Raw genomic sequence first — 70,555 nt, forward strand, 5'->3', positions numbered from 1 at the left:
CCTTGGCTGCAGCGGAAACACGATGTGCCGCAGACCGTAGGCAGCGTCCGTTCTTCGGAGTTGCTCGACGAGGCTGGCGAGAATTTCCGAGCACCGTGTACGGCCACAAGCCACATGTCTCAAAAGAATATGCGCGCCCGGGAGTTCGGCTGCACGACATAGTGGCTTGGTCGCAACGGCGTTCGGAACGAGCTTTTGTTTCGTGACACAAACGATAGCGAGCTCGCATATATAAACCCCGTTGAGGCAGCGAGCAAAGCTCTCCATACCGGGTGTGTTCACCCAAGACCGCACGCAATTCCCAAAAATAGGCTTTTTGAGGTAGAAGGGCGACCCTTTCGGGATAGTGCGTAGTGCACCAGCGGCGTAGTGCATCATAATACAGCCAAAGCGGGATAACTAGAGTGCCGGTTAAGCAGCACTGAATAGTCAACCTTCTAACTATCACTGTTAAATCCCCCAATATCTTAGAGACGTGCAGCCCACCGTAAGCAACATCCAGAACACTCCAGAATTTCGAAAACGCAGCCACCCTCGGCGCTGTGGCCTAACAAATTTTGGCTATTTCCACGAGTTACGTGCAAAGGTTGCTAAGCCCGTAGGCCTCTCGCGCACGTACTTTTGTGTGATGTAGCCAATATTAGTTGGGCCACAGGGCCGAGGGCAACCACGCCCCCAAAATTCCAAAAACTGAAATGGATAAAACTTGCGGTAGGCTACACGTCCCTCAACTATCAAGGAACCCAAAAGAAAAAGGCGGTTATTAAACTATTCAGTATTACTTAACCAGCGTGCTAGTTACCACGCCTTAGCTGTACTCCGACGCACCACGCCGCCGGCAAAGGTATGCCGGAAAAGGCGCTCTTCTAACTCAAACTGCCCACTTTCAAAAACTGCGCAAAGTCTTAGGTGAAACACCCTGCATACGAAGTTTCGTCGCTGGCTCAATACCTAAAGCTGACCTGACTAGTGTGAGCTAAACCTAGAGCTGAATGCGCGCCGCGAATCCTAGCTCGCCTCGCTTGCGTCACGAACCAGAAACCCGATGGCGACAGCCCATGAAACCTCTCCTCTACATGCTGCGTGTTGTTTGCTGGTTATTATTCAATGCTCGCGGGAACAGTGCGAGTGAAGCTTAAATTTTGACTAAAAGGTTTCACGGAAACATGTCGCCCTCGCCGCGAGGCCTTGCCTCGCACTCACCTTCGATGCCGACGGCCTGGCTCGGAGAGGCGTATTCCTCGGCAGTCGTCGGTAGTCCGTGAGTGCAACGGCATCCATGCGTCTCCGGTAGACGGTCAAAATCACAGCAACCCATTGGAAACGCGCACAGAGGCAGGTCCAGCACCACTTCCGCTTTTACGGCGAAAATAAGCTCTCGCTCCTAGCAAACACGAAGAATGACCGGCGGTCTTCGTCGGTGGCATTTTTAACCGCGAATCAGCCACTTGCGCATGCCCACTACTGTCGACTGCAGGCCTTTTCAATGGCGGTCGGCGCTGACTCACTTATCAGCGATAGAACTGTGGCGCCACTTCCATGGGCAGACGGCGCGTCGTCGCTTTTCTTGCGGCCAGACTTTTTTGTTTGTTTGTTTTCCTTCTGCCCCAGGCGCGGCTCGATGAAGTGATACCAAGACTGCTTCAGAGGCGCAAGTTTCGGCATGCATGCGCACTGTAGAGATTGGGCGACGTTTATCGTGTTTTTTTTTTATCCTGCGCTTAAAACAAAACGTACTAAAAGGATATGAACCATTTTCGCGTCCCTTCGTGTTAATTGAAAGAATCTAATGGGTTTCAACTTCCGTAGAGTGAGCGAAGTGCCTACAAAGCCATAGAGACAGTGGTGCGTAATACATCCCAGTGCACGTTAAAGAACCCCAGGGGGTCGAAATTTCCAGAGCCCTTCACTACGGCGTTCCTCATAGCATTGGATGCTTTGGGACGTTAAACCACCATAAACCATGTATACACTCAATTTTCCTGATTTCTTCTGCAGCGGCTTTAGACTGGTCGTGCTGTTAGCTCTTGCACAAATGAGAACGTGAAGAGACAAGACTGGCGTCAGCTACTAACTGATTATAGTTGATAGTTACCGAGTTGCAGTTCTTAGTTGGCGCCAGCCTGTCTCTGTGTGAAGAAATGGCGAGATGGTTTGGTTTAGGTTTATATTGGTCTAACCTCCCAGAGCGACTCGGGCTATGAGACGCCGTAGTGAAGGGCTCCGGAAATTTCGACCACTTGGGGTTCTTTAACGTGCACTGACATCGCACAGTAAACGGGCCTCTAGAATTTCGCTTCCATCGAAATTCGACCGCTGCGGTCGGGATCGAAACCCACGCCTTTCGGGTCAGCAGCCGAGCGCCAAAGACTGCAGAGACTGCATTGTAGAAATGCGGAAGCATTAGCGTTTGCCGCTATGTCGGTGGCTCAGCCTTTCAACACCTACTTTCCCTCTCCGTTAACATCCGATCGCCACTCTTCGATCTCCGATGCTATCACTAGAGGATGTGTACTTTTTGTTGCTGTACTCTGATTGGCTGTAGGCATGACGTCATCAGACGTATGGATGACGTCACAATATTTTGGCGTCACATGGCCTCACTGATTAGTTCCATTGGCTAATCCCATTAAGTCCGTAGTATATACGCCAGGTGTCGCAGCTAAATGACACCAAGCTTTAAATAAAAGACGAGTGTTCTAGCCCAGTGAAACCACCAGTGAAACCAACTGAGGGTTGTTCAGTGTCGCATGGCCTAGTCAGAAGTATCCTTTTTTTGATCTTTAAAGTCAATTAGATGGGTCTAGATAGCCGATTTTATAGTTATTGAGGAAAGAAGTGTCAATGGAAAAGTTGCAGATCATCTCGAAAAACAGCTAGCAGCGTTGTTTCCACCAAGGTACGATTGACGTAGCTTCATTTACTGGCTTTAAAAGGAAGCCATCGCGTAAACAGCTGTTGGCTCACATCTCCGCCCCAATGTGCACACAAAGGCTCATCGGGGGGCTCTCTTCAGAAGAAAAAAGGATTTCGTTCTCTAACACATATCTTGCGAGGTTCAAGTTCCACCGTTGTCGCGTGGTGTTGTCTATTGTGCGAGTTATGGTTTAAGGCAGGTAAAAAACTACTTTACGTAAACGGTAACTTTGCACGAACGTTTGCGTCAGCTGATTTTAAGTCAAAGGTTGAAAAGTTAGCTAATTAGACATAATTATTATCTATGAATAACGAAAAATGTACTGCTATGTCAGCGACTGTAAACAAACCACACTGGATTTCACGCCGCTGGAACATTCCGTGGTTGGTTACATTCAGCTAGGACACTTGGTGTCTATATATATATATATATATATATATATATATATATATATATATATATATATATATATATATATATATATATATATATATATATATATATATATATACACCTGGGATGGTTCCTTACAATCGGTTGTGCAGCGTGCCACAAAGCAGGCTTCAGACAAACGTACGAACACACTATGTCTTAATGCCCGGAATGGCCACTATTCATGCTCCCGCACTGAAACCGGAGGCCTGAACACAATGGACTAAGTAGCTCTCCCCCCCCCCCCTTTCTTAACGACATTGTGCCCTTTTTTGCAATGCGCAGGTTCCCCGTGTTATTGTGCGCATGCTCACCAGTCTGGCGATGCTGCTCACCTTGGCGGTGATCGTGGTCGGCATTCACATGTACGCGCGCACAGCAGATATGACAGAAGACACACTCTCGGTTGGTGGGAACCAAGTCAACAAGTTGCGCAAGCCTGACCCGCGCATCTTCGACATGACGCTGGGCCCGCCACCTACGGATGCACCTGCGCCTCACCAGGTGACTCGGCTGCACTATTCAAAAGTCTTGGACAGGTATTCATTTATTCGGAACGCCGTGGTCGTGGAGATAGTGTGCTGCATGATGGCTTGCGGCAAACAGAACTTAAATGATTTTAGTCACCCTTGTTAGGGAGTGAGCTTGCAGCACGCCGTATAGGTCACGCTAGACTTAACTTTGTTCTCTTTGGGTTTTTAGGCGAATACTCACCTACTGGCGAATGCTCACCCACTGGGTTTGTAGGTAACATGGGCTGATCGAGAGCACTATTTTTTTAACTCCTCTGATTTATGGCGCTCTCTAGATATATTTCTATTTAAGAGGAAGATTATTCTTTTTACACTTGTAGTATAGGCGAGATGATTTGATCGGTGTTGGTTGTCGGCCTTACGAGCACTGCAGTCATGAAGCCTTGAATACAGCAATCTACTCATAGCAGGAGCAACTGCGACTACATTAGGTATCAATAGACTTTTCCTAAAAACGTATGGCTAATATTAAAGTTATTTATTTCTAGGGCTCCTTGAAGATGAAAGATGCACCCAGTTCACCCGAGACGCATACCACCACCCAACCGCCAACGGAAACGCGTTCACCAACAACTGAGAGCAGCGGAGGCCATACGACCCGCACTACCAGCAAGACCAGTCTTGGGAACATGACCACTGAGAAGCCGACGCCGACACGGGTGCCCGAGCAAACCACAGCGCCTGATCGGTCACCAGGCGCGAACGAAACGGCTTCAGACAAGCAAGGCATGAAGGATCCACCCGTCCCTACTACTAACGTCAGTGATTCCCCCGTGCGTATTGCAACTAAACGAAGATAAGCGCACGCGAGTGGTGCTGACTGGTAGGATACACCCGATGGTCAAGTAGTAGTAGGGGTTGATTAAAATAATAATAAAAATAAAGGAAAAGGTTTTCGCTAACCCCGCCATCTGCCACCGATACTGAAGCACCTAAGCTTGGACAGCGGAAATAAAGGATAGCTGGCAGAATGGACAAATGAAATGAGAGAGGTGAGGGGACAGGCAGAGAAAATAGGGTGGAGAGGTAGTATACACAAAAACTATTTACGCAATAATAAATATGTACAGGTTGCGCGCGTGATTAGTTCATGATGAAGCATCGAAGGTCAAGGTAGATTACCACCTTCAAAAACTAACGCACAACTATGTTTATCATGGCTTTCATTTCCTGTTTTGAACACGTAAATCGATTGCCCGCCCTCAAGAATTATGAGTCCTTAGTTCCGTCACGTACAGCTACCCTCTGCGGAGAATGATTAGGAAACGTCCAGACGGTTGTGGGTCGCGCAGATTTCATTTTCCGTACATTTTAATATTGTGTGTAATGCAAGCCATTATTAGCTTTAGTTCTACTACACCAAACCAAGTATTTTCTAAACACCCGTGGCCGCAAATATAATGAATATGTCAAGTTAGATGGTGAAAAAAATCCCAACGACCCATCTCGATGTTTTATTAAATGCTGTTTCTCGTCCCCTCCTGGAAGAGTTAATTGATTTTTTGTATCTTAGCAACTGACTGGCGCCTAGTAAAGCATTTAGAAATTAGCTTTACAACCACAAAAAAACAACTATGGCTTGAAGGTTGCAATTAACATGTAAGACTAATTATAAACGACGCGTACTAAAAAGAACCGCTCGAACCATAATGCTTGTTCAAAAAGAAATAATTTCCTTCGTCAACTTTAAACATGAGCACAAAACGTATCACAAAAATCAGAGGTAGCATGCATGTATACAAACTCCATCAACATGGACGGCGAGGTGTGTTACAAACAACTAGAAAGGTTTAATTGCACCGTAATGTAGTGAGAGACCTTTTTGGGGAGTGGAATAAGCGACGGAGTTGGGAAAATTGCGAGTTTTCATCGCACGTGACATTGCAGTTGAGTTAAAACGTGTTTTTGCCCGTTGATACACAAACTGAAACGAATCCCGCCAATTTTATTTTTTGCCTAAGGTAGTCTGAAAACTCCTCCTGAAGATAGAAAATATTTCACAAAAGTAGCTTAAGCCTCATTTTGGGCTGCCAGGAACGTTTACCAGTAACTTTTTTTGTCACACTGCAGAAGGTAGTTTATTCCTTCTATTCTCTTAATTCTTCTGTCCACGTTAGGTCCGCTGTTCGTTAGATTTCGGTAGATTTTTTTCAGTTTTTAATGGACATGTAACGAAGTGTCTAGGAGAGCCTCAAACTGAATTCTTCATTTTATCTTTTTCGGCAGTACTGTCTGCATAGTGACATGGGGCTAGTTTCTTCTGGTCTCAGCAGAGTTTTGACATATATGTGCCAAAGTGTAACACAAAAGTCCTAAAAAACGTCTTTTACTGCATAGGACACGATTAGCATTGTTCTGCGGTATAATATTGTTTCATTTTTAGCAATTTTCTCGAGCTCAACTTCTAGCACGGAGCAAGTCAAGTCTTCCTCCGAGGCTTCTAGACTTGCGCGCCGTAAGGCCGTGACAGTGCCATGTGTACCCGTTTGTCTTCCACAGAGGGCGGTATATTTTGCCTAACAAGCCTGATTCAAACCACTGATTTTAACTCGACCTAGAGCAAGTTTCAAAGCAATAACATGCGTATCAAAGACTGTAACGTATCTGAAGTCCACGCTAGGCTGAAATAAAAATCATAACGCATTTTTGCAATCTAAGCCTAAAATATATTGACTTCAGTCTCGAGGCAGACCAGTGTTTCAGTTCGGCTAGTAAAGTTTTTCGGCATTTCCGCACACCACCGGCTTTGGAGAGAATATGTCTTTCGCTCCGCAAGTACCTATCTATGCCTGTTCTTTATCCTCTATATCAATGAACCATCGGCTGTTGAAACAAGTTTGGAAAAGTCCTTCCCCATTTCGGGCTCACAGTGTTCACGCGATATGACCCCAGCCTATTAAAAGTGTTTTTAGACTTAACGCAGTATTAATGGCGGAGCGTATGCAGCGACGAAGAAGGGAGAAATAAGGTTTTTTGCGCTGGAACATTAGGCTGCAGCAGCAATATTCCTCTCATATCTGTGGTATCGTATTCTGTAGTTATGTTTGTATAAACTAGGTGGCGCTAGGCATGCGCCCTATCTGGTCAGCTGACTCGCACATCTGTATATATATTCATCATTGAACTGGAATAAAAGGGAGTTGGTCGAAGTATGTACGTGGCGGGTGCTTGACGTGGTGGTGCTCCGGCTGCTCCGGGCAGTCGGACCGGGCAGTTCCCCAACGGTACGGGATACAACAGTTGGCGACGAGTGGTGAAGTAACCGAACGCGGAAGCAATGAGCCTGCATCAACCGCCCGAGTTCCTGCCGACGCCCGGGAAGCCCGCCATTCCTTGGACGCAGTGGCACCGCCTTTTCAAGAACTATCTCCTGGCGTCCGGGAGCGACGCTCACCCACCTGCGCGCCGTAAAGCTTTGCTGCTACACTGTTTGGGTGTGGAAGGCCAACGCTTGTACTACGCGTTGCCGGAGGAGAAATCGTCGACGCCGCCTACAGAAGGAAAGGAAGGAAGCGGTACGAGCGACGAGTACGATGCAGCGGTGGCTACGTTGGACGCTTACTTCACTTCTAAAACGAATGTCGTCGTGGAGCGGCATCGGTTCGGACAACGCACCCAACTGCCCGGGGAGACTGCAACCGCGTTCGTCACGGCGTTGCGTGAGCTGGCATTAAGTTGCGACTTCGGTAAGCAGGCTGACGATTTTATTCGTGACCAACTTGTAGCGAAAACGTGCAACCCTGTTCTTCGGGAACGCTTACTGCTTGAAGGCACTTCGCTCACTCTTGAACGCGCACTGGCTATTGCAAACAGTATCGAAGAAGCCACGAAATACTCACTTGAGCTGCAGTCATCGGCTGCGAGCGTTCAAAAGGTCGAAAAACATCGGATGCCATGCCGTTCAGAAACGCAGTTACCGCGTTCGCAGCAGCCGAAGTCCTGTTTCCGTTGCGGGTCTTCAGGGCATCTTGCAGATTCCAAGACATGCAAGGCGCGGGGTAAAACTTGCAGCAAATGTGGCAAACGAGGACATTTTCAGCGTGTCTGTAGAAGCGGCATGCCTGACGAAAGGGCCCTTGCTGTCCGAGAAGTCGACACCTGCAGTGCATCCGGCGATCTCAACGTGTTGCTTCTCGACCGGCAGTGCAAAGGAGGGATACACACAGAAGTCTTCGTACAAGATGTTCCTATACGTTTCCTCGTAGACACGGGTTCTGCTGTCTCCATTCTGTCGAACGCCACGTATTCAAGGTTGAAACGCTTCCCTTTGCAGCCAACATCAGCGTCACTCTACGATTTCTCTCGCCGCAGAATAACCATCGAGGGGTGTTTCACGGCGCCAGTCATCTTCCAGGATCGGCAGGCCGACATTCTCTTCTACGTCGTCAAGGACGGTACTGACATTCTCGGAATCGACGCTGTCGAAACGCTGCGTCTGCAAATCAACGGTACGTCATTGCAATGCACCCATATTACGCAAGCGCCAGAAGGCCTTGACAAATGCATTTTTAATGTGCAAGAAGTCGACTTCCTTGGTCACAGGATCAGTCACAAGGGAATACGCCCTTTACAAAGTAACATTGACGCCATCAAGGCTGTGCCAGCCCCAACAAATGTCGGTACTCTGCGCTCATTCTTGGGCATGGTAGGCTACTACGCCAAATTTATACCTGACTATGCGGTGGTTGTCGAGCCTCTTCGAGAGTTGCTACGTAAGAATGCCACATTCACATGGAACCCTGCAAGACAAGCTTGTTTCGAGCAACTGAAATGTTCCCTGGCCACAAGATGTTTACAGCTATTTGATCCTGCGGGTGACATTATTGTCACTACGGATGCCTCATCCATTGGCTTGGGAGCAGTGTTGCAACAGACAAGGAATGATGAACTGGTGACGATTGCTTTTGCTTCTCGCAGGCTTACTTCACAGGAACAGAAGTATTCTGTAGGGGAATTGGAAGCCCTTGCTTGCTTGTGGGCATGCGAATATTGGAGAGTGTACCTTTGGGGTCGTTCATTCATATTACGCACCGATCACCAGGCTCTGGTCACACTCCTTAGTACAAAGGGAGTAGGTCGCCGACCGTTCCGGATTGCGAGGTGGCACGCCAGGCTGTTGGCATACAACTTCACGATTGAATTTCACAAGGGTGACAAGAATACTGTTGCTGATGCTCTTTCAAGGATGCCCCTTCCAGGTCGTGTGGAGGAAGAGGAAGAAGAGACTGTTTGTGTTGTCTCAACATGCATTACTCATGAAGAGTTTGTCATTGAAACGATGCAGGACCCGTTGCTGCAGCAGGTTATAAAGTGGGTGACATCGGCATGGCCCGCAGTGAAGATGTTGCCTGCCGAAGCAGTTCCGTTCTACCGGGTGCAAACTGAGCTCTCAGTCGTTGGAGACCTCCTGCTTCGTGGTGACAAATTTGTAGTACCTTCGTCCCTCGTAGCACGGCTTCTTGACGCAGCCCACGAGTCTCATCCGGGAATAACGAGGACAAAGCAGCGACTACGTGAGCAATACTGGTGGCCTGCTATGTGCAAGCAAGTAGAACAATTCATTGCATCCTGCGCGGTATGCCAATCTGTTGACAAGTCTGCAAAACCCGTGACACCACCTCTGCAGCCAGTTGCATTCCCATCTGCACCATGGCAGAAGCTAGGCATCGATATTGTGGGCCCTTTTTCCGAAGTGCCGGCAGATTGCCGTTTTGCCATTACAGCCATCGATTACTACAGCAAGTGGCCTGAGGTTTGTTTCTCAGCAAGGGTGACAACTGCAACAGTCATCTCCTTTCTGCGAAGCATCTTCAGCAGGGAAGGATATCCAGACGAGATTGTGAGTGATCATGGTGCTCAGTTTACAGCCTTGGAGTTTGACAGTTTCCTCAAAGAACGTGGCATCGCTCATACGTATTCGGCAGTCTATCATCCGCAAGCTAACGGGCAGGTAGAGAGGTTTAATCGAGTACTCAAAGAGTACGTTCAAGTCTGCGCACAAGAACATCGGCCTTTGAAGGAAGCTATCACCGAATACCTGGGAGTCTACCGTTTCACACCGCATGCGACCACAGGAGTGAAGCCTTCCGTCCTTCTTCACGGCCGTCATCCCAGAACAAAACTTGATCTTGTAGGAGCGCCAGGTAAAGAGTTTTTTCAAGATCCGCAGGCAGCGATGAAGTCCATCCACAGCAGAGTAGCACAAAGGCAACAAGCAAGTAAGACTTACACTGACCGTCGACGAGCTGCAAAGTACTCTCCATTAACAACAGGTCAACCGGTGAGAGTCAAGTTGCCTGGTCACGTGCCTAAGGGCGCTCTGAGCTACTCGAGTCCATTCACCATTGTGGACCAATGTGGTCAAGATACCTACAAGCTCAATGATGGCCGCACATGGAATCGGAGTCGGCTGGTACCTTGCCCCCAACCAGTTCCACCACCTACAGTTCCGAAAAGTTGTTCGCCTGAATCAGCAAAACCACTTGGCGAACCACAGCAGGAGAACCACGACCCACCCCAGCAGCCATCTGTTCAGACGCCAGTTGAAAGGGACGTTCCAGGACTGAGGCATTCGACGAGACAAAGAAGACCACCAGTGTGGTTTAAAGACTATGAAAGACATTGAGTGTTTATTGTGTTTTCCCAGTGTTAGTTGCTAACTCTTTTGAGGGGGAATAATGTGGTATTGTATTCTGTAGTTATGTTTGTATAAACTAGGTGGCGCTAGGCATGCGCCCTATCTGGTCAGCTGACTCGCACATCTGTATATATATTCATCATTGAACTGGAATAAAAGGGAGTTGGTCGAAGTATGTACGTGGCGGGTGCTTGACGTGGTGGTGCTCCGGCTGCTCCGGGCAGTCGGACCGGGCAGTTCCCCAACGGTACGGGATACAACAATATCCTGACGGTAGTGCGGAGAGACAGGAAGAGGTAATCTGAAAAAAATTGCCAGTTATTGTAGAAAAACATAGTTCTACTTTCATCTCTGAAGAATGTTCACTTACGCTAGTGTTCACTCGTAGAGTTTTCAGCAAAGCAACCGGATTACTAATGCGATCGTAACCGCTGCCGACCGTAATATTACTTTCAACAGCTTTTCCGCTCCGTCACTCCTGGAAAGCTTGCCAAAATTAACAGTTCTCGCCTGTTTACACACATCATATTCTTAACACGGAACATATCCGTGAACATATATCCTTTGGAGCGAGTTCGTTCGGCATGTTCTTAATCATAATCCGCCGGATGGGCAACAAGACTAAGTCAAGAAACACTCGGATCGGCTCAAGGTTCATCCATCCGTATGCGTGCTTCTTCACTTTTGGGAAGCACATGACAAAAGTAACACATGAACCTCGCAAAAATATTCGATGTCCACTCGGGCCATGAGCTCCGTAGCCTATATATTTGGGAAGGAAACTGTGCATCTGCCCCAGTCAGCACTAGCGCTGCTTATGTGCTCAGTACCATCCACTGCCCAGTAACTTACCATGGTAGAGAGCCACGCTAGGAGCGGATAATCAAAGCTTACTTCTCCGCATGCAGAGCAGCAACGACAAGGATGGCACAGTCTGCCCAACCGTCCACAAGTCCTTCTGCAATGTCAACGGAGCGGCGCAGTTCTTCTATGACCCGGACGAAGGATCGTGCCTATCTGCGACAGTGCAGAGGGCTCACGTGTGCAACCGCAGTCCGAACCAATTCGCCTCCATCGAGGACTGCTTGGCGGCCTGTGTCAAGGGCCGGTGGGCTCCTGAGCACCGTTGCGTTCAGAAGCCGCGGTTCGTAGCCTGCACTGCTGAAGACGCTCGCGGTGACTGGTGGTTCCACGACGGCCGCAAGTGTGTCCCATGGTCCTTTGCGGGTGGCAGATGCCCGCTGGCCTCGGCACCCGTTTTTGATACTGCGGCCGTGTGCGGCGCGCAGTGCAACGATTCGCGGACACGTCGGGAGCGGGGATGCCTGCTGCCGGTGTCACAGTTGTGCGAACCTTCGCAGCTTCGCCTTCCGTTTTTTGCCGCTCCATCGGTGACGGATAAAGGCACCGCGTTCCAGTGTCACAGGGTGGAGTGGGAATTTCTGCTTCGACACCGATGTTTATTGGGCTCCAACGCCTTCGTCAACCGGGATGAGTGCCACGAAACCTGTCGCCGTCGAACGCGACAATATTGACTGTTTTGTAGCGCTTCCTTCGGGAGTTGTCAAGATCGACATGAGCTCAGCTCATATATCTCTCTTTGTACAACAAAGCACATTATTCTTCGACACCTTGGATTTGAAGGCTTTTCTTCGCTTCCAATGTGGTAGCGTTTCTAAGAGTGAGTACCATAAATGATGCTTTTGTTTTTACACGTTCACAATGCTACCTTACTTTAGCGCAATTCAGATCTTTTCGGATGTCCAGAACGAATAATCGCAAATTTCATCATTTCGATTCAAAACCCCATGTTTATACATTACTGCAAGGGTAAGCTGACAGTAAAAACGGCAGAAATTCTACATAACTCGATTAGGAGCCACGCTCCTTAATTACTGACAACGAATACTTAAGAGGGGGCGCTTGGTTCTACAGCGTCACCTGCACAACATGTGTTGCCTGGACATACGACTCCGGGTGACGTCGCAGCGCCTAGTTAGAAAACACATCCGGCTTTTCCGCCCATATCTGCCAAGGGTGACAAAGCGTTTGTGTATACCGTCACCGTTTCCATAGGCACGCCAAAGTTATGTGCAGCAGCTGTTGGGTTTTGCTAGTGAATCATTTTATGCTGTGTGAAAAATAACTAAAGTACTAATTCTTGTTCGCTGTGCTGAAAAATTGAGTGCTTACCTCTGAGTCTTGATAAATATTGTTGTACTTTATTTTTGAATGTTTTGCAATGTGCGCACTGTAGCAGAGCGAAAAGTTGACCATGTTTGTATTGGTATATTTTGATGGAAGGATAGTGCAAACAAGTCACGAGACACTGGAAAGCGCTCGCCGTGTGTGCCTTCAAATGTCCCGTCCTTTGTTTGCACTATTCCTCCATCAAATTGCTCGCTGCATACTAGGCATCATGACAGGCCGTGAAATGCTTGCTATTGAAACATGATCCGCAAGAAGCCTGCTTTAAAATGCATCCGAAGTCTGGTCTTGGGTTCTTCATAATAGTTTAGTTTAGTTTATGGGGGTTTAACGTCCCAAAGCGACTCAGGCTATGGGAGACGCCGTAGTGAAGGGCTCCAGAAATTTCGACCACCTGGGGTCCTTTAACGTGCACTGACGTCGCACAGCACACGGGCCTCTAGAATTTCGCCTCCATCGGAATTCGACCGCCGCGGCCGGGATCGAACCCGCGTCTTTCGGACCAGCAGCCGAGCGCCATAACCACTCAGCCACCGCGGCGGTCCAGGTTCTTCATAACGTTTAACCACATAGCGCTAAATAATTTTAACAGAAAACACCATCAAATGGCATGAACAAAAAACTTCTGTGCAAGGCTTCTTTAGATCCAGTTCAAGCAAAAAATGCGAAAGAAGGTGCCCGGCTCTCCCTTTGCATCAGTACTCTTGGAAGCCGAGCAAGCTGTCTGTACAAAAAGATCAAAACAACAAAATCATCGACGCCGGCACTAATTCCTACGCCCGCTATGGCCTCGTTCCTAAAATTTAACGAACGGTCATTTGGCAGTCGTTAAGAAGATCAAATCGAGACTCAACCTAAGCATGAAGAGTCGCATAAGTAAAAGTGAATAGCTTTAATACCTTTGCAAACATCATACACGTGAAGTAAAAAATTATCTCAATTAGAACCTCTGATATCATTCTTGCAAAATATCACGAGAATTTTTTAATTTTTTGAGAAGGCTGGAGATCTAGAACAGGTTGAACCGCAATAGCAGTCCCAAAATATAGGAGTACTGCTGTTGCACCATTTAGTCAGAGAGATTAGTCGCACTGCACGTGTTTCCTTTTTCCATGCAAACATCTGAAGTTCTGTACAATGGAGGAATTAAATGACGTCCTCGAATGCTGTTGAATTATTTTCATGAATCAACTGAAAGGAGCAGTGCGTGTGCAAATTAACCAGTATATTTACGTCGAGCGAGAAGCCGGGATATATTTTTTTTCAGATGGTCAGGGAATGTGAACTTTGATATACCTATATGTCAAAGGAAACTGCGGTGTAAACTAGCAGCAGGAAAAATAAGCTTAGGAAAAAGTTGGCTCATTGAGGAGGTTGGTCAAGTGCAATCTTTAACAGAGGTAGTTGGACAAAGCCGTCAGGAAAGCGAAGATCGGACATATAGGTTGAGCAAATCTAATTATTATAATTTTAATTGTAGTATCTTAGGGACAATTTATCGAACACGCCTCCTCAACGGAAGGCAGCCTTAATATGTCGTGTCAGTTCTCTCTGGGTGCAGTATTGTCAAACCGTTAATAATTTGTCGTCATTGTGGTCAACCGCTCACCTTGTGATGCTTCTGCACTGGCAACACCACTGATAACAGCGCAATTTCTGCGTACGTGAGACGCAGAAAAATTACTCCCGGTTCTTTGCGAAAATCGAATGTTGTGTTGTATCCAAGAACACATTTGCACCGGGCACTTCAATGATGACCACGTGACGGTTTGTGATGGTGATTTTGCCCATCCGCGGCAGGTTGTAAAATACCCGCCGTATTCCTCGCATTTTTTAAATATTTTTGCGTCCTTCCTATCTGCTATTCTTATCTACTTTTCTCGCTTTTCCTCCGAGCATAGCAGAGATCCGAAATTGCTTTATTATGTCTAGCTTGTTTTCCTTTGTTCTATTTTTCTTCAGAGTAATGCTCAAAAGGCTGGCGACAGGGACATCAGGCGTCCTGAAGAATCTGCCCCTGAAAATTCAAGCAAGTGAAGCAGACATTTAGCAGTATATTCAATTTTTGATACCCGTAGCGCCATCTAGTAGCATACCAGACACCTGTTTCCTCATACATCCGGCTGTTCCTGTGTGTTCACTTCTCAGTACCCGTGGCGCCATCTAATCAATTATGGTGGAACCCTCTTTTCTCTACGGCTGTCACGAATTGAATTTCTTGGTACTGGTGCCGTCATCTAGTTTATTATCTTGGAACCCTTTCTTTCCTAAGCTTGAAACGCTGATGTTTGGTATCAAGCCACATATATTATTGAAATGTCCGCGTAACTTGGGTGTATCTGTCCAAGTTCGTATTTGAAACTTCCGTCCTGTTAAACTTTAATGATCTGTTAACGTCATTTAGTTATAAAATTTAATGAACTCTTGCTCGATGTTAAACTGTGAAACAGCATTCTTCGGAACCACCGCACCTATATTTTTCTGTCTGTATTTTAAAGTTGAGACACTGGGTGGAGTTGTCGGAAATATAATAGACTGTTGCCGTGAAAGGTCTGCCTGCATTGAGCTAGCGCTGTTCTTTGATGGAGCCGCCATTATTTTCGCTTTTAAATTTTCTCTGAATTTTAACGCGAGAGCATTAAGATTTTGCGCGACAGCTTGCTTTTGCTTTATGATATAACTCCGCATGTTCTTTGACAGAATACCAACCCTATAGAAACATAAATAAGGCGAGATTTTGTAGTCAATAATTGATAGGCGGTCACACTGACGGTGGCTTTTTCACATTTGAAAGACGGCTAGTGTGAAAGCGTGCAGAGTCTTTGGGCGTATTTTCAGCAATTCTTGGTCACATTGTGAAACCAGGCAACAGGTACTGTAACCATGCGACCAGCATTCTTCTTCCGGCCACCCTTCGTCATTTCCATATACCTGCTCGGTCAACTTACTTCTTGGTCCTGGCGGCTTCGTTAACCTCGGTGACATTGCTCCAACACCTCTGTGAGGCAGGCGTGACCCTTTACTATGGCGTAAAAGCGGACGCGTAAACGACTATCATGATGCCTTGAAGTGTGCTTTCAGACCGGATGTTGTTAGCAGTAACTGCACCAAATATGCAGACCCAGGCATCCACTAACGGCTCGAAAGATAGTCTCAATACAGCCAGTTGCATTTCCAGCATGACGCTCATTTTGGTTTGCACAGTTGCCGAACCTAACGAATCGCACGAAATAAATTGAATCAACTGTTTCCTTCGGTAATGACTGCAGTGGTACGGACCTGCTAGAGTGCCGGAAGGACGTCCAGTTCATGATGCTCTGGACGTTCACCTTTTGCCCTCCTGTGGGTCGTAACCTAGGGACGTGTGGACTGGTCAACGAGCTAAAGTAGCGGCGCCTAATATCCTTCCGGGCGGGAGCTTATGATGCGCTTCCAACAGGTCCTGAACCTGCAGTACCTCCGCTTGGAATGTGTGCGACTGCGTGAAGTCTCGGTTGATAGACTGCTTTGAGTGCTCCAGTGAGGCATATTCTGCACGATTGCTTCTGCAGTTCAAGCCCTCCTTCCCCAATCCTCGGGAGGAAAGCAGTGCTCAACGTGCACATGTTAGGACTGTCATGTACACTGTGCAGCGGTTCCAGTTCATCATCTCCGGCCACCCACTTCTTCCAAAGCGTACAGGAGCTCATTTGCAAACCATCCCATTATTACACATACTATATTTGCGTCTTCGTTGCACGTGTCTCAAGATGCTGGATGTATTCGTGAATGCATGACAGAGAAAAGCGACGCAGATGAACTGTCCCTCTAGCTGAGGAAGCTGCTTTAATATTCAGCCTTCTAGCTGAGCTACTTTTCTTCGAAGCGTTGCTGCTATTTGGTACCGCACGCCAACGAGGCCTGTGGCTTGTTCCATGCACTTTGGAAGCAGCACCGGTGCGGACATGAGAGCGCGCATGTCTTCGAGTGGCAGGCACCCGGTCCATAGATGGCATTCATACATCGCTATAACTTGTGCTAAAAACGAGTTCGGCCCCGCCGCGGTGGCTCAGTGGTTAGGGCGCTCGACTACTGATCCGGAGTTCCCGGGTTCGAACCCGACCGCGGCGGCTGCGTTTTTATGGAGGAAAAACGCTAAGGCGCCCGTGTGCTGTGCGATGTCAGTGCACGTTAAAGATCCCCAGGTGGTCGAAATTATTCCGGAGCCCTCCACCACGGACCTGTTTGTTCCTCTCTTCTTTCACTCCCTCCTTTATCCCTTCCCTTACGGCGCGGTTCAGGTGTCCAACGATATATGAGACAGATACTGCGCCATTTCCTTTCCACCAAAAACCAATTATTATTATTATTATTATTGAAAGACTGAAGCAACCAGCAACGTCGGCGCATTCACTCTGCAATACATCTTTAATGTGGCGCATGGTTTGAGAACTGATCTTTTCAGGACAGCAAATTTGTGGGGCGGACCACTCCACTGGGCCAGTCTATGTGCCTTCAAGAACGGTGACGTCAGGGCTTGACTATAATGTTTGGCGATTAGAGCGAGACTTTGATTTGAGCTAGTTGGTTGTAACATGACATGGTTTAGGCAAAAAGCGTACAGGCGCTAGAAGACGGAGACAGCACACACACACAAGGCAGGACTTGGCGATTACTTCCTTTAGCAGTTCTTTGATACACGAAAGAGCAGCGGTATTACCGATACATGAAATGGGCGCCACCGCGGTGCCTGTCCGCGGCGGTCGAATCTCTATGGAGGCGAAATTCCAGAGGTCCGTGTACTGTGTGGTGTCAGTGCACATTAAAGAACCCCAGGTGGTAGAAATTTCTGGAGCCCTTCACTACAGCGTCCTCTGTAGCCTGAGTCGCTTTGGGACCTTAAACCCCCATAAACAATACACCGATACATGAAATGCTCTTTTTTTATTTCAGATGTGAGGCTGCTGGAATCATTTGGTGAAAAATAAATCATATGTGTCATTTGCGCATGTAGCGAATGACAACGAAAACTAATGCAAGTACGAAAGGAAATGGCGTAGTATCTGTCTCATATATCGTTGGACACCTGAACCGCGCCGTAAGGGAAGGGATAAAGGAGGGAGTGAAAGAAAAAAGGAAGAAAGAGGTGCCGTAGTGGAGTGCTCCGGAATAACTTCGACCACCTAGGGATCTTTAACGTGCACTGACATCGCACAGCACACGGGCGTCTTAGCGTTTTTCCTTCATAAGAACGCAGCCGGCGCAAGAAAATAAACGGGGTCGACAAATTAAACTGTTCTGAAGAAACGTCCTCTGCAAGGTGATTATATCTAGGCAGAAAACCAGTAAGGAGAAAAACGCCCGTTGTGCGAACGTTTCCCCACAGTGCACAGCCACCGAGGTTCGCGGTACAATTTCTTTTCTACTTCCCCGTCTACATCAGCAGTATTTCAGCAGTGTACTGAGCTTTGTAGGCGTTTAGGAAAGCGAGCAGCAGTGAAGCCTAATTACTCTCACCTGTTGCCAGATTCTGAATAGCGCAACTGCGCTATTACTTTGCAGCACAAGTAGCGGCACCTTTACCACCCACCTTGGACTACGTCCACGAAGCCACCGGGCGAGTCGATTTTCGCAGCTTCGAGAGCGTCACCCAAGCCCTCCGGGTGGTTCACTCTGCGAAGGAAGCCATCCCTGTCGAGTCTCTGACGATCATCGTGCCACTGCTGCTCAGCCTGGTCCTGACGGGGTGCGTGTGAGCCTTCTGACATTTCGCGTGGGGAACGCTATCCGGAGACCGCTTAATGAATTCAACGTAAAAAAATCGGTAACTTTTTTTTGAAGTGCATTACTAATTCGTACAAGCTGTACTATGTCATCACAGGTAAGATTTGAAGGAAGAAAAACAAACATAAGCTTTTGGCGCTTCCTTTCAGTAAAAAAAAGGAAGCCTATCTTGCTTGTGCTGTCGAAAGAAATATGCGTTAATTTTTAGAGCTGCTGTATATCCTTGCAAGAAGTTTACAGGTGATACACATTTGAGTGCTACACAGTCGCGGTGCCTCGGGTGGGTGCTCTCCGTGCTAGACAGATTTATGGCGGGCCCGAGAGATGGCGCTTCTGGCGCTAGGTGTGGAATCGGCGGCTTAGTTACGGAGCGAGTCCCTGCACGCACAGCCCCGCGCGGGTATAAGGTGCTGGTGGCAAGTTATACGCTAGAGAGGGTATCACTTTGTTTAAGCTGAGGTACCAATGTTGTTCACAGCTTCAGTTTTCTGCCTCGCATCAGGACTGAAGGTGGTCTCGCGGTGTGGCAGCCTTGGTTGCTGGGATTCCGTAGGCCATACGAGTATCCTCGACAGTAATAAGAAGAACCGGCCGGATGCAGGCATGTGTATGGTGGGCCACATAGCAACGAGAACGTTGGATGCAAAAGCGATGCTGAACTGGTGATGCTGAACAGCTGCCCCGAGTTTCGCAATTTAGGCATATACCTATAGCGTTGTGTATTAGTTTTCTTATAAAAATCTCATTACAAGCGTTTTGGAGAGGTTTCTCTAAACACGGTGTGGCGGCAAAATTCCCCCAAGCAGCTGGAGCTTTCAATTATTTTCTTCTTACTTACAGATCGCTTTAAATTGCAAGAAACTAGAAAGCCTCAAACCTTAATCATTTCTAATAGATACCCTTTACCCTGTTTTTTGAGCTCTGTATTACGAACGTCTTCCAGTAGAGATTTTTGCAAGCACTCCATACATGAGTGCTCTATGTCCAGCTTGAATGGTCAACATTAAGAAGTTTGGGGGTCCCATGGAAAGAAGATGAACGCAAGAATGCTTCGCTTTAAAACTAAGATTACTTGCACATGTGATTCACTTCAGTGGAATTTGGTTTTCGACTTCTCCTTGCCTATATAAGAGGCATAGCAAGGATTCTTAATTGCCGTCCAGTTATATTTGAAAATTCCCTTATATAGAAACAAATCAAATGTAAGGCATAAGAGATCAGAAAGTTTAGCATACCACTAAATCTTCACCATTTAAGGTGCAAGGTTTTAGTAAATTACAAGATGTAGATAAAACCTTTAGAGTGTCCGCAATTCCCACATCGCGTCTCAAAAAAGTGTGGTCGACATCGCAGGTGGTGGTGGTACAAAGACGCCAGTCGTCATCAACCACGTCAGCGGATTCCCGCACATCCTGCAGAAGCAACTCGTCCCTGCACACACTTCAGGAATCTGATGAAGCAAAACACCGGCGCCCGGGTAAAGCTATACTTTAGGATTTCGCACAGCTAAGGCGTGCAGTCAGCACGAAGAAAAATAGTGCCACAAGTGAAGTACGGCTGGAAGGGGGTCACAATTCGCGAAAATTCAATACAACAGGGACACCCACAACGAGTTTAGCAGGAGAGTTCTAACTTCTTTGGCATGGGGTAGCGGCCCTATGGTTGGCAGCCATCTTTTAAGAGAAAAATTTTGCTTCACATGTTATTAGTGAAGTGTGATATAGAACTGTGATATAGCATTTCTGGGGATAGGATTTCAATGACGTCCTTATGCTGCTGTACGCTTATGCCTTTTCATATCAGACAAGCCAGTTTAGCGTGAATAAACCGTCAGCGATAGCCCAAAACTGGTTCAGCAAGTCGACACCGCTGCTTTTGACAAGATGACAAGTTGTGAACTTGTGTGCAGTCGCTCGCTGCCGGATAAACTATTGTCTACTTCCCTACCCTACCTCCCTACGCCCAGTTACACTTTCTCATGCTCTCCCACTGACCATTCTACGTGCCTGCTGCACATGTGCAGAAACAAAAAGAAATCAGCTAAGTAGCACCCAATCATTAGCAGCAGAGCACGGAAGAGGGGCGGACTAATTTCGTTGACCTTTTCTTTGCGAGGCTGCGCTCTAGATAGAAGATTCTACCGGCTACGGTATGGCTATGGCATTAGTCAATACTGCCGATTTGTTGCTCTAATTTACGACGAATAAAAGAAGAGCGACGTCTTAGCTGGTGCCGTTCAGTGTAAGCCATATGGCTGGCACTGACATGCAGGACAAATTGCGTAAACACTTTATCAGTACGAAATGACCGGCGGCGCAAACAAGGACACTAACAAGAAAGAGACACCACATGCTCACACTACCAACTGTTTATCGCGCGGAAAGGTGGCTTGTTTAAACATTCAGCTCATGCATGTAACATCGCGTTATCGCTCCAAACCCAGCACGTGGAAAAAAAACATCAACATCAGGAAAACGAACAAGAAAATTTAACCCCTGCAGAAAAAAAAGTAACAGATTCTGATAAAAGGAATTAAAAAACTTAAAGGAGGGGGCCATCTTTTAGAAAAAACAGCGTCACACAATCGTAGCTATAGCAGAGTCCTACATGAGACGCAAAAGTGGTCAGACACTAAAAAACCAATAACAAATAACAATCTTAGCGAAAGCAGAGTAAACAAATGAAGCAAAAGCTGTCAGAAACCGAAAAACTGCAAACACTATAAAGATAAACTCAATAAGTTCAAGTTCAAGTTCGTCTTTATTTACATCAGGAAGATGTAGGTAGGCCCTGACAGAAAAGTGATAAAAATTCACTTGAAGGAGTCCGGGCCCCTTCTACAAGGCAAAATACAACGAAAGCAACAGAGCTTGGTTAACAATGACGAGGTAGAAAAAAAAAGTTAAGAGGCGCTGCGAGCATATATTGTTAAAAGACAAAGAAAATAACTTATACGCCCAAAACAAGAACACTAAAGCTTTTGTACGCTTTTTATAATATGACAAACTGATTGATAGAATCAGGTACACATATTAAAAAAAAATGCTTGCGTATGTCAGCACATTTATCAAAAGGGACTGAAAGTCACAGCTCTAAAGCGACAAGAATGTCACGTGGGCTACTTTTTTCCACAGATATTCCTCTACTCAGCAGCTTATTTAATACATGTGGAACTGCAAAGCGTAACACAGAACGTCCGTATTCTGTACGACAGAAGGGAACGCACCAGAATGACTGATTTTGAAATGCATATGTTGGAATAGTGGCTTTCAGGCAGGATAGTTCTAGGAACGTATACTGGTGGTAGCGTATACACTTTTTATATCTCAGTGCTAAATGATATTCATATAGGTCATGAGCTGGTGTAATGTGAAAGCGCGTGAAAAATTCTGTGTGCGCACGGTTATCGACGTTTGCTATGTGCCGGACTGCTTTCTTTTGGAGCATGAATATTTTATTTATGTTGGCCTGCGTTGTATTGCCCCATACTAAGAAACAGTAATTTAAATGAAGGAGGAACAGCGTGTTGTAAATTAGTATTTTTATAGACGTCGGAAGAAAATACCGAAATTTTGCTTGCATTCCTACACATTTCGTGAGGCGACATAGAACTATACTAACGTCAGCGTCCCAGACCATGCTCTTACTGAAAAATACTCCAAGTGTTTTGGCCGTATCTACAATATCTATAATAGAATTCCCAATGGGAAACTGATGCTCTGCCATGATCGCCCTATTTCTCGCTTGGAAAACAACTGCTTTTGTCTTTTTCGTGTTTAGTACCATGGAGTTTGCTTCGCTCCAGTGTTTGAGGGCATCCAACGCGCTGTTAATGGTTGGGACTAGAAATTCGAGAGTATTACCTTTAAAGAACATGCTAGTGTCATCTGCGTAAATTACATATTGAGGCTTATTACTTATATTAACAATGTCATTAATGTAAAGAATAAAAAGTAAAGGTCCCAATATACTTCTCTGTGGGACGCCGGTAAAAATTTTCTGAAGAGAAGAGAGTTCATTTACTATGTGCACACAATGAAAACGATGTTGAAGATATGATTCGATGAGGAGGAGTGGTGTGCCACGTATGCCGTAGAGTTCAAGTTTCTTTAGTAGTTTGTGGTGAATAAGGTGGTCAAAAGCCTATGAAAAGTCAACAAAAATTCCTATGCATATCTCTTTATTTTCAAATGCTTCGAGAATTATTTCTTTTTGTGTTATAAAAGCTGTTTCAGTGGATCTGCCTTGATCAAAATAGTATTGAGGTGTAGACAGTAACAAAGATTCTAAAAAAAAAACTCCACAGACGGCCGCTAGAAAAGGAGGGCTGAAGAGTCGCACTGAACATGATGTCACAAAAAACTATCCAGAAATGAAACTTGATTTGTACGGAGGGATATCGAAGAGTCGCTAACACAAATGCTTCCCTTCTTTTTAATCATAAAAGCCTCAATAATTTCAGTTGCCACCTGATCGGGACTCCTGCCCAGAATCTGCAGGGGTTGTTCGTTTTCCTGATGTCAGTGCTTTTTTCCCACGTGCTGGGTTCGGAGCGATAATGCGATATCACATGCTTAAGCTGAATGTTTAAATATGCCACCTTTTCGCGCAATAAACAGTTGGTAGTGTGCGCATGTGGTGTCTCTTTCTAGTTAGTGTCCTTGTTTGCGCCGCCGTTCATTTCGTCACGCACCAGCTCTCCCCTCAGGCTGTTATTCGGAAGTTACTTTATTAGTAGTTCGTACTTTCTTGCACAATTTTTCAGACACGATATAGAGCATGGCAAGCCAGCATACATGAAAACGCACTCTTGAAAGCTGTTTTTTTTTTACTTGGTTTATGGGGGTTGAACGTCCCAAAACGACTCAGGCTATGAGGAACGCCGTAGTGAAGGGCTCTGGAAATTTCGACCACCTGGGGATCTTTAACGTGCACTGACGTCGCACAGTACACGGGCCTCAAGAATTTCACCTCCATCGAAATTCAACCGCCGCTGTTGGAATCGAGCCCTCCTCTTTCGGGTCAGCATCCGAGCGCCATAACCACTGAGCCAATGCGGCGTCTGCTAAGCTTCTTTGAGAGCAGGAGCAAAATCTTGCAGTTTTGGTGTACGATTCTCTTATGCTTCAAAAGGCGCGTAGCAAACACCCTAACTTGTATGTGTTTAGACGCTTATGCACTCTTAATTCAATAATGAAATAATGCAAAGAGGGCATTTGTTTTTGGATGTTTGTTGAAACGTGCAAGTATTACTGTCCTTTGCTCTGTGGTAATGTGGGCCACTCAGGCACAAATCGGATAAGTGATTACACCTTATAGGTTAAAAAATCAGAGAGTGCGCTGTTTCATTGATTTATTTAATAAAGTTTAATAGCCTCTGTTATCACTGGCGATAAGGAAATTTACTTTGCCGTCTTCAAAGTCTTAATTATTATGTTCGCGGCACATTTCTGCCAGTGGTTTGAATTTTTTTTTTCTGCTTCGGGGAACGGTGTTTTCCTACCTAATGGTCGAGCTCAGTGTTATACATTTTTTTTATCGCTATTGCAGTGAATAAACAGAACAACTTCAACAAAGACGCATGCTGTTCACTGCCGCTCTCATGTCCAGGCGGTCCTACACTGCGAAGTTACAGACTTGGTCGGCGACGCCATTCGGTGCCGATCCCGAGCGTGCAATTCCCGGCGCTCGCGAATTTTGGGCCAGCAGAGAGCACAGGTACGTTGTGTCATCGCTTGACATGTCAGCACTGACATGTCAGCTCCTCTAAATGCCATTTCACATTTACTGGGTCGCTGTAATACCGTGTTTCATCATGTATGCAACGCGCTATAGAGTTTACTGACGAGCACAGCATGCCCATTTCATACCACGTGGCAGTGCGTGCTACCACGTAGCACCATTTCCTGCAGAACAGAGCAATACAACTTGTTTTTCGTTGTGCTGTACAATGAGAAAGTTGGGAAAGCGAAAGAAACGACAATGCCCAGGTTCAACCTTTGTCAGATGCATAGAGCCTAAGGGTGGGCCTGTGGGTCTAATTTAGAGGCTCGCTATTCATTAACAGTGTTCTAGATTTACTAAAAATCAGAAAAGTTCTCTACAACGCCTACGAATTTCGGTGATGCTACAATAGCCTCTCTGCATGAGCTGGAAGCAATCCCCTTCAATTCATTGCTTTGTCAGCGGCTGCACATACGACATATGGCACGAAAGAGAAGGCTCTCGCAGGCGCTAGTGATTCTGGTTAGCTGCTCCCCTATTAAAATCGCGCCTGATTTGCAGGCGCAAGAGCATTTGCACACACATTGGCAGGCTTATCGTGATTGCTGTAGAGGTAGGCAAGTGCCAGACATGTACCGTTCTCAAATTACAAGCTATGGTTTAGTACTTCGCTTCCCGTGATTTATGGGCATGCCTTCGGTTTCAACACAAACACCAGCAAATCGGGCAGTGGTGGTGGTAACTGTATCGGATCTGGTAACCAGGGTCCTCAAGACTGGTAACCATGCTGTGGAAGCCGGTCAGCCGGGTGGCTGATATAAGAGCGCAAGCGCCCAATAAACGCACTGTTACTCTGCACCTCGAGCTCAGCGGTCGTCTGCGTCGCATGCTATCTTGAACGACACATGGTGTCAGAAGTTCTTATCACGCCCATTCCCCGCTTCAACTGAGCCAGCGCAATGGAAGTACTACCGCCCCCTAATCGCCAACTGCTCTCCGAAGCGCCGGCGGAAAAGTGGAAGCAATTCAGGCAGAGGATGGATTTGTACTTCAAGGCAACTTCGCATGTGAACGGTTTCGCGATTTTAATAATAATAATATTAATAATAATAATAATAATAATAATAATAATAATAATAATAATAATAATGGTTTTATTTGCGCCTAATGAATACATGGCGCGGGAGACCCGCAGTAAAAGCTGTCACAAGCGACAGCTTGACAAAGCCGGAGGCCCCCCCTATGCACTTGACAGCATCATAGGCGCAATGAAACGGCATGTCTCATCCAAAAACAAAATAGAACAAAACACGAAAACATCTGCAATTACAATCACTCACAAGAACTACATAAAATTATACAGAAAATGTGGTAGAATGAAGTTAGAAAGCACTTACAAAAGCAATGAGACATTCATGTGCGATGGCAATGAGTTTAGCGAAAGTAACAGATAAATTAAGCACATTTTGCTTCAAATAAAATTCAGAACAAAGTGAATACAGACAAGCGGTACAGTCAGGGTAAACAACAACGTGACAGAGTAAACAGGAATGGCAAGCGAAGTGTCCTAGTACATGTTGAAATACCGGCGGAGTGTTTTGAACGTCACGTTTTCAAGTTGGATATGTTTATGATTTAAATCATTTAGTAACCGGGGTAGTTTATTCTGTATTGTTTGTAGGCCGTATGTTGTGCGAAACGTCCTTACTTTCCAGAGCTCCGTGTGACGTGTCTGGCGTGTAGTAGTGTTTGGTTGTAACCTGGCTAGACGATGTAGAAATGAACTGTTGCTAGCGTTTTCATTCTTAATTGCCTTGCAAAGGATATAATCAAACAGTTTGGTAACAGGAATTATATTGTATTTGGGAAATAGATGATACGTATGTGAATAAAACGGCAGATTTTATATTACTCTTACAAACCTTTTCTGCAACTTGTGAAGCTTCTGCAAATTTCCGTAAGTTGTCGTAGACCAAACTAAGTGACAATAATTGAGTCGGGAGGAGAATAAGGTATTATAAAGTAACAGTAAGATTTTTGGTGGTAGTAAATTGCGATTGCGGTATACTAGCCCAATTACTTGTGCTAGCTTAATTAGCATGCTGTCCACGTGTACATCCCATGACATATTCTGCTGAAAGATAACACCTAATGTCTTAATGTCGACGTAATAGTGGAAACGGACCATCGACCACTGATAGCCATTGCCCAGAAGAACCTGTCAGACATGCCTCCTCGCCTGCAGCGTTTCTTTATGTGCCTCATGCCGTTCAACATTTCTCTGCTGTACGTCCTAGGGAGAGACCTTGCTCTGGCGGGTGCTCTCTCAAGAATCCGATGCGACAGCGATGAGCCACCTGAAAGCGAACTAGAAAATGTGGCCACCCATGCAACGACCGGCCTCTCCACTCTCGTCAGCGACACAACAGCCAAGCGGATGGCAAAAGAAACGAGTGAAGACGACGAGCTAAGGCGAGTCACTGAAGCCCTACAAGATGGACATAGCGTTATAGGTCAGCTAGCTCCCTTCGAAGCTCAGCTATCAAGTGTGGAAGGCGTACTGTTGCGTGGATATAGAGTTGTCATTCCGAAGTCCCTAGAAAAGAAATGTTGCAGCGCCTACACGGGGGCCACTTGGGCGTCGGAAAATGCAAAGCAATGGCCAGAGTATTGATGTATTGGCCTGGTATGGCAGCAGAAATAACTGAGAAAGTTTCCAGGTGCCAAACCTGCCACCGTTTCGCTTACATGCAACCAAGTGAACCCCTAATGCAAAGGCATTGTCCCGCATTACCGTGGGCTAGGGTAGGCGCGGACTTGTTCGAGCATTACGGAACTACCTTGCAGTCTACGATGCCTATTCCAATTACCCTGAAGTAGAGCCGCTTTCTCACACTACTAGCCACTGTGTAATAGAGGAGCTGGCCATGATATTTGCACGTCACAGCATCCCGCTTGAAGTATGCACGGACGGCGGACCACAACTTTCATCGCAGGCATTTCATGCCTTCGCAGAACAGTTTGAATTTGCCCATGTGGTTTCTAGTCCCGGTTTTCCACGCTCAAACGGTTTGGCAGAGAAAGGGATGAACTTGGTGAAATGTTTCCTCAAGAAGGCGCTATATGTGAATGAATACTTTTGGATCGCCTTCTTAATTACAGGACAGCACCACTCGAGGCCGGACAAGCCCCGTGCGAGCTACTCATGGGCAGGAGGTTAAGAGCGAGGCTGCCTGACTTCGCAGACCGTAGGGCACCAGAGGTCAAAAAGCACACCCAAGCCCACCCTCAGAGACGTCCACTAGAAGCACTCGGCGAGCATGACACCGTTAGGCTGCTCGACAAGGGAGGGTGGACCACAAAGGCCCTCGCAGAAAACGCCGTCGCCCCTCGCTCATACATGGTCCGTAAAAAAGACGTGAATCAGCTTCGTCGCAACCGTCAACATCTGCTGCGAACAAACGAAGAGTTCGACCCCTCACTGGAAACCATTCCTGACTGTACGGAAGACAGTGCTAGCGACTGTGCTTCTCTTCCAGGCTTGCGGCACCACAGGAGTCCCTGGGCAACTCGAGCCCCACGTGTGACGATCAAGCCACGGCTGCCCACACGCCTCAAGAGCATCCTGAGCCAGGGCAACATAGTCCTCTGGAAACCATGAATTCCGAGCCGGACGACGCTGGGCTTCGCCGGAGCACCCGGTTAAGGAAAAAGCCCACCCGCCTCGTGTATCAAAAGGACTTTCATCAAATTGCTTGAATCGATCTGCTGTTGTATTGTGCTAGTTTTTTTCTGTTTTTAGAGGGAGAAAGATGTATCGGATCTGGGAACCAGGGCCTTCAAGACTGGCAACCATGCTGTGCAAGCCGGCCAGCCGGGTGGCTGATATAAGAGCGCAAGCGCCCAATAAACGCACTGTTAATCTGCACCTCGAGCTCAGCGGTTGTCTGCGTCGCATGCTATCTTGAACGACACAGCAATGACTTTTATTTTCAAAAGGAATGGTGTGGCGTAGGGTACTGGAATGCTAAGACATTGCTATAGGCTGACAGACACATACACAGGAGATAGCCCTGGACCACAGATGTATGGAGTTCGCACTTTTCTTCCTTAGACAATAGCATCAAATGCGAAACACAGGGGTCTTTTTTATCTGAATGAAGAGGCTTTTACAAATATGATGATTCTGGGTCATTGAGGAAGCGCACGTACTAGGATTGTGCAGGCAGCACTTGCTCAATGAGTGGTCGTTAAATTGTGACATATGATGCGCCTGGAGACCTAGAATCTTTAAAACCTCTGACACACTCTACGGCCGCTTCTAAGTCAACCGAGTTGTACTGGGTTCTTGCAGGGCGTGGTGCTTGGCTTCACAGCGCGAAGCGGACTACCAGGAGCCACGTCGTGTCGCAGGCGCGCACCAATCTTATCTATAAATTGCTACCCATTATAACACTTTATGGCTCTCTCCTTTAACTTCCGTTCCGGGGAAAGTGCTGCAGGCTAGGGTATTTTGCATCAAACTAACCTCTCTGTCTTAGGTGTCGTAAACCTTTTTCTGATCACAGTAAAATTGGGTGTGTGAAAAGCTGAACATTGAACTTCATGGCTACTTATGTTGAATAGCCGGCGACTCGAAGGAGTTGGATCAGGTTGAACGCTTCGATGTGTATGTAAACACCTGTGTAAACTGTGAATTTATAGCTTCTTCTTAGCCTGGGCTACAGGCAGCACTGATGCATGTGCTTCAGCCAGTTTTCAGTTTTTTTTATGTCGCAACCTGCGGCCCTTATTGTGCCCCAGAGCTAATGTCGTATATAACATTTCTGAAACGAGTGAGCTTGATAACACAGCTTCCACCATACTTTTGTAGGCAATTTTTACCTTCCGTAAACGTCATTTTACCACTACTTTTCTTGCATCATCTCAACATGTATAGAATAGCAAATATGGGATTCCCTGACGTTTCTGGTACTCATCTGCAACCGTTCTAGCATATCTACGAAATTTTTTGTATGTCTATGTATAAATAGCAGCGGGTATTTTTCTTGAAAAGCTTATTAGTTGGCTTCAGGACACACTCAGTTTGGGCGGAAGAAAAAAGCATCTGCATAAACAACAAATGACGAATGGTGCCTGAAAAGATTAAGAGTTTGCGCTGAATACTTTCTTTGCTTTCGTCACTCTTTCGTATCTGTTATTTTCGCTGCAGGCACTGACGATTCGGCATCAGTACCGGTGCTCCGACAAAGAAGTCCCTTGACGGATTTTCTGACAGCCAGCGAGGAACAGCCCGGCTCTTCAAAAGAGCCGGATCTCCAAAGGAGCCAAACGGCTCACTGAGCCGAAGACCCGGCTCTTCAAAAGAGCCGGATCTTTTGAAGAGCCGGGTCTTCGGCTCAGTGAGCCGATTGGCTCCTTTGGAGATCCGGATCTCTCGTTCAGCGAGCGGGCGACCCGTTCACTCAACCAGCTTTCTCGCACTGCTAATAGATGGCGCGCAAATCGCACCCAGCAGCTCTGACGGACGGTTCGACACGGCTAACTGAACGACAAACCAGCTTTCTCGCGCTGCAAACAGATGGCGCGCAAATCGCACACGGCAGAAGACCTAGCGACCCAGCTCTGACGGAACAGACAGTTCGCCGTTCGGCACGGAACACTACGCTGGACTACGGTCCTATGGATCAGTGAGCCGGATCTCCAAAAGAACCGCCGCTCACCCGCTCTTTTAAAAGAGCGGCTCAGAAGATCCGGCTCACTCCTGAGCGACCCATCTCTAGGTGGATTGCCTTGACGAAATCTCATACACCAATGACGTGTTAGAACGTGCCTTCTGAGTCTTGCAGAAATTAATTCATGCTCGTACCTTTCCGGGTACGTCTTGGTTTGAAGGTATTGGTGGGGTAAGGATGCTGCCTGTGTCTGCCTCTAGATCGCTTTATGCTTCTGCTGAGCGATTTGTGAGAATCGGGGTAACGTCACCTCTCCGTCTTGTAATGGTTCATAATGTCCCTGAAGCTAATTATAGACTGTGGCTCACCTTCCTCTACCCGGTGTTCCATTTCTCGGGCGAACTGGTGGGCAAGTTCTTTACCCTCCAGCGTAGAGTGAGCCGGTGTCCATATCAACTCAACTTTCCTTTCAGGTACGTCGCGTTTACTCTTGAGAATATCTAGTGTCGCAATAGAAACCCACCCCTTTCTGTAGCTGTTATACGCCTTTTGAGAGTCACTGACAGTTCTTCCGACTTTGGGCTGCGCGAGTGCTAGCGCTATTGTTGCCTCTGCTGCCACCTCCGGAAATGACGTCTCGATGGAGGCGCAAGTTACGAGCACATCCCGCGTCTTAACTGACAGCGTGGCTTGCGATGAAAACTTGGGTAACGAAGCACCTGTGTTGTTGTTAACCTATCAAAAGATGGCACATACTCACACTGGGGGATCGGCCAAGGATCGGGTGGCTATTCACCTGAACCCAGGTAATAAAAATGAAAAGCACGTGGAAGCGCAGCAACGGTGAATTCTTCCTCATGAACAGAAAAGGGATGACAGTTTTGATTACAAAATTATGAAGAGAGTGACTCCCTCTTTCTCTTCTTCTATTTGATCTAAAGTCTCCGTCAAGGCCGCTTTACAAGGAGAGCCTCAGCGCCTTCTTGGCGGTGAAATACTTTGCTTTCGTCAAGGCAATCCACCTAGAGATGGGTCGCTCAGGAGTGAGCCGGATCTTCTGAGCCGCTCTTTTAAAAGAGCGGGTGAGCCGTGGCTCAGTAAAAGTGAGCGGCGGTTCTTTTGGAGATCCGGCTCACTGATCCATAGGACCGTAGTCCAGCGTAGTGTTCCGTGCCGAACGGCGAACTGTCTGTTCCGTCAGAGCTGGGTCGCTAGGTCTTCTGCCGTGTGCGATTTGCGCGCCATCTGTTTGCAGCGCGAGAAAGCTGGTTTGTCGTTCAGTTAGCCGTGTCGAACCGTCCGTCAGAGCTGCTGGGTGCGATTTGCGCGCCATCTATTAGCAGTGCGAGAAAGCTGGTTGAGTGAACGGGTCGCCCGCTCGCTGAACGAGAGATCCGGATCTCCAAAGGAGCCAATCGGCTCACTGAGCCGAAGACCCGGCTCTTCAAAAGATCCGGCTCTTTTGAAGAGCCGGGTCTTCGGCTCAGTGAGCCGTTTGGCTCCTTTGGAGATCCGGCTCTTTTGAAGAGCCGGGCTGTTCCTCGCTGGCTGTCAGAAAATCCGTCAAGGGACTTCTTTGTCGGAGCACCGGTACTGATGCCGAATCGTCAGTGCCTGCAGCGAAAATAACAGATACGAAAGAGTGACGAAAGCAAAGAAAGTATTCAGCGCAAACTCTTAATCTTTTCAGGCACCATTCGTCATTTGTTGTTTATGCAGATGCTTTTTTCTTCCGCCCAAACTGAGTGTGTCCTGAAGCCAACTAATAAGCTTTTCAAGAAAAATACCCGCTGCTATTTATACATAGACATACAAAAAATTTCGTAGATATGCTAGAACGGTTGCAGATGAGTACCAGAAACGTCAGGGAATCCCATATTTGCTATTCTATACATGTTGAGATGATGCAAGAAAAGTAGTGGTAAAATGACGTTTACGGAAGGTAAAAATTGCCTACAAAAGTATGGTGGAAGCTGTGTTATCAAGCTCACTCGTTTCAGAAATGTTATATACGACATTAGCTCTGGGGCACAATAAGGGCCGCAGGTTGCGACATAAAAAAAACTGAAAACTGGCTGAAGCACATGCATCAGTGCTGCCTGTAGCCCAGGCTAAGAAGAAGCTATAAATTCACAGTTTACACAGGTGTTTACATACACATCGAAGCGTTCAACCTGATCCAACTCCTTCGAGTCGCCGGCTATTCAACATAAGTAGCCATGAAGTTCAATGTTCAGCTTTTCACACACCCAATTTTACTGTGATCAGAAAAAGGTTTACGACACCTAAGACAGAGAGGTTAGTTTGATGCAAAATACCCTAGCCTGCAGCACTTTCCCCGGAACGGAAGTTAAAGGAGAGAGCCATAAAGTGTTATAATGGGTAGCAATTTATAGATAAGATTGGTGCGCGCCTGCGACACGACGTGGCTCCTGGTAGTCCGCTTCGCGCTGTGAAGCCAAGCACCACGCCCTGCAAGAACCCAGTACAACTCGGTTGACTTAGAAGCGGCCGGTGAGTGTGTCAGAGGTTTTAAAGATTCTAGGTCTCCAGGCGCATCATATGTCACAATTTAACGACCACTCATTGAGCAAGTGCTGCCTGCACAATCCTAGTACGTGCGCTTCCTCAATGACCCAGAATCATCATATTTGTAAAAGCCTCTTCATTCAGATAAAAAAGACCCCTGTGTTTCGCATTTGATGCTATTGTCTAAGAAAGAAAAGTGCGAACTCCATACATCTGTGGTCCAGGGCTATCTCCTGTGTATGTGTCTGTCAGCCTATAGCAATGTCTTAGCATTCCAGTACCCTACGCCACACCATTCCTTTTGAAAATAAAAGTCATTGCTGTGTCGTTCAAGATAGCATGCGACGCAGACAACCGCTGAGCTCGAGGTGCAGATTAACAGTGCGTTTATTGGGCGCTTGCGCTCTTATATCAGCCACCCGGCTGGCCGGCTTGCACAGCATGGTTGCCAGTCTTGAAGGCCCTGGTTCCCAGATCCGATACATCTTTCTCCCTCTAAAAACAGAAAAAAACTAGCACAATACAACAGCAGATCGATTCAAGCAATTTGATGAAAGTCCTTTTGATACACGAGGCGGGTGGGCTTTTTCCTTAACCGGGTGCTCCGGCGAAGCCCAGCGTCGTCCGGCTCGGAATTCATGGTTTCCAGAGGACTATGTTGCCCTGGCTCAGGATGCTCTTGAGGCGTGTGGGCAGCCGTGGCTTGATCGTCACACGTGGGGCTCGAGTTGCCCAGGGACTCCTGTGGTGCCGCAAGCCTGGAAGAGAAGCACAGTCGCTAGCACTGTCTTCCGTACAGTCAGGAATGGTTTCCAGTGAGGGGTCGAACTCTTCGTTTGTTCGCAGCAGATGTTGACGGTTGCGACGAAGCTGATTCACGTCTTTTTTACGGACCATGTATGAGCGAGGGGCGACGGCGTTTTCTGCGAGGGCCTTTGTGGTCCACCCTCCCTTGTCGAGCAGCCTAACGGTGTCATGCTCGCCGAGTGCTTCTAGTGGACGTCTCTGAGGGTGGGCTTGGGTGTGCTTTTTGACCTCTGGTGCCCTACGGTCTGCGAAGTCAGGCAGCCTCGCTCTTAACCTCCTGCCCATGAGTAGCTCGCACGGGGCTTGTCCGGCCTCGAGTGGTGCTGTCCTGTAATTAAGAAGGCGATCCAAAAGTATTCATTCACATATAGCGCCTTCTTGAGGAAACATTTCACCAAGTTCATCCCTTTCTCTGCCAAACCGTTTGAGCGTGGAAAACCAGGACTAGAAACAACATGGGCAAATTCAAACTGTTCTGCGAAGGCATGAAATGCCTGCGATGAAAGTTGTGTTCCGCCGTCCGTGCATACTTCAAGCGGGATGCCGTGACGTGCAAATATCATGGCCAGCTCCTCTATTACACAGTGGCTAGTAGTGTGAGAAAGCGGCTCTACTTCAGGGTAATTGGAATAGGCATCGTAGACTGCAAGGTAGTTCCGTAATGCTCGAACAAGTCCGCGCCTACCCTAGCCCACGGTAATGCGGGACAATGCCTTTGCATTAGGGGTTCACTTGGTTGCATGTAAGCGAAACGGTGGCAGGTTTGGCACCTGGAAACTTTCTCAGTTATTTCTGCTGCCATACCAGGCCAATACATCAATACTCTGGCCATTGCTTTGCATTTTCCGACGCCCAAGTGGCCCCCGTGTAGGCGCTGCAACATTTCTTTTCTAGGGACTTCGGAATGACAACTCTATATCCACGCAACAGTACGCCTTCCACACTTGATAGCTGAGCTTCGAAGGGAGCTAGCTGACCTATAACGCTATGTCCATCTTGTAGGGCTTCAGTGACTCGCCTTAGCTCGTCGTCTTCACTCGTTTCTTTTGCCATCCGCTTGGCTGTTGTGTCGCTGACGAGAGTGGAGAGGCCGGTCGTTGCATGGGTGGCCACATTTTCTAGTTCGCTTTCAGGTGGCTCATCGCTGTCGCATCGGATTCTTGAGAGAGCACCCGCCAGAGCAAGGTCTCTCCCTAGGACGTACAGCAGAGAAATGTTGAACGGCATGAGGCACATAAAGAAACGCTGCAGGCGAGGAGGCATGTCTGACAGGTTCTTCTGGGCAATGGCTATCAGTGGTCGATGGTCCGTTTCCACTATTACGTCGACATTAAGACATTAGGTGTTATCTTTCAGCAGAATATGTCATGGGATGTCCACGTGGACAGCATGCTAATTAAGCTAGCACAAGTAATTGGGCTAGTATACCGCAATCGCAATTTACTACCACCAAAAATCTTACTGTTACTTTATAATACCTTATTCTCCTCCCGACTCAATTATTGTCACTTAGTTTGGTCTACGACAACTTACGGAAATTTGCAGAAGCTTCACAAGTTGCAGAAAAGGTTTGTAAGAGTAATATAAAATCTGCCGTTTTATTCACATACGTATCATCTATTTCCCAAATACAATATAATTCCTGTTACCAAACTGTTTGATTATATCCTTTGCAAGGCAATTAAGAATGAAAACGCTAGCAACAGTTCATTTCTACATCGTCTAGCCAGGTTACAACCAAACACTACTACACGCCAGACACGTCACACGGAGCTCTGGAAAGTAAGGACGTTTCGCACAACATACGGCCTACAAACAATACAGAATAAACTACCCCGGTTACTAAATGATTTAAATCATAAACATATCCAACTTGAAAACGTGACGTTCAAAACACTCCGCCGGTATTTCAACATGTACTAGGACACTTCGCTTGCCATTCCTGTTTACTCTGTCACGTTGTTGTTTACCCTGACTGTACCGCTTGTCTGTATTCACTTTGTTCTGAATTTTATTTGAAGCAAAATGTGCTTAATTTATCTGTTACTTTCGCTAAACTCGTTGCCATCGCACATGAATGTTTCATTGCTTTTGTAAGTGCTTTCTAACTTCATTCTACCACATTTTCTGTATAATTTTATGTAGTTCTTGTGAGTGATTGTAATTGCAGATGTTTTCGTGTTTTGTTCTATTTTGTTTTTGGATGAGACATGCCGTTTCATTGCGCCTATGATGCTGTCAAGTGTATAGGGGGGGCCTCCGGCTTTGTCAAGCTGTCGCTTGTGACAGCTTTTACTACGGGTCTCCCGCGCCATGTATTCATTAGGCGCAAATAAAACCATCATTATTAATAATATTAATATTATTATTATTATTATTATTAAAATCACGAAACCGTTCACATGCGAAGTTGCCTTGAAGTACAAATCCATCCTCTGCCTGAATTGCTTCCACTTTTCCGCCGGGGCTTCGGAGAGCAGTTGGCGATTAGGGGGCGGTAGTACTTCCATTGCGCTGGCTCAGTTGAAGCGGGGAATGGGCGTGATAAGAACTTCTGACACCATGTGTCGTTCAAGATAGCATGCGACGCAGACGACCGCTGAGCTCGAGGTGCAGAGTAACAGTGCGTTTATTGGGCGCTTGCGCTCTTATATCAGCCACCCGGCTGACCGGCTTCCACAGCATGGTTACCAGTCTTGAGGACCCTGGTTACCAGATCCGATACAGTTACCACCACCACTGCCCGATTTGCTGGTGTTTGTGTTGAAACCGAAGGCATGCCCATAAATCACGGGAAGCGAAGTACTAAACCATAGCTTGTAATTTGAGAACGGTACATGTCTGGCACTTGCCTACCTCTACAGCAATCACGATAAGCCTGCCAATGTGTGTGCAAATGCTCTTGCGCCTGCAAATCAGGCGCGATTTTAATAGGGGAGCAGCTAACCAGAATCACTAGCGCCTGCGAGAGCCTTCTCTTTCGTGCCATATGTCGTATGTGCAGCCGCTGACAAAGCAATGAATTGAAGGGGATTGCTTCCAGCTCATGCAGAGAGGCTATTGTAGCATCACCGAAATTCGTAGGCGTTGTAGAGAACTTTTCTGATTTTTAGTAAATCTAGAACACTGTTAATGAATAGCGAGCCTCTAAATTAGACCCACAGGCCCACCCTTAGGCTCTATGCATCTGACAAAGGTTGAACCTGGGCATTGTCGTTTCTTTCGCTTTCCCAACTTTCTCATTGTACAGCACAACGAAAAACAAGTTGTATTGCTCTGTTCTGCAGGAAATGGTGCTACGTGGTAGCACGCACTGCCACGTGGTATGAAATGGGCATGCTGTGCTCGTCAGTAAACTCTATAGCGCGTTGCATACATGATGAAACACGGTATTACAGCGACCCAGTAAATGTGAAATGGCATTTAGAGGAGCTGACATGTCAGTGCTGACATGTCAAGCGATGACACAACGTACCTGTGCTCTCTGCTGGCCCAAAATTCGCGAGCGCCGGGAATTGCACGCTCGGGATCGGCACCGAATGGCGTCGCCGACCAAGTCTGTAACTTCGCAGTGTAGGACCGCCTGGACATGAGAGCGGCAGTGAACAGCATGCGTCTTTGTTGAAGTTGTTCTGTTTATTCACTGCAATAGCGATAAAAAAAATGTATAACACTGAGCTCGACCATTAGGTAGGAAAACACCGTTCCCCGAAGCAGAAAAAAAAAAATTCAAACCACTGGCAGAAATGTGCCGCGAACATAATAATTAAGACTTTGAAGACGGCAAAGTAAATTTCCTTATCGCCAGTGATAACAGAGGCTATTAAACTTTATTAAATAAATCAATGAAACAGCGCACTCTCTGATTTTTTAACCTATAAGGTGTAATCACTTATCCGATTTGTGCCTGAGTGGCCCACATTACCACAGAGCAAAGGACAGTAATACTTGCACGTTTCAACAAACATCCAAAAACAAATGCCCTCTTTGCATTATTTCATTATTGAATTAAGAGTGCATAAGCGTCTAAACACATACAAGTTAGGGTGTTTGCTACGCGCCTTTTGAAGCATAAGAGAATCGTACACCAAAACTGCAAGATTTTGCTCCTGCTCTCAAAGAAGCTTAGCAGACGCCGCATTGGCTCAGTGGTTATGGCGCTCGGATGCTGACCCGAAAGAGGAGGGTTCGATTCCAGCAGCGGCGGTTGAATTTCGATGGAGGTGAAATTCTTGAGGCCCGTGTACTGTGCGACGTCAGTGCACGTTAAAGATCCCCAGGTGGTCGAAATTTCCAGAGCCCTTCACTACGGCGTTCCTCATAGCCTGAGTCGTTTTGGGACGTTCAACCCCCATAAACCAAGTAAAAAAAAAACAGCTTTCAAGAGTGCGTTTTCATGTATGCTGGCTTGCCATGCTCTATATCGTGTCTGAAAAATTGTGCAAGAAAGTACGAACTACTAATAAAGTAACTTCCGAATAACAGCCTGAGGGGAGAGCTGGTGCGTGACGAAATGAACGGCGGCGCAAACAAGGACACTAACTAGAAAGAGACACCACATTCGCACACTACCAACTGTTTATTGCGCGAAAAGGTGGCATATTTAAACATTCAGCTTAAGCATGTGATATCGCATTATCGCTCCGAACCCAGCACGTGGGAAAAAAGCACTGACATCAGGAAAACGAACAACCCCTGCAGATTCTGGGCAGGAGTCCCGATCAGGTGGCAACTGAAATTATTGAGGCTTTTATGATTAAAAAGAAGGGAAGCATTTGTGTTAGCGACTCTTCGATATCCCTCCGTACAAATCAAGTTTCATTTCTGGATAGTTTTTTGTGACATCATGTTCAGTGCGACTCTTCAGCCCTCCTTTTCTAGCGGCCATCTGTGGAGTTTTTTTTTTAGAATCTTTGTTACTGTCTACACCTCAATACTATTTTGATCAAGGCAGATCCACTGAAACAGCTTTTATAACACAAAAAGAAATAATTCTCGAAGCATTTGAAAATAAAGAGATATGCATAGGAATTTTTGTTGACTTTTCATAGGCTTTTGACCACCTTATTCACCACAAACTACTAAAGAAACTTGAACTCTACGGCATACGTGGCACACCACTCCTCCTCATCGAATCATATCTTCAACATCGTTTTCATTGTGTGCACATAGTAAATGAACTCTCTTCTCTTCAGAAAATTTTTACCGGCGTCCCACAGAGAAGTATATTGGGACCTTTACTTTTTATTCTTTACATTAATGACATTGTTAATATAAGTAATAAGCCTCAATATGTAATTTACGCAGATGACACTAGCATGTTCTTTAAAGGTAATACTCTCGAATTTCTAGTCCCAACCATTAACAGCGCGTTGGATGCCCTCAAACACTGGAGCGAAGCAAACTCCATGGTACTAAACACGAAAAAGACAAAAGCAGTTGTTTTCCAAGCGAGAAATAGGGCGATCATGGCAGAGCATCAGTTTCCCATTGGGAATTCTATTATAGATATTGTAGATACGGCCAAAACACTTGGAGTATTTTTCAGTAAGAGCATGGTCTGGGACGCTGACGTTAGTATAGTTCTATGTCGCCTCACGAAATGTATAGGAATGCAAGCAAAATTTCGGTATTTTCTTCCGACGTCTATAAAAATACTAATTTACAACACGCTGTTCCTCCTTCATTTAAATTACTGTTTCTTAGTATGGGGCAATACAACGCAGGCCAACATAAATAAAATATTCATGCTCCAAAAGAAAGCAGTCCGGCACATAGCAAACGTCGATAACCGTGCGCACACAGAATTTTTCACGCGCTTTCACATTACACCAGCTCATGACCTATATGAATATCATTTAGCACTGAGATATAAAAAGTGTATACGCTACCACCAGTATACGTTCCTAGAACTATCCTGCCTGAAAGCCACTATTCCAACATATGCATTTCAAAATCAGTCATTCTGGTGCGTTCCCTTCTGTCGTACAGAATACGGACGTTCTGTGTTACGCTTTGCAGTTCCACATGTATTAAATAAGCTGCTGAGTAGAGGAATATCTGTGGAAAAAAGTAGCCCACGTGACATTCTTGTCGCTTTAGAGCTGTGACTTTCAGTCCCTTTTGATAAATGTGCTGACATACGCAAGCATTTTTTTTTAATATGTGTACTTGATTCTATCAATCAGTTTGTCATATTATAAAAAGCGTACAAAAGCTTTAGTGTTCTTGTTTTGGGCGTATAAGTTATTTTCTTTGTCTTTTAACAATATATGCTCGCAGCGCCTCTTAACTTTTTTTTTCTACCTCGTCATTGTTAACCAAGCTCTGTTGCTTTCGTTGTATTTTGCCTTGTAGAAGGGGCCCGGACTCCTTCAAGTGAATTTTTATCACTTTTCTGTCAGGGCCTACCTACATCTTCCTGATGTAAATAAAGACGAACTTGAACTTGAACTTATTGAGTTTATCTTTATAGTGTTTGCAGTTTTTCGGTTTCTGACAGCTTTTGCTTCATTTGTTTACTCTGCTTTCGCTAAGATTGTTATTTGTTATTGGTTTTTTAGTGTCTGACCACTTTTGCGTCTCATGTAGGACTCTGCTATAGCTACGATTGTGTGACGCTGTTTTTTCTAAAAGATGGCCCCCTCCTTTAAGTTTTTTAATTCCTTTTATCAGAATCTGTTACTTTTTTTTCTGCAGGGGTTAAATTTTCTTGTTCGTTTTCCTGATGTTGATGTTTTTTTTCCACGTGCTGGGTTTGGAGCGATAACGCGATGTTACATGCTTGAGCTGAATGTTTAAACAAGCCACCTTTCCGCGCGATAAACAGTTGGTAGTGTGAGCATGTGGTGTCTCTTTCTTGTTAGTGTCCTTGTTTGCGCCGCCGGTCATTTCGTACTGATAAAGTGTTTACGCAATTTGTCCTGCATGTCAGTGCCAGCCATATGGCTTACACTGAACGGCACCAGCTAAGACGTCGCTCTTCTTTTATTCGTCGTAAATTAGAGCAACAAATCGGCAGTATTGACTAATGCCATAGCCATACCGTAGCCGGTAGAATCTTCTATCTAGAGCGCAGCCTCGCAAAGAAAAGGTCAACGACATTAGTCCGCCCCTCTTCCGTGCTCTGCTGCTAATGATTGGGTGCTACTTAGCTGATTTCTTTTTGTTTCTGCACATGTGCAGCAGGCACGTAGAATGGTCAGTGGGAGAGCATGAGAAAGTGTAACTGGGCGTAGGGAGGTAGGGTAGGGAAGTAGACAATAGTTTATCCGGCAGCGAGCGACTGCACACAAGTTCACAACTTGTCATCTTGTCAAAAGCAGCGGTGTCGACTTGCTGAACCAGTTTTGGGCTATCGCTGACGGTTTATTCACGCTAAACTGGCTTGTCTGATATGAAAAGGCATAAGCGTACAGCAGCATAAGGACGTCATTGAAATCCTATCCCCAGAAATGCTATATCACAGTTCTATATCACACTTCACTAATAACATGTGAAGCAAAATTTTTCTCTTAAAAGATGGCTGCCAACCATAGGGCCGCTACCCCATGCCAAAGAAGTTAGAACTGTCCTGCTAAACTCGTTGTGGGTGTCCCTGTTGTATTGAATTTTCGCGAATTGTGACCCCCTTCCAGCCGTACTTCACTTGTGGCACTATTTTTCTTCGTGCTGACTGCACGCCTTAGCTGTGCGAAATCCTAAAGTATAGCTTTACCCGGGCGCCGGTGTTTTGCTTCATCAGATTCCTGAAGTGTGTGCAGGGACGAGTTGCTTCTGCAGGATGTGCGGGAATCCGCTGACGTGGTTGATGACGACTGGCGTCTTTGTACCACCACCACCTGCGATGTCGACCACACTTTTTTGAGACGCGATGTGGGAATTGCGGACACTCTAAAGGTTTTATCTACATCTTGTAATTTACTAAAACCTTGCACCTTAAATGGTGAAGATTTAGTGGTATGCTAAACTTTCTGATCTCTTATGCCTTACATTTGATTTGTTTCTATATAAGGGAATTTTCAAATATAACTGGACGGCAATTAAGAATCCTTGCTATGCCTCTTATATAGGCAAGGAGAAGTCGAAAACCAAATTCCACTGAAGTGAATCACATGTGCAAGTAATCTTAGTTTTAAAGCGAAGCATTCTTGCGTTCATCTTCTTTCCATGGGACCCCCAAACTTCTTAATGTTGACCATTCAAGCTGGACATAGAGCACTCATGTATGGAGTGCTTGCAAAAATCTCTACTGGAAGACGTTCGTAATACAGAGCTCAAAAAACAGTGTAAAGGGTATCTATTAGAAATGATTAAGGTTTGAGGCTTTCTAGTTTCTTGCAATTTAAAGCGATCTGTAAGTAAGAAGAAAATAATTGAAAGCTCCAGCTGCTTGGGGGAATTTTGCCGCCACACCGTGTTTAGAGAAACCTCTCCAAAACGCTTGTAATGAGATTTTTATAAGAAAACTAATACACAACGCTATAGGTATATGCCTAAATTGCGAAACTCGGGGCAGCTGTTCAGCATCACCAGTTCAGCATCGCTTTTGCATCCAACGTTCTCGTTGCTATGTGGCCCACCATACACATGCCTGCATCCGGCCGGTTCTTCTTATTACTGTCGAGGATACTCGTATGGCCTACGGAATCCCAGCAACCAAGGCTGCCACACCGCGAGACCACCTTCAGTCCTGATGCGAGGCAGAAAACTGAAGCTGTGAACAACATTGGTACCTCAGCTTAAACAAAGTGATACCCTCTCTAGCGTATAACTTGCCACCAGCACCTTATACCCGCGCGGGGCTGTGCGTGCAGGGACTCGCTCCGTAACTAAGCCGCCGATTCCACACCTAGCGCCAGAAGCGCCATCTCTCGGGCCCGCCATAAATCTGTCTAGCACGGAGAGCACCCACCCGAGGCACCGCGACTGTGTAGCACTCAAATGTGTATCACCTGTAAACTTCTTGCAAGGATATACAGCAGCTCTAAAAATTAACGCATATTTCTTTCGACAGCACAAGCAAGATAGGCTTCCTTTTTTTTACTGAAAGGAAGCGCCAAAAGCTTATGTTTGTTTTTCTTCCTTCAAATCTTACCTGTGATGACATAGTACAGCTTGTACGAATTAGTAATGCACTTCAAAAAAAGTTACCGATTTTTTTACGTTGAATTCATTAAGCGGTCTCCGGATAGCGTTCCCCACGCGAAATGTCAGAAGGCTCACACGCACCCCGTCAGGACCAGGCTGAGCAGCAGTGGCACGATGATCGTCAGAGACTCGACAGGGATGGCTTCCTTCGCAGAGTGAACCACCCGGAGGGCTTGGGTGACGCTCTCGAAGCTGCGAAAATCGACTCGCCCGGTGGCTTCGTGGACGTAGTCCAAGGTGGGTGGTAAAGGTGCCGCTACTTGTGCTGCAAAGTAATAGCGCAGTTGCGCTATTCAGAATCTGGCAACAGGTGAGAGTAATTAGGCTTCACTGCTGCTCGCTTTCCTAAACGCCTACAAAGCTCAGTACACTGCTGAAATACTGCTGATGTAGACGGGGAAGTAGAAAAGAAATTGTACCGCGAACCTCGGTGGCTGTGCACTGTGGGGAAACGTTCGCACAACGGGCGTTTTTCTCCTTACCGGTTTTCTGCCTAGATATAATCACCTTGCAGAGGACGTTTCTTCAGAACAGTTTAATTTGTCGACCCCGTTTATTTTCTTGCGCCGGCTGCGTTCTTATGAAGGAAAAACGCTAAGACGCCCGTGTGCTGTGCGATGTCAGTGCACGTTAAAGATCCCTAGGTGGTCGAAGTTATTCCGGAGCACTCCACTACGGCACCTCTTTCTTCCTTTTTTCTTTCACTCCCTCCTTTATCCCTTCCCTTACGGCGCGGTTCAGGTGTCCAACGATATATGAGACAGATACTACGCCATTTCCTTTCGTACTTGCATTAGTTTTCGTTGTCATTCGCTACATGCGCAAATGACACATATGATTTATTTTTCACCAAATGATTCCAGCAGCCTCACATCTGAAATAAAAAAAGAGCATTTCATGTATCGGTGTATTGTTTATGGGGGTTTAAGGTCCCAAAGCGACTCAGGCTACAGAGGACGCTGTAGTGAAGGGCTCCAGAAATTTCTACCACCTGGGGTTCTTTAATGTGCACTGACACCACACAGTACACGGACCTCTGGAATTTCGCCTCCATAGAGATTCGACCGCCGCGGACAGGCACCGCGGTGGCGCCCATTTCATGTATCGGTAATACCGCTGCTCTTTCGTGTATCAAAGAACTGCTAAAGGAAGTAATCGCCAAGTCCTGCCTTGTGTGTGTGTGCTGTCTCCGTCTTCTAGCGCCTGTACGCTTTTTGCCTAAACCATGTCATGTTACAACCAACTAGCTCAAATCAAAGTCTCGCTCTAATCGCCAAACATTATAGTCAAGCCCTGACGTCACCGTTCTTGAAGGCACATAGACTGGCCCAGTGGAGTGGTCCGCCCCACAAATTTGCTGTCCTGAAAAGATCAGTTCTCAAACCATGCGCCACATTAAAGATGTATTGCAGAGTGAATGCGCCGACGTTGCTGGTTGCTTCAGTCTTTCAATAATAATAATAATAATAATAATTGGTTTTTGGTGGAAAGGAAATGGCGCAGTATCTGTCTCATATATCGTTGGACACCTGAACCGCGCCGTAAGGGAAGGGATAAAGGAGGGAGTGAAAGAAGAGAGGAACAAATAGGTCCGTAGTGGAGGGCTCCGGAATAATTTCGACCACCTGGGGATCTTTAACGTGCACTGACATCGCACAGCACACGGGCGCCTTAGCGTTTTTCCTCCATAAAAACGCAGCCGCCGCGGTCGGGTTCGAACCCGGGAACTCCGGATCAGTAGTCGAGCGCCCTAACCACTGAGCCACCGCGGCGGGGCCGAACTCGTTTTTAGCACAAGTTATAGCGATGTATGAATGCCATCTATGGACCGGGTGCCTGCCACTCGAAGACATGCGCGCTCTCATGTCCGCACCGGTGCTGCTTCCAAAGTGCATGGAACAAGCCACAGGCCTCGTTGGCGTGCGGTACCAAATAGCAGCAACGCTTCGAAGAAAAGTAGCTCCGATAGAAGGCTGAATATTAAAGCAGCTTCCTCAGCTAGAGGGACAGTTCATCTGCGTCGCTTTTCTCTGTCATGCATTCACGAATATATCCAGCATCTTGAGACACGTGCAACGAAGACGCAAATATAGTATGTGTAATAATGGGATGGTTTGCAAATGAGCTCCTGTACGCTTTGGAAGAAGTGGGTGGCCGGAGATGATGAACTGGAACCGCTGCACAGTGTACATGACAGTCCTAACATGTGCACGTTGAGCACTGCTTTCCTCCCGAGGATTGGGGAAGGAGGGCTTGAACTGCAGAAGCAATCGTGCAGAATATGCCTCACTAGAGCACTCAAAGCAGTCTATCAACCGAGACTTCACGCAGTCGCACACATTCCAAGCGGAGGTACTGCAGGTTCAGGACCTGTTGGAAGCGCATCATAAGCTCCCGCCCGGAAGGATATTAGGCGCCGCTACTTTAGCTCGTTGACCAGTCCACACGTCCCTAGGTTACGACCCACAGGAGGGCAAAAGGTGAACGTCCAGAGCATCATGAACTGGACGTCCTTCCGGCACTCTAGCAGGTCCGTACCACTGCAGTCATTGCCGAAGGAAACAGTTGATTCAATTTATTTCGTGCGATTCGTTAGGTTCGGCAACTGTGCAAACCAAAATGAGCGTCATGCTGGAAATGCAACTGGCTGTATTGAGACTATCTTTCGAGCCGTTAGTGGATGCCTGGGTCTGCATATTTGGTGCAGTTACTGCTAACAACATCCGGTCTGAAAGCACACTTCAAGGCATCATGATAGTCGTTTACGCGTCCGCTTTTACGCCATAGTAAAGGGTCACGCCTGCCTCACAGAGGTGTTGGAGCAATGTCACCGAGGTTAACGAAGCCGCCAGGACCAAGAAGTAAGTTGACCGAGCAGGTATATGGAAATGACGAAGGGTGGCCGGAAGAAGAATGCTGGTCGCATGGTTACAGTACCTGTTGCCTGGTTTCACAATGTGACCAAGAATTGCTGAAAATACGCCCAAAGACTTTGCACGCTTTCACACTAGCCGTCTTTCAAATGTGAAAAAGCCACCGTCAGTGTGACCGCCTATCAATTATTGACTACAAAATCTCGCCTTATTTATGTTTCTATAGGGTTGGTATTCTGTCAAAGAACATGCGGAGTTATATCATAAAGCAAAAGCAAGCTGTCGCGCAAAATCTTAATGCTCTCGCGTTAAAATTCAGAGAAAATTTAAAAGCGAAAATAATGGCGGCTCCATCAAAGAACAGCGCTAGCTCAATGCAGGCAGACCTTTCACGGCAACAGTCTATTATATTTCCGACAACTCCACCCAGTGTCTCAACTTTAAAATACAGACAGAAAAATATAGGTGCGGTGGTTCCGAAGAATGCTGTTTCACAGTTTAACATCGAGCAAGAGTTCATTAAATTTTATAACTAAATGACGTTAACAGATCATTAAAGTTTAACAGGACGGAAGTTTCAAATACGAACTTGGACAGATACACCCAAGTTACGCGGACATTTCAATAATATATGTGGCTTGATACCAAACATCAGCGTTTCAAGCTTAGGAAAGAAAGGGTTCCAAGATAATAAACTAGATGACGGCACCAGTACCAAGAAATTCAATTCGTGACAGCCGTAGAGAAAAGAGGGTTCCACCATAATTGATTAGATGGCGCCACGGGTACTGAGAAGTGAACACACAGGAACAGCCGGATGTATGAGGAAACAGGTGTCTGGTATGCTACTAGATGGCGCTACGGGTATCAAAAATGGAATATACTGCTAAATGTCTGCTTCACTTGCTTGAATTTTCAGGGGCAGATTCTTCAGGACGCCTGATGTCCCTGTCGCCAGCCTTTTGAGCATTACTCTGAAGAAAAATAGAACAAAGGAAAACAAGCTAGACATAATAAAGCAATTTCGGATCTCTGCTATGCTCGGAGGAAAAGCGAGAAAAGTAGATAAGAATAGCAGATAGGAAGGACGCAAAAATATTTAAAAAATGCGAGGAATACGGCGGGTATTTTACAACCTGCCGCGGATGGGCAAAATCACCATCACAAACCGTCACGTGGTCATCATTGAAGTGCCCGGTGCAAATGTGTTCTTGGATACAACACAACATTCGATTTTCGCAAAGAACCGGGAGTAATTTTTCTGCGTCTCACGTACGCAGAAATTGCGCTGTTATCAGTGGTGTTGCCAGTGCAGAAGCATCACAAGGTGAGCGGTTGACCACAATGACGACAAATTATTAACGGTTTGACAATACTGCACCCAGAGAGAACTGACACGACATATTAAGGCTGCCTTCCGTTGAGGAGGCGTGTTCGATAAATTGTCCCTAAGATACTACAATTAAAATTATAATAATTAGATTTGCTCAACCTATATGTCCGATCTTCGCTTTCCTGACGGCTTTGTCCAACTACCTCTGTTAAAGATTGCACTTGACCAACCTCCTCAATGAGCCAACTTTTTCCTAAGCTTATTTTTCCTGCTGCTAGTTTACACCGCAGTTTCCTTTGACATATAGGTATATCAAAGTTCACATTCCCTGACCATCTGAAAAAAAATATTTTCCCGGCTTCTCGCTCGACGTAAATATACTGGTTAATTTGCACACGCACTGCTCCTTTCAGTTGATTCATGAAAATAATTCAACAGCATTCGAGGACGTCATTTAATTCCTCCATTGTTCAGAACTTCAGATGTTTGCATGGAAAAAGGAAACACGTGCAGTGCGACTAATCTCTCTGACTAAATGGTGCAACAGCAGTACTCCTATATTTTGGGACTGCTATTGCGGTTCAACCTGTTCTAGATCTCCAGCCTTCTCAAAAAATTAAAAAATTCTCGTGATATTTTGCAAGAATGATATCAGAGGTTCTAATTGAGATAATTTTTTACTTCACGTGTATGATGTTTGCAAAGGTCTTAAAGCTATTCACTTTTACTTATGCGACTCTTCATGCTTAGGTTGAGTCTCGATTTGATCTTCTTAACGACTGCCAAATGACCGTTCGTTAAATTTTAGGAACGAGGCCATAGCGGGCGTAGGAATTAGTGCCGGCGTCGATGATTTTGTTGTTTTGATCTTTTTGTACAGACAGCTTGCTCGGCTTCCAAGAGTACTGATGCAAAGGGAGAGCCGGGCACCTTCTTTCGCATTTTTTGCTTGAACTGGATCTAAAGAAGCCTTGCACAGAAGTTTTTTGTTCATGCCATTTGATGGTGTTTTCTGTTAAAATTATTTAGCGCTATGTGGTTAAACGTTATGAAGAACCTGGACCGCCGCGGTGGCTGAGTGGTTATGGCGCTCGGCTGCTGGTCCGAAAGACGCGGGTTCGATCCCGGCCGCGGCGGTCGAATTCCGATGGAGGCGAAATTCTAGAGGCCCGTGTGCTGTGCGACGTCAGTGCACGTTAAAGAACCCCAGGTGGTCGAAATTTCTGGAGCCCTTCACTACGGCGTCTCCCATAGCCTGAGTCGCTTTGGGACGTTAAACCCCCATAAACTAAACTAAACTATTATGAAGAACCCAAGACCAGACTTCGGATGCATTTTAAAGCAGGCTTCTTGCGGATCATGTTTCAATAGCAAGCATTTCACGGCCTGTCATGATGCCTAGTATGCAGCGAGCAATTTGATGGAGGAATAGTGCAAACAAAGGACGGGACATTTGAAGGCACACACGGCGAGCGCTTTCCAGTGTCTCGTGACTTGTTTGCACTATCCTTCCATCAAAATATACCAATACAAACATGGTCAACTTTTCGCTCTGCTACAGTGCGCACATTGCAAAACATTCAAAAATAAAGCACAACAATATTTATCAAGACTCAGAGGTAAGCACTCAATTTTTCAGCACAGCGAACAAGAATTAGTACTTTAGTTATTTTTCACACAGCATAAAATGATTCACTAGCAAAACCCAACAGCTGCTGCACATAACTTTGGCGTGCCTATGGAAACGGTGACGGTATACACAAACGCTTTGTCACCCTTGGCAGATATGGGCGGAAAAGCCGGATGTGTTTTCTAACTAGCCGCTGCGACGTCACCCGGAGTCGTATGTCCAGGCAACACATGTTGTGCAGGTGACGCTGTAGAACCAAGCGCCCCCTCTTAAGTATTCGTTGTCAGTAATTAAGGAACGTGGCTCCTAATCGAGTTATGTAGAATTTCTGCCGTTTTTACTGTCAGCTTACCCTTGCAGTAATGTATAAACATGGGGTTTTGAATCGAAATGATGAAATTTGCGATTATTCGTTCTGGACATCCGAAAAGATCTGAATTGCGCTAAAGTAAGGTAGCATTGTGAACGTGTAAAAACAAAAGCATCATTTATGGTACTCACTCTTAGAAACGCTACCACATTTGAAGCGAAGAAAAGCCTTCAAATCCAAGGTGTCGAAGAATAATGTGCTTTGTTGTACAAAGAGAGATATATGAGCTGAGCTCATGTCGATCTTGACAACTCCCGAAGGAAGCGCTACAAAACAGTCAATATTGTCGCGTTCGACGGCGACAGGTTTCGTGGCACTCATCCCGGTTGACGAAGGCGTTGGAGCCCAATAAACATCGGTGTCGAAGCAGAAATTCCCACTCCACCCTGTGACACTGGAACGCGGTGCCTTTATCCGTCACCGATGGAGCGGCAAAAAACGGAAGGCGAAGCTGCGAAGGTTCGCACAACTGTGACACCGGCAGCAGGCATCCCCGCTCCCGACGTGTCCGCGAATCGTTGCACTGCGCGCCGCACACGGCCGCAGTATCAAAGACGGGTGCCGAGGCCAGCGGGCATCTGCCACCCGCAAAGGACCATGGGACACACTTGCGGCCGTCGTGGAACCACCAGTCACCGCGAGCGTCTTCAGCAGTGCAGGCTACGAACCGCGGCTTCTGAACGCAACGGTGCTCAGGAGCCCACCGGCCCTTGACACAGGCCGCCAAGCAGTCCTCGATGGAGGCGAATTGGTTCGGACTGCGGTTGCACACGTGAGCCCTCTGCACTGTCGCAGATAGGCACGATCCTTCGTCCGGGTCATAGAAGAACTGCGCCGCTCCGTTGACATTGCAGAAGGACTTGTGGACGGTTGGGCAGACTGTGCCATCCTTGTCGTTGCTGCTCTGCATGCGGAGAAGTAAGCTTTGATTATCCGCTCCTAGCGTGGCTCTCTACCATGGTAAGTTACTGGGCAGTGGATGGTACTGAGCACATAAGCAGCGCTAGTGCTGACTGGGGCAGATGCACAGTTTCCTTCCCAAATATATAGGCTACGGAGCTCATGGCCCGAGTGGACATCGAATATTTTTGCGAGGTTCATGTGTTACTTTTGTCATGTGCTTCCCAAAAGTGAAGAAGCACGCATACGGATGGATGAACCTTGAGCCGATCCGAGTGTTTCTTGACTTAGTCTTGTTGCCCATCCGGCGGATTATGATTAAGAACATGCCGAACGAACTCGCTCCAAAGGATATATGTTCACGGATATGTTCCGTGTTAAGAATATGATGTGTGTAAACAGGCGAGAACTGTTAATTTTGGCAAGCTTTCCAGGAGTGACGGAGCGGAAAAGCTGTTGAAAGTAATATTACGGTCGGCAGCGGTTACGATCGCATTAGTAATCCGGTTGCTTTGCTGAAAACTCTACGAGTGAACACTAGCGTAAGTGAACATTCTTCAGAGATGAAAGTAGAACTATGTTTTTCTACAATAACTGGCAATTTTTTTCAGATTACCTCTTCCTGTCTCTCCGCACTACCGTCAGGATATTGTTGTATCCCGTACCGTTGGGGAACTGCCCGGTCCGACTGCCCGGAGCAGCCGGAGCACCACCACGTCAAGCACCCGCCACGTACATACTTCGACCAACTCCCTTTTATTCCAGTTCAATGATGAATATATATACAGATGTGCGAGTCAGCTGACCAGATAGGGCGCATGCCTAGCGCCACCTAGTTTATACAAACATAACTACAGAATACAATACCACATTATTCCCCCTCAAAAGAGTTAGCAACTAACACTGGGAAAACACAATAAACACTCAATGTCTTTCATAGTCTTTAAACCACACTGGTGGTCTTCTTTGTCTCGTCGAATGCCTCAGTCCTGGAACGTCCCTTTCAACTGGCGTCTGAACAGATGGCTGCTGGGGTGGGTCGTGGTTCTCCTGCTGTGGTTCGCCAAGTGGTTTTGCTGATTCAGGCGAACAACTTTTCGGAACTGTAGGTGGTGGAACTGGTTGGGGGCAAGGTACCAGCCGACTCCGATTCCATGTGCGGCCATCATTGAGCTTGTAGGTATCTTGACCACATTGGTCCACAATGGTGAATGGACTCGAGTAGCTCAGAGCGCCCTTAGGCACGTGACCAGGCAACTTGACTCTCACCGGTTGACCTGTTGTTAATGGAGAGTACTTTGCAGCTCGTCGACGGTCAGTGTAAGTCTTACTTGCTTGTTGCCTTTGTGCTACTCTGCTGTGGATGGACTTCATCGCTGCCTGCGGATCTTGAAAAAACTCTTTACCTGGCGCTCCTACAAGATCAAGTTTTGTTCTGGGATGACGGCCGTGAAGAAGGACGGAAGGCTTCACTCCTGTGGTCGCATGCGGTGTGAAACGGTAGACTCCCAGGTATTCGGTGATAGCTTCCTTCAAAGGCCGATGTTCTTGTGCGCAGACTTGAACGTACTCTTTGAGTACTCGATTAAACCTCTCTACCTGCCCGTTAGCTTGCGGATGATAGACTGCCGAATACGTATGAGCGATGCCACGTTCTTTGAGGAAACTGTCAAACTCCAAGGCTGTAAACTGAGCACCATGATCACTCACAATCTCGTCTGGATATCCTTCCCTGCTGAAGATGCTTCGCAGAAAGGAGATGACTGTTGCAGTTGTCACCCTTGCTGAGAAACAAACCTCAGGCCACTTGCTGTAGTAATCGATGGCTGTAATGGCAAAACGGCAATCTGCCGGCACTTCGGAAAAAGGGCCCACAATATCGATGCCTAGCTTCTGCCATGGTGCAGATGGGAATGCAACTGGCTGCAGAGGTGGTGTCACGGGTTTTGCAGACTTGTCAACAGATTGGCATACCGCGCAGGATGCAATGAATTGTTCTACTTGCTTGCACATAGCAGGCCACCAGTATTGCTCACGTAGTCCCTGCTTTGTCCTCGTTATTCCCGGATGAGACTCGTGGGCTGCGTCAAGAAGCCGTGCTACGAGGGACGAAGGTACTACAAATTTGTCACCACGAAGCAGGAGGTCTCCAACGACTGAGAGCTCAGTTTGCACCCGGTAGAACGGAACTGCTTCGGCAGGCAACATCTTCACTGCGGGCCATGCCGATGTCACCCACTTTATAACCTGCTGCAGCAACGGGTCCTGCATCGTTTCAATGACAAACTCTTCATGAGTAATGCATGTTGAGACAACACAAACAGTCTCTTCTTCCTCTTCCTCCACACGACCTGGAAGGGGCATCCTTGAAAGAGCATCAGCAACAGTATTCTTGTCACCCTTGTGAAATTCAATCGTGAAGTTGTATGCCAACAGCCTGGCGTGCCACCTCGCAATCCGGAACGGTCGGCGACCTACTCCCTTTGTACTAAGGAGTGTGACCAGAGCCTGGTGATCGGTGCGTAATATGAATGAACGACCCCAAAGGTACACTCTCCAATATTCGCATGCCCACAAGCAAGCAAGGGCTTCCAATTCCCCTACAGAATACTTCTGTTCCTGTGAAGTAAGCCTGCGAGAAGCAAAAGCAATCGTCACCAGTTCATCATTCCTTGTCTGTTGCAACACTGCTCCCAAGCCAATGGATGAGGCATCCGTAGTGACAATAATGTCACCCGCAGGATCAAATAGCTGTAAACATCTTGTGGCCAGGGAACATTTCAGTTGCTCGAAACAAGCTTGTCTTGCAGGGTTCCATGTGAATGTGGCATTCTTACGTAGCAACTCTCGAAGAGGCTCGACAACCACCGCATAGTCAGGTATAAATTTGGCGTAGTAGCCTACCATGCCCAAGAATGAGCGCAGAGTACCGACATTTGTTGGGGCTGGCACAGCCTTGATGGCGTCAATGTTACTTTGTAAAGGGCGTATTCCCTTGTGACTGATCCTGTGACCAAGGAAGTCGACTTCTTGCACATTAAAAATGCATTTGTCAAGGCCTTCTGGCGCTTGCGTAATATGGGTGCATTGCAATGACGTACCGTTGATTTGCAGACGCAGCGTTTCGACAGCGTCGATTCCGAGAATGTCAGTACCGTCCTTGACGACGTAGAAGAGAATGTCGGCCTGCCGATCCTGGAAGATGACTGGCGCCGTGAAACACCCCTCGATGGTTATTCTGCGGCGAGAGAAATCGTAGAGTGACGCTGATGTTGGCTGCAAAGGGAAGCGTTTCAACCTTGAATACGTGGCGTTCGACAGAATGGAGACAGCAGAACCCGTGTCTACGAGGAAACGTATAGGAACATCTTGTACGAAGACTTCTGTGTGTATCCCTCCTTTGCACTGCCGGTCGAGAAGCAACACGTTGAGATCGCCGGATGCACTGCAGGTGTCGACTTCTCGGACAGCAAGGGCCCTTTCGTCAGGCATGCCGCTTCTACAGACACGCTGAAAATGTCCTCGTTTGCCACATTTGCTGCAAGTTTTACCCCGCGCCTTGCATGTCTTGGAATCTGCAAGATGCCCTGAAGACCCGCAACGGAAACAGGACTTCGGCTGCTGCGAACGCGGTAACTGCGTTTCTGAACGGCATGGCATCCGATGTTTTTCGACCTTTTGAACGCTCGCAGCCGATGACTGCAGCTCAAGTGAGTATTTCGTGGCTTCTTCGATACTGTTTGCAATAGCCAGTGCGCGTTCAAGAGTGAGCGAAGTGCCTTCAAGCAGTAAGCGTTCCCGAAGAACAGGGTTGCACGTTTTCGCTACAAGTTGGTCACGAATAAAATCGTCAGCCTGCTTACCGAAGTCGCAACTTAATGCCAGCTCACGCAACGCCGTGACGAACGCTGTTGCAGTCTCCCCGGGCAGTTGGGTGCGTTGTCCGAACCGATGCCGCTCCACGACGACATTCGTTTTAGAAGTGAAGTAAGCGTCCAACGTAGCCACCGCTGCATCGTACTCGTCGCTCGTACCGCTTCCTTCCTTTCCTTCTGTAGGCGGCGTCGACGATTTCTCCTCCGGCAACGCGTAGTACAAGCGTTGGCCTTCCACACCCAAACAGTGTAGCAGCAAAGCTTTACGGCGCGCAGGTGGGTGAGCGTCGCTCCCGGACGCCAGGAGATAGTTCTTGAAAAGGCGGTGCCACTGCGTCCAAGGAATGGCGGGCTTCCCGGGCGTCGGCAGGAACTCGGGCGGTTGATGCAGGCTCATTGCTTCCGCGTTCGGTTACTTCACCACTCGTCGCCAACTGTTGTATCCCGTACCGTTGGGGAACTGCCCGGTCCGACTGCCCGGAGCAGCCGGAGCACCACCACGTCAAGCACCCGCCACGTACATACTTCGACCAACTCCCTTTTATTCCAGTTCAATGATGAATATATATATACAGATGTGCGAGTCAGCTGACCAGATAGGGCGCATGCCTAGCGCCACCTAGTTTATACAAACATAACTACAGAATACGATACCACAGATATGAGAGGAATATTGCTGCTGCAGCCTAATGTTCCAGCGCAAAAAACCTTATTTCTCCCTTCTTCGTCGCTGCATACGCTCCGCCATTAATACTGCGTTAAGTCTAAAAACACTTTTAATAGGCTGGGGTCATATCGCGTGAACACTGTGAGCCCGAAATGGGGAAGGACTTTTCCAAACTTGTTTCAACAGCCGATGGTTCATTGATATAGAGGATAAAGAACAGGCATAGATAGGTACTTGCGGAGCGAAAGACATATTCTCTCCAAAGCCGGTGGTGTGCGGAAATGCCGAAAAACTTTACTAGCCGAACTGAAACACTGGTCTGCCTCGAGACTGAAGTCAATATATTTTAGGCTTAGATTGCAAAAATGCGTTATGATTTTTATTTCAGCCTAGCGTGGACTTCAGATACGTTACAGTCTTTGATACGCATGTTATTGCTTTGAAACTTGCTCTAGGTCGAGTTAAAATCAGTGGTTTGAATCAGGCTTGTTAGGCAAAATATACCGCCCTCTGTGGAAGACAAACGGGTACACATGGCACTGTCACGGCCTTACGGCGCGCAAGTCTAGAAGCCACGGAGGAAGACTTGACTTGCTCCGTGCTAGAAGTTGAGCTCGAGAAAATTGCTAAAAATGAAACAATATTATACCGCAGAACAATGCTAATCGTGTCCTATGCAGTAAAAGACGTTTTTTAGGACTTTTGTGTTACACTTTGGCACATATATGTCAAAACTCTGCTGAGACCAGAAGAAACTAGCCCCATGTCACTATGCAGACAGTACTGCCAAAAAAGATAAAATGAAGAATTCAGTTTGAGGCTCTCCTAGACACTTCGTTACATGTCCATTAAAAACTGAAAAAAATCTACCGAAATCTAACGAACAGCGGACCTAACGTGGACAGAAGAATTAAGAGAATAGAAGGAATAAACTACCTTCTGCAGTGTGACAAAAAAAGTTACTGGTAAACGTTCCTGGCAGCCCAAAATGAGGCTTAAGCTACTTTTGTGAAATATTTTCTATCTTCAGGAGGAGTTTTCAGACTACCTTAGGCAAAAAATAAAATTGGCGGGATTCGTTTCAGTTTGTGTATCAACGGGCAAAAACACGTTTTAACTCAACTGCAATGTCACGTGCGATGAAAACTCGCAATTTTCCCAACTCCGTCGCTTATTCCACTCCCCAAAAAGGTCTCTCACTACATTACGGTGCAATTAAACCTTTCTAGTTGTTTGTAACACACCTCGCCGTCCATGTTGATGGAGTTTGTATACATGCATGCTACCTCTGATTTTTGTGATACGTTTTGTGCTCATGTTTAAAGTTGACGAAGGAAATTATTTCTTTTTGAACAAGCATTATGGTTCGAGCGGTTCTTTTTAGTACGCGTCGTTTATAATTAGTCTTACATGTTAATTGCAACCTTCAAGCCATAGTTGTTTTTTTGTGGTTGTAAAGCTAATTTCTAAATGCTTTACTAGGCGCCAGTCAGTTGCTAAGATACAAAAAATCAATTAACTCTTCCAGGAGGGGACGAGAAACAGCATTTAATAAAACATCGAGATGGGTCGTTGGGATTTTTTTCACCATCTAACTAGACATATTCATTATATTTGCGGCCACGGGTGTTTAGAAAATACTTGGTTTGGTGTAGTAGAACTAAAGCTAATAATGGCTTGCATTACACACAATATTAAAATGTACGGAAAATGAAATCTGCGCGACCCACAACCGTCTGGACGTTTCCTAATAATTCTCCGCAGAGGATAGCTGTACGTGACGGAACTAAGGACTCATAATTCTTGAGGGCGGGCAATCGATTTACGTGTTCAAAACAGGAAATGAAAGCCATGATAAACATAGTTGTGCGTTAGTTTTTGAAGGTGGTAATCTACCTTGACCTTCGATGCTTCATCATGAACTAATCACGCGCGCAACCTGTACATATTTATTATTGCGTAAATAGTTTTTGTGTATACTACCTCTCCACCCTATTTTCTCTGCCTGTCCCCTCACCTCTCTCATTTCATTTGTCCATTCTGCCAGCTATCCTTTATTTCCGCTGTCCAAGCTTAGGTGCTTCAGTATCGGTGGCAGATGGCGGGGTTAGCGAAAACCTTTTCCTTTATTTTTATTATTATTTTAATCAACCCCTACTACTACTTGACCATCGGGTGTATCCTACCAGTCAGCACCACTCGCGTGCGCTTATCTTCGTTTAGTTGCAATACGCACGGGGGAATCACTGACGTTAGTAGTAGGGACGGGTGGATCCTTCATGCCTTGCTTGTCTGAAGCCGTTTCGTTCGCGCCTGGTGACCGATCAGGCGCTGTGGTTTGCTCGGGCACCCGTGTCGGCGTCGGCTTCTCAGTGGTCATGTTCCCAAGACTGGTCTTGCTGGTAGTGCGGGTCGTATGGCCTCCGCTGCTCTCAGTTGTTGGTGAACGCGTTTCCGTTGGCGGTTGGGTGGTGGTATGCGTCTCGGGTGAACTGGGTGCATCTTTCATCTTCAAGGAGCCCTAGAAATAAATAACTTTAATATTAGCCATACGTTTTTAGGAAAAGTCTATTGATACCTAATGTAGTCGCAGTTGCTCCTGCTATGAGTAGATTGCTGTATTCAAGGCTTCATGACTGCAGTGCTCGTAAGGCCGACAACCAACACCGATCAAATCATCTCGCCTATACTACAAGTGTAAAAAGAATAATCTTCCTTTTAAATAGAAATATATCTAGAGAGCGCCATAAATCAGAGGAGTTAAAAAAATAGTGCTCTCGATCAGCCCATGTTACCTACAAACCCAGTGGGTGAGCATTCGCCAGTAGGTGAGTATTCGCCTAAAAACCCAAAGAGAACAAAGTTAAGTCTAGCGTGACCTATACGGCGTGCTGCAAGCTCACTCCCTAACAAGGGTGACTAAAATCATTTAAGTTCTGTTTGCCGCAAGCCATCATGCAGCACACTATCTCCACGACCACGGCGTTCCGAATAAATGAATACCTGTCCAAGACTTTTGAATAGTGCAGCCGAGTCACCTGGTGAGGCGCAGGTGCATCCGTAGGTGGCGGGCCCAGCGTCATGTCGAAGATGCGCGGGTCAGGCTTGCGCAACTTGTTGACTTGGTTCCCACCAACCGAGAGTGTGTCTTCTGTCATATCTGCTGTGCGCGCGTACATGTGAATGCCGACCACGATCACCGCCAAGGTGAGCAGCATCGCCAGACTGGTGAGCATGCGCACAATAACACGGGGAACCTGCGCATTGCAAAAAAGGGCACAATGTCGTTAAGAAAGGGGGGGGAGAGCTACTTAGTCCATTGTGTTCAGGCCTCCGGTTTCAGTGCGGGAGCATGAATAGTGGCCATTCCGGGCATTAAGACATAGTGTGTTCGTACGTTTGTCTGAAGCCTGCTTTGTGGCACGCTGCACAACCGATTGTAAGGAACCATCCCAGGTGTATATATATATATATATATATATATATATATATATATATATATATATATATATATATATATATATATATATATATAGACACCAAGTGTCCTAGCTGAATGTAACCAACCACGGAATGTTCCAGCGGCGTGAAATCCAGTGTGGTTTGTTTACAGTCGCTGACATAGCAGTACATTTTTCGTTATTCATAGATAATAATTATGTCTAATTAGCTAACTTTTCAACCTTTGACTTAAAATCAGCTGACGCAAACGTTCGTGCAAAGTTACCGTTTACGTAAAGTAGTTTTTTACCTGCCTTAAACCATAACTCGCACAATAGACAACACCACGCGACAACGGTGGAACTTGAACCTCGCAAGATATGTGTTAGAGAACGAAATCCTTTTTTCTTCTGAAGAGAGCCCCCCGATGAGCCTTTGTGTGCACATTGGGGCGGAGATGTGAGCCAACAGCTGTTTACGCGATGGCTTCCTTTTAAAGCCAGTAAATGAAGCTACGTCAATCGTACCTTGGTGGAAACAACGCTGCTAGCTGTTTTTCGAGATGATCTGCAACTTTTCCATTGACACTTCTTTCCTCAATAACTATAAAATCGGCTATCTAGAACCATCTAATTGACTTTAAAGATCAAAAAAAGGATACTTCTGACTAGGAAATGCGACACTGAACAACCCTCAGTTGGTTTCACTGGTGGTTTCACTGGGCTAGAACACTCGTCTTTTATTTAAAGCTTGGTGTCATTTAGCTGCGACACCTGGCGTGTATACTACGGACTTAATGGGATTAGCCAATGGAACTAATCATTGAGGCCATGTGACGCCAAAATATTGTGACGTCATCCATACGTCTGATGACGTCATGCCTACAGCCAATCAGAGTACAGCAACAAAAAGTACACATCCTCTAGTGATAGCATCGGAGATCGAAGAGTGGCGATCGGATGTTAACGGAGAGGGAAAGTAGGTGTTGAAAGGCTGAGCCACCGACATAGCGGCAAACGCTAATGCTTCCGCATTTCTACAATGCAGTCTCTGCAGTCTTTGGCGCTCGGCTGCTGACCCGAAAGGCGTGGGTTTCGATCCCGACCGCAGCGGTCGAATTTCGATGGAAGCGAAATTCTAGAGGCCCGTTTACTGTGCGATGTCAGTGCACGTTAAAGAACCCCAAGTGGTCGAAATTTCCGGAGCCCTTCACTACGGCGTCTCATAGCCCGAGTCGCTCTGGGAGGTTAGACCAATATAAACCTAAACCAAACCATCTCGCCATTTCTTCACACAGAGACAGGCTGGCGCCAACTAAGAACTGCAACTCGGTAACTATCAACTATAATCAGTTAGTAGCTGACGCCAGTCTTGTCTCTTCACGTTCTCATTTGTGCAAGAGCTAACAGCACGACCAGTCTAAAGCCGCTGCAGAAGAAATCAGGAAAATTGAGTGTATAGATGGTTTATGGTGGTTTAACGTCCCAAAGCATCCAATGCTATGAGGAACGCCGTAGTGAAGGGCTCTGGAAATTTCGACCCCCTGGGGTTCTTTAACGTGCACTGGGATGTATTACGCACCACTGTCTCTATGGCTTTGTAGGCACTTCGCTCACTCTACGGAAGTTGAAACCCATTAGATTCTTTCAATTAACACGAAGGGACGCGAAAATGGTTCATATCCTTTTAGTACGTTTTGTTTTAAGCGCAGGATAAAAAAAAACACGATAAACGTCGCCCAATCTCTACAGTGCGCATGCATGCCGAAACTTGCGCCTCTGAAGCAGTCTTGGTATCACTTCATCGAGCCGCGCCTGGGGCAGAAGGAAAACAAACAAACAAAAAAGTCTGGCCGCAAGAAAAGCGACGACGCGCCGTCTGCCCATGGAAGTGGCGCCACAGTTCTATCGCTGATAAGTGAGTCAGCGCCGACCGCCATTGAAAAGGCCTGCAGTCGACAGTAGTGGGCATGCGCAAGTGGCTGATTCGCGGTTAAAAATGCCACCGACGAAGACCGCCGGTCATTCTTCGTGTTTGCTAGGAGCGAGAGCTTATTTTCGCCGTAAAAGCGGAAGTGGTGCTGGACCTGCCTCTGTGCGCGTTTCCAATGGGTTGCTGTGATTTTGACCGTCTACCGGAGACGCATGGATGCCGTTGCACTCACGGACTACCGACGACTGCCGAGGAATACGCCTCTCCGAGCCAGGCCGTCGGCATCGAAGGTGAGTGCGAGGCAAGGCCTCGCGGCGAGGGCGACATGTTTCCGTGAAACCTTTTAGTCAAAATTTAAGCTTCACTCGCACTGTTCCCGCGAGCATTGAATAATAACCAGCAAACAACACGCAGCATGTAGAGGAGAGGTTTCATGGGCTGTCGCCATCGGGTTTCTGGTTCGTGACGCAAGCGAGGCGAGCTAGGATTCGCGGCGCGCATTCAGCTCTAGGTTTAGCTCACATTAGTCAGGTCAGCTTTAGGTATTGAGCCAGCGACGAAACTTCGTATGCAGGGTGTTTCACCTAAGACTTTGCGCAGTTTTTGAAAGTGGGCAGTTTGAGTAAAAAGAGCGCCTTTTCCGGCATACCTTTGCCGGCGGCGTGGTGCGTCGGAGTACAGCTAAGGCGTGGTAACTAGCACGCTGGTTAAGTAATACTGAATAGTTTAATAACCGCCTTTTTCTTTTGGGTTCCTTGATAGTTGAGGGACGTGTAGCCTACCGCAAGTTTTATCCATTTCAGTTTTTGGAATTTTGGGGGCGTGGTTGCCCTCGGCCCTGTGGCCCAACTAATATTGGCTACATCACACAAAAGTACGTGCGCGAGAGGCCTACGGGCTTAGCAACCTTTGCACGTAACTCGTGGAAATAGCCAAAATTTGTTAGGCCACAGCGCCGAGGGTGGCTGCGTTTTCGAAATTCTGGAGTGTTCTGGATGTTGCTTACGGTGGGCTGCACGTCTCTAAGATATTGGGGGATTTAACAGTGATAGTTAGAAGGTTGACTATTCAGTGCTGCTTAACCGGCACTCTAGTTATCCCGCTTTGGCTGTATTATGATGCACTACGCCGCTGGTGCACTACGCACTATCCCGAAAGGGTCGCCCTTCTACCTCAAAAAGCCTATTTTTGGGAATTGCGTGCGGTCTTGGGTGAACACACCCGGTATGGAGAGCTTTGCTCGCTGCCTCAACGGGGTTTATATATGCGAGCTCGCTATCGTTTGTGTCACGAAACAAAAGCTTTCCGAACGCCGTTGCGACCAAGCCACTATGTCGTGCAGCCGAACTCCCGGGCGCGCATATTCTTTTGAGACATGTGGCTTGTGGCCGTACACGGTGCTCGGAAATTCTCGCCAGCCTCGTCGAGCAACTCCGAAGAACGGACGCTGCCTACGGTCTGCGGCACATCGTGTTTCCGCTGCAGCCAAGGTCTGTTCGGTTTTCTTAATTGTTTCAGCCCCGCGGCGCAACGGCTTCAGTCGCGCTCACTTAGCCCACCACGGTGAGTACATGGAAGTGCGATATGCTTGCGTGTATGTCATTCCTTGTTCTTTTTTTCTTTGCAGATGTGCTCATTCCAGCATTCCCGCACTTAATCCAACGGCACTGGTGCATTCGGCCCGCAATGTCATCTGGACTGATATGGCAGTTGCGGGTCGTGCAAGGTTCCTTTCGTGCACCCTCTGCCTCCTGTCACAAACGCTGTACTGTCGGCTGCTTTGACTGCACTGCATCGCAGCGTCGTTTTCTGCGGTTTCGGTAAGCGAGACCGCGACTTATCGAAACGTGAAAACTGGCATGGCTGCAGATGAAAGCAGTACCCCCTAAGGCTGCTCAATACCATGGCGCCACTGAAGGTCTAAGATGTAGTTCAGTCGAAGCTCGCGTGGAATAAGCCACGTTCGTTCCCGGCAGTGCAGCCAGTGTACAGTGTGACCCTCGGACGACTTTGAAACACTCACGGCATCCATGGTTGCAAGAAGAGGCTTGATCGGTCTGGTTGGTGCATGTTGATGGAAACGTCCGAACAGCGCTCACAGACCGGATGGAAGAGAACACAGCGTGTTCTCTTCCATCCCGTCTGTTCACGTTGTTCAGGCGTTTCCTTCTATGGCTTCATTTGGCGAAGGTTTCTTTTATCTTTCCAGATATCGTGGCTCAGAGTCTTCCTTGGATGAGGAGAGCACGGAGCCGACTCTGGAAGTCCGAGCTCGGATCTGTGGCCCCGGTCCGGCGCCTATGCACGACGCAAGGCAGTCCCTTCCTGCCCCGCCCGTCTTTTCAGCTCTCTTGATACCAGGAGTAGGGTGGTAAGTGCAAATGAATCGAAGCCGGCGTGGCATGCCACACTTTTGCTCCCGACAGTACGGAAAGTGTGCAGCGTGTCCGTAGGAAGCCTGTGTAGCATACGCCCGACATCCATGTTTTCCACTTGTCGTTGCAGATACGCCAACTTAAGTTCTCTGAGCCGCGTCGGAAAGTACGAGCTCTGATGTCTGGCCCTGTTCGGTATCCATGCAACACGCAGGATGTTCAATTCCTGCCTCACGTATGCCTCCTTTCCACAGAAGAGCTGTATCTACTCAAGTCTGCTATGAATCTACTACAGTTAGTGCTTGGTCTGTTCGCCGCTCGTTCAATATAAATTGTTATTTTCGGGCTTGTCTCCGTCCTACTTATTCGTATTGCTACCAGTCACCCATGTTAGGCTTATTTCATCAAATTCAGCAGCATATGGCCACACACTACAGGGTTTATCTCCACTTCACCACATTCGCACAAGTCGTGCATGTATTGCACCTACACTGGAGTCAGTCGGATATCACACAGCAAGCATTCCTTTTGTGTTGGTAATACTCTTGATATCCGCAAATACTTTCCTTCAAGCAAACGTCTCGGCAACATCATTACGAGCTATAGGCGTTTCCATTCACTTCATAAGTTTCGCCTTTCATTGTTGATTGCACCAATCTGGTCGAATGTCCAGTTGTTTGGCGTTACTTTACAAACCACACAACAATTTGATGAAAATCGCTCATTCCCAATTACTACAAACTGTATTATTCGTGCCTGTGCAGTTCAAAAGCACACCTTCTCATCGGTGCAGTCATTCCCGATCACCTGTATATGCTAATTAACACCTTTTGCATACTTTCAAGGGGGCCCCTTCACCAGGCAAGGTGGACGTCAGTCCGGCTCTTTTGCGGTGTGCAAGGCTGCTTTCTTCTTTACAATACTTTCGATTCTTTTTGTGTACTTCGGTTTTTTTCCCTGCCTTCGTTTGCTTTGTTTTTGACTTGCCTCTTTGTATCTGAGCCTTTCCGTTTTTCTATTTGGGTATATAGAGATGCTCTGTGTGCGTCACTGTGTCTTGAGTCAGTACGGACGTTTGGTTGATATAAAGGGAAAACATGAAAACTTGTGGAACGTGCTCAGAAGAGAAAGGCGAAGCATGGGTTCTAAAAAAAAAGAAATCTGGCATGCCTCAACGATGTGGCCCATGAATGACCTCCTTGAAGACATGTGCAGAATAACATTCTAATCACCGGTTGTGCATCACGGCGGCACATGGGCTTCACCTCCTTCCCGGGGCCTACCAGCCGGGTGTGGACACCGACGGTCTCTACGCTGCTGCTTCCAGTCAATCCAACGCGAGTGCCTAGTCGGCGCCTCTTGGACATCGACGCGATGGCCTGCTGACCCGGATCGTCATCGCCGCTGCGACGACTCCTGTGTGCCAGCTCCGAGCTACTGCCGACGTGGTGCAAAGAGCTGCCGCCTTCACCTGTCCCTGTTCGCGGCCATCGACTGCGGGAGGCGGCGCATCGATGCCCTGAGAGTCCAAGTAAGCAAACTGCTCGCAAACCTTGGTTGTCTGTTAGGCCAAGTCAGTTAGCTATTGATAGGACTCTCCGTCTGTTTTGTTTGCATTGTATGTATGAGCGGTATTTACGAGTTCTGCGTCGTATAAAATGTGTCGTTTGCAACCGCCTTGCTTTACTGTTCTACATGTATTATTCATTTTTCTTTTCCAGATAGCTGCCGTGTCTTCGTCACCTCGAGGCTCTCCCCTCTTTGAACCCAGCACTTCAGTATCGGAGCCTCAACTCTCCCGTTGTTTGAGTACGCTTTCTCAATAAGCATTTCTTACTTTCGTTTTGACCTCCTTATAGTTACGTTTTATTGCAAAGCTCATTGCAAATTCTTTTACTTGCATTGGTTTCTTTTCATTTACTCAGCGATAGCTGTTTGCGTGTTGTCCTGTGATGCACGCACTCCCTTGCACCCATGTGCTCTACACACAACTTGCATAGCCGCCATACTTTCTAAAATCCAGAAATATTCCGAGGGTAAATATTTTCCTTTCAATGTTTTCGAGTATATGTTCTTTCACTTCAAGAAGGGCCATTTCGGAGGACCTATTTTTTCTAAAGCCGAATTGTTCACTTGCTATTATGTTATTTACACTCAGAAAGCTTACTAGTCTTTTATGTATAATATTTTCCGCTACCTTCGCAAAGATAGGGAGCACCGAGATTGGTCTGTAATTGTTCATATCGTTAGTGGAACCGCCCTTGTGTATAACAGCCACACGAGCTAACTTCATTGCGTCTGGGAACACTGCGGTGGAAAGAATAAGGTTCAGAATATGAGTGAGTGGACTATTAACTATTTCTGCCACGGCTTCTAGTGGACCGGGTTTAATATCGTCAGCTCCAGAGGCGCAATGGTTCTTTAAACCCAAAATGACGTCCAGTATTTCATATTCATCAGTTGGGGACAAAAATACAGTATTTTCACAATGTGCTTTGACGAATTCCTCGCATGGTATCGCAGCGCAGTCATTTGCGGAAGCACCCACGTTAATAAAATGTTCGTTGAACAGGTTTGCAACCTCTTCTTCACTCATAGATTCGCTGTGATAAGAAACCCGCTTTGGGGAGTTCGATTTACACGTGATGTCTCTGACCGCTTGCCATACCAGACGAGGATTTCCTGCAATATTGGAAAACTTGTTCACATAGTATGATCTCTTTGCTTTCTTAATATCAGCATTCAATTTATTTCTCGCTTTCTTAAATGCGCGGAGATCGCCTTCACTTCGTGTGTCTAAAAACTTTTGAAAAAGGATGTTGCGGTTTTTTATTCTGTTATACAGGTCGTGCGAGATCCAGGGCTTTCTTGCTCTCTTGTGTCTCTTAAGAGTTTTAAAACCGAAGGATTCATTGTACGCAGAAATAAAAAACATCAAGAATGCCTTATAAGCAGCCCAGTCCTGTTGCATAATGAGTTCTTTAAACTTTGACATGTTTCTTTCCGAGTAATCTCTAATCAATATTTCTTTCTCCAGAAAAGAGCGTTTTTGCTTCGAAGGTATCAGACAGTAAATGGGTAAATGATCAGTAAGATCGCATATAATTGTACCTGATTTAACTTCATCGGGGCAGAAGCTTGTAATGCACAGGTCAAGTATCGTTTCAGAATTTGACGTGACGCGAGTAGGATCATTAATCACATTTGAAAAACCATACGACTCAAAGAGCTCTTGGAAATGCAAAAAAATATTATTTGGAGAAGCATTTATATTGAAATCCCCAACAAAGACACATTCGAGGTTGAGCTCGAGGCTACGTTCAAATATTTCTTCTGCAAACTGCATGAATTGCTTTAAACACCCAGATGGCGGTCGGTACACAAGAGCAGGTAGTATATTATAACAGTGAATAATGACGTACTCAAAATTTTCATTCACAATGTTATAGTTTGCTAGAATTTGATAAGGTAGTTGGCAACGCACATACAGAGCAACACCTCCTCCGCGCTTTGATGAACGGCACGCTGACACACAATCAAATCCCGGCAAGAGAAAACAGTCGTCAGATGTTAACCACGTCTCACTAAAGCAAATAAAGTCAAACTCGTGGTTTAAATCTGATAAAAGCAAAGTAACCTCATGAAATTTATTTCGCAAACTTTGGGCGTTTAAATGAAATAAAGAAAACTTCTGCTTATCCTTGAGTTGCTCACTATGGTGAGCAAAATTGGACATGAATGGCATCGCGTTTGCTTGAAAATACAATTGCCTGCGCTATCACCTCAGATTGGCGAGGTCATCCTTATCGCGGATGACAACTGCTCGTGCACCGGCTTGTTTCCGTACAAGCACCTTTCCATTCACGTGCCAAACGAACGCGTAGCCGGATTCCTTAGCCCATTCTTTTGCAACTGTCCGAAGAGTGCGAGTGTACCGAGTCATATTTTCACACATGTACTATCCGGTGTTGTCATCACGTAGCGCCTGCCTTTTTGCTAGCCAGGCATCACGAACCTCCTGCTTTGCGAAGCGAACAATTACGCACCGTGTTTTGCCCGGCTTCGCGGGAAGCCTGTGCAGGGCTGTTATGTCACTCGAGCACACCTCATCAAGTTCCAGTTTTGTGCCTATTTCATTCACTTTCTTTAGTAAGTCCTCGTTTTCCGTCTCTGGTAGACCATGGATTTCGATGTTCAGTCGACGACTGCGCCATTCTAGACTGTCAACGTCCTTATTGAGCTGTGCAATTTCACAGGCCCATTCAGCTTTCTCAAGCCGCTCTACACGCTTCGTGACATCCTTTGTCGACTTTTCTTGGGCTAGAAGACGTGTTTGAAACTCATCGAATTTATCTGAGAGCAGGCTGACGGATGACTCAAGCGACTCAAGCTTGCTGGACATGGCCAGAAGGGAGTCAATTTTACTTTCCATTGAAAACAGCCTAGTGATTAGTTCTCTATCGGACTGCTGCCCGTGCAGTGTATCCTCAGCTTTACTTCTGCCCTTACATGTTTCGCACCTCCAGGCCTTCCAAGCCTTTGCTCATTTCGAAATGAACGTTTCTTCCGAAACGCCTGAACATGATCCGACATGGTACGTAAATTCACACTCTGAGCAGCACAGTGATTGACAGCTGTCATCAACATGTTGTCGACATGCGCAACAGCGTAACATGATAATTGCGTGACACTCAACGGTAGCCTTGGCAGCAGCGGCAGGAACAAGAACTATCGAAAAAACGACCAACCTGCAAATACGTGGAGCAGTAATTCAGGAGACGTGTGCGCTGGTTGCTGCCGCTGCTGCCAATGCCAAGGAAACGCCCCTTGCTGAAAATTCGCCGGACGGTGTCGGCGATACCGCTGACGATTGTTCGTGCTTTTCACCGTGAGGCTCGGCGTTATGCAGGATTCTCGAACGCTGTCCGAGATCGATGTTATTCGTCGTGCACCTCTGGCTCGGCAGCTTGCCCCGTACAGATGTCGGGCACCGTGCTCAGTGGACGGGCTCGTCACCTTGTCGCGTACAGATGACAGGCGTCGGGTAGTCTGCAAATACGTGGAGCAGTAATTCAGGAGACGTGTGCGCTGGTTGCTGCCGCTGCTGCCAATGCCAAGGAAACGCCCCTTGCTGAAAATTCGCCGGACGGTGTCGGTGATACCGCTGACGATTGTTCGTGCTTTTCACCGTGAGGCTCGGCGTTATGCAGGATTCTCGAACGCTGTCCGAGATCGATGTTATTCGTCGTGCACCTCTGGCTCGGCAGCTTGCCCCGTACAGATGTCGGGCACCGTGCTCAGTGGACGGGCTCGTCACCTTGTCGTGTACAGATGACAGGCGTCGGGTAGCCTGCAAATACGTGGAGCAGTAATTCAGGAGACGTGTGCGCTGGTTGCTGCCGCTGCTGCCAATGCCAAGGAAACGCCCCTTGCTGAAAATTCGCCGGACGGTGTCGGTGATACCGCTGACGATTGTTCGTGCTTTTCACCGTGAGGCTCGGCGTTATGCAGGATTCTCGAACGCTGTCCGAGATCGATGTTATTCGTCGTGCACCTCTGGCTCGGCAGCTTGCCCCGTACAGATGTCGGGCACCGTGCTCAGTGGACGGGCTCGTCACCTTGTCGCGTACAGATGACAGGCGTCGGGTCGTCTGCAAATACGTGGAGCAGTAATTCAGGAGACGTGTGCGCTGGTTGCTGCCGCTGCTGCCAATGCCAAGGAAACGCCCCTTGCTGAAAATTCGCCGGACGGTGTCGGTGATACCGCTGACGATTGTTCGTGCTTTTCACCGTGAGGCTCGGCGTTATGCAGGATTCTCGAACGCTGTCCGAGATCGATGTTATTCGTCGTGCACCTCTGGCTCGGCAGCTTGCCCCGTACAGATGTCGGGCACCGTGCTCAGTGGACGGGCTCGTCACCTTGTCGCGTACAGATAACAGGCGTCGGGTAGTCTGCAAATACGTGGAGCAGTAATTCAGGAGACGTGTGCGCTGGTTGCTGCCGCTGCTGCCAATGCCAAGGAAACGCCCCTTGCTGAAAATTCGCCGGACGGTGTCGGTGATACCGCTGACGATTGTTCGTGCTTTTCACCGTGAGGCTCGGCGTTATGCAGGATTCTCGAACGCTGTCCGAGATCGATGTTATTCGTCGTGCACCTCTGGCTCGGCAGCTTGCCCCGTACAGATGTCGGGCACCATGCTCAGTGGACAGGCTCGTCACCTTGTCGCGTACAGATGACAGGCGTCGGGTAGCCTGCAAATACGTGGAGCAGTAATTCAAGAGACGTGTGCGCTGGTTGCTGCCGCTGCTGCCAAGTGTCGCTTTCTTACGGGTGCGGGTTGTTTCAACCTCTCGCACACCCAGTCTCGAAGAAAGGCCTATCCTCAAGGCGCACTTTCTCACAAACTGTCATCAGTAGACGCACGGACAAAAACTCGCGTACAAAGGTCGTCTCTCGCGTCTCCCTCCCCTGTTCATGCGGGCTGAGGTTGACTCGTGGCAACGACGTGTCATTATTCATGTTTGCAGCTAGCGGGAAAATGTCTTGTTGACTGCGCCTGAAGCTGTCAACTAGCGCCAGAGACACCCTACACTTTGAGCAGCGTCGCCACAGACATGTGAAAAAAGCCATGCGATGCTAAGCGGACTATGATGGCTCTCACCAACCACATGCGCCCGCCTCGCGGCAAGAAGGTGCACAATGGGATGCATCCTGACGTCTATGTTCCTGGAGGGTGGTTGACCTTTCCCGTATTCTCGGAATTCTCCGCTGTCTGGCTCCCCTTATCCCGTGACTCGCCCCCTTCTCTGCTGTCGGAGGGAGGGCAGAAAAAAAAACACAATGGACATTCCTTTATCGCGAACCCTGAGGCCGCAAACAATTCATAGCACCGCCAACTTCCCTGCAACCTTCAGCTGTGGTGGGCGTACAAGTAGTAGTAGTAGAAAGTGGATTATTCAAATAAGAAAAAGGAAGGAAAAGGTATTTGCTAGTCCCGGCATCTGCCATCGGTATTGAAGCACCTGAGCTGGCGCAGCGGAAATAAAGGATAGCTGGCAGAATGGAGAAATGAAATGAAAGAGGTGAGAGTACAGATACAGAGGATAGGAGGGAGAGGTAATACAATCAAAAACTATTTACACAATAATAAATATGTACAGGTTGCGCGCGTGATTAGTTGATGATGCAGCAATAAAAACATGCGCACAGCGCAATGTTCACTACAGCTGGAGGGGGCGTCCAGCTTTTAATTGTCCAAGGCGTACAAGCTCGCTAACACTGTTCCTGCTGTTCAAAGGAATAAGGAGAAGTTCATCATCCGAGAACTCGGCTGGCGTTCGATTGTGCATGCTGTTGGGCTCAGGAAAGCTTCTCGTTGTTTAGCTTACTATCAAATGCAGCTCACCAGTACCCCTCAAGAAAAAAAAAATCTGCATCTCAACGATACCATCCTATGGGGCAGAAACATGCAAGGTAACGAAGTCTATGGGGACACTAATGTTATCGAGTGGAATGCGATTGCAATGATTTCACAATCGTCGTGGTTTCTGTATCAATTTCTCTGTTTCTCTGCGGCAGTTTCTTTTGAAATTGTCGCTCCATCACCATATTCGGACGTGTAGCGCCGAGGTTTGCACTTATCGCACCTTTTTCTCATTCCGATTCCGATTCTTTATCTCTGTTGCTCTCCACCCGGTGGGCGTGTTCTGATGACATCAAAAGGCCACGTGACTTCTCTCGACCAATCATTCATAAAACTGCCACCTGCCACAATTAACAGGTTGTGATGACGTCACAATTTCACTTGACCACTCCGGACCAATAAAAGAATTTCGTGGCACCTGACATATGCGGTGTTACTCGGTGACTACTCTATCGCTATCTCATTATAAGGATTGAACTTGAATCAAGGGCAGGACAGCGGAGCAATTAAATAAAAAAAGTACTGTTAAGAGATAGGAATAGAGCAGAGCGGGGAAGGGAGAAAGCGCGTGTTAATCAATGCCGACAGAGAACGTGCATGTCAGTTGAGATAGAAAACACAGACTTGTATGAGCCGCAACAAGTCTGGACCCAATCTTATGGCAAAATTATTGAGCATGAATAACTGGGTGAGCGAGCCGATTTTTGACTACGCGAACAAAGTGAGGCCAGATCGCAAGGCCATGCCAATGTGACGCACACATGTGTTGACTCATGCGCTTGGGAAAACAGCGGCCTGAAACTGCACAGCTTTACTTTCGGTTCGAGATATCGCGGGTGTCTCAATTTTTATTTCCTGCAACTGTGTGCACTGTGGTGCTGCTTTGGCGTAAGCGGACTAGGTACTCCTCTCTCTACGTTCAGTTTCTGGCAAGGCTGAAGAAATCTAAACAATATAGTTATGAGCCGTGTCACTGGCTATAAACGGTGTTTTTTCTTCGCGTGTATGTGTACACGGACTATCTCCTAAAGGACATTGCACCACCCCAGTTAAACTTCCCTGCTCTCCTTCGGATGGGGACGTCTTTTAGCAGTACGAAGAGTACTTCAGGTCTTCGTCCGGCGATACGTTGCCGGTTGGGGCAGCAGTTCCAACTTCTCAAAGCAAAACTTATTTATTAAAGACGGCACTGACATAAAAAGGCAGGTGAGTAAAAGGCAGTTTAAAAAAAGGCTGTTTAAAAAAGGCTGTTAAAAACGGCCGAGCTTGAGACTCGGCGCGCTCGTCCCAAGTCGTCGTTTCCCGCAGGTTTTAAGCCCTTCGATAATTGGGCGGAGCTTGAGTAATCTAGCTCTCGCC

General features: G+C 47.0%; 4 protein-coding genes and 1 long non-coding RNA gene across 5 annotated transcripts; 3 read left to right on the forward strand and 2 right to left on the reverse strand.

Moving 5' to 3' along the window:
* Positions 1-3,808: 3,808 nt before the first annotated feature.
* Positions 3,809-12,383, forward strand: LOC144128126 (uncharacterized). Its single transcript, XM_077661216.1, has 3 exons — positions 3,809-3,853; positions 4,371-4,655; positions 11,428-12,383. Exons 1-3 carry the CDS (start codon positions 3,809-3,811, stop codon positions 12,052-12,054), a joined length of 957 nt encoding a protein of 318 aa, XP_077517342.1. The 3' UTR covers positions 12,055-12,383.
* A 7,479-nt stretch (positions 12,384-19,862) lies between these two features.
* LOC144106426 (uncharacterized) lies at positions 19,863-26,599 on the forward strand. Its single transcript, XR_013308996.1, has 3 exons — positions 19,863-19,967; positions 24,101-24,208; positions 26,512-26,599. It is a non-coding gene; the product is annotated as an uncharacterized LOC144106426 (long non-coding RNA).
* Positions 26,600-26,602: 3 nt separating this feature from the next.
* LOC144106418 (uncharacterized) lies at positions 26,603-28,032 on the forward strand. Its single transcript, XM_077639230.1, has 2 exons — positions 26,603-26,686; positions 27,377-28,032. Exons 1-2 carry the CDS (start codon positions 26,652-26,654, stop codon positions 27,873-27,875), a joined length of 534 nt encoding a protein of 177 aa, XP_077495356.1. The 5' UTR covers positions 26,603-26,651; the 3' UTR covers positions 27,876-28,032.
* A 4,865-nt stretch (positions 28,033-32,897) lies between these two features.
* LOC144106432 (uncharacterized) lies at positions 32,898-34,327 on the reverse strand. Its single transcript, XM_077639245.1, has 2 exons — positions 34,244-34,327; positions 32,898-33,553 (listed from the first exon to the last, which is right to left on the reverse strand). The coding sequence occupies exons 1-2, from the start codon at positions 34,276-34,278 to the stop codon at positions 33,055-33,057; spliced, it is 534 nt and encodes a 177-aa protein (XP_077495371.1). The 5' UTR covers positions 34,279-34,327; the 3' UTR covers positions 32,898-33,054.
* A 14,445-nt stretch (positions 34,328-48,772) lies between these two features.
* On the reverse strand, positions 48,773-57,106 carry LOC144128133 (uncharacterized). Its single transcript, XM_077661223.1, has 3 exons — positions 57,062-57,106; positions 56,260-56,544; positions 48,773-49,485 (listed from the first exon to the last, which is right to left on the reverse strand). Exons 1-3 carry the CDS (start codon positions 57,104-57,106, stop codon positions 48,859-48,861), a joined length of 957 nt encoding a protein of 318 aa, XP_077517349.1. The 3' UTR covers positions 48,773-48,858.
* Positions 57,107-70,555: the final 13,449 nt, after the last annotated feature.

This window comes from Amblyomma americanum, chromosome 1 (assembly GCF_052857255.1).
Source record: "Amblyomma americanum isolate KBUSLIRL-KWMA chromosome 1, ASM5285725v1, whole genome shotgun sequence".
Classification (NCBI taxonomy): Eukaryota; Metazoa; Arthropoda; class Arachnida; order Ixodida; family Ixodidae; genus Amblyomma; species Amblyomma americanum.

What these genes read in the sequence shown, in the direction of transcription:
- LOC144128126 (XM_077661216.1), top strand. Translation starts at nt 3,809, where the DNA reads ATGACGCTGGGCCCGCCACCTACGGATGCACCTGCGCCTCACCAG. An exon ending in ATGCACCTGCGCCTCACCAG is followed by an intron (nt 3,854 to 4,370) that starts GTGACTCGGCTG and finishes ATTTATTTCTAG; the next exon opens with GGCTCCTTGAAGATGAAAGA. An exon ending in CTAACGTCAGTGATTCCCCC is followed by an intron (nt 4,656 to 11,427) that starts GTGCGTATTGCA and finishes CTCCGCATGCAG; the next exon opens with AGCAGCAACGACAAGGATGG.
- LOC144106418 (XM_077639230.1), top strand. Translation starts at nt 26,652, where the DNA reads ATGGCAAAAGAAACGAGTGAAGACGACGAGCTAAG. An exon ending in AGTGAAGACGACGAGCTAAG is followed by an intron (nt 26,687 to 27,376) that starts GCGAGTCACTGA and finishes TCTTAATTACAG; the next exon opens with GACAGCACCACTCGAGGCCG.
- LOC144106432 (XM_077639245.1), bottom strand. Translation starts at nt 34,278, where the DNA reads ATGGCAAAAGAAACGAGTGAAGACGACGAGCTAAG. An exon ending in AGTGAAGACGACGAGCTAAG is followed by an intron (nt 33,554 to 34,243) that starts GCGAGTCACTGA and finishes TCTTAATTACAG; the next exon opens with GACAGCACCACTCGAGGCCG.
- LOC144128133 (XM_077661223.1), bottom strand. Translation starts at nt 57,106, where the DNA reads ATGACGCTGGGCCCGCCACCTACGGATGCACCTGCGCCTCACCAG. An exon ending in ATGCACCTGCGCCTCACCAG is followed by an intron (nt 56,545 to 57,061) that starts GTGACTCGGCTG and finishes ATTTATTTCTAG; the next exon opens with GGCTCCTTGAAGATGAAAGA. An exon ending in CTAACGTCAGTGATTCCCCC is followed by an intron (nt 49,486 to 56,259) that starts GTGCGTATTGCA and finishes CTCCGCATGCAG; the next exon opens with AGCAGCAACGACAAGGATGG.